The sequence below is a fragment of the Glycine max genome, chromosome 1 (genome assembly GCF_000004515.6).
Source record: "Glycine max cultivar Williams 82 chromosome 1, Glycine_max_v4.0, whole genome shotgun sequence".
Taxonomy (NCBI): domain Eukaryota; kingdom Viridiplantae; phylum Streptophyta; class Magnoliopsida; order Fabales; family Fabaceae; genus Glycine; species Glycine max.
In genome coordinates this window covers 44,852,853-44,904,240 of record NC_016088.4, presented here as the reverse complement: position 1 = coordinate 44,904,240, position 51,388 = coordinate 44,852,853, and the positions used below count along the sequence as shown (strand labels likewise).

The 51,388-nt window shown below is 39.2% G+C and overlaps 1 pseudogene; it reads right to left on the bottom strand.

Annotated features, from left to right (window-relative positions):
• Positions 1 to 25,027: 25,027 nt before the first annotated feature.
• On the bottom strand, positions 25,028 to 25,435 carry LOC112997776 (dirigent protein 22-like; annotated as a pseudogene).
• Positions 25,436 to 51,388: the final 25,953 nt, after the last annotated feature.

Sequence of the window (51,388 nt, the reverse complement as noted above, 5' to 3'; positions counted from 1 at the left end):
GCTCACCTGGGTGAGCTTATTCCTTCAGGGCTAAGCATCAGCTCGCCTAGGTGAGCTCCAGCTCGATTGGGCGAGCTTCCCCTGCCCGAAAATGGATTTTCCCTATAAATAGCCATGATGGGGGGGGGTTTAAGGGGTTCCAAGGTTTAGAAGTTAGAAAAGAGAGAGAGAGAGAGAGAGAGAGAGAGAGAGATAGAGAGAGAGAGAGAAAGAAGAGGAAGAAGGAAGAAAAGCGAAGCCGAGGCGCTACCAAATTGTGATCGTGATCATTCCCTACATCGTTCTCTTGTTCTATGTCCCTCGTGCAACAGTCGGTTAGTTTTTTCCAAGAGTTGAATGTAATCTATGTACCCTTAGGGGTCCCCTCTATTATAATATTTATCATCTCCATCTATCATCAGTGATCTCATTTTTATTTTTAAAGTTTAATCCTAACCGATCACTAGTGCCGTAAAATTGTCTTTAAAAAGATTGAAAGTTAACAAACAAAACCAAAATAAAGAAACCAACTTACAACCAAACTTATTTTTATCAAATATCACTTGAGATCATTTCATGGTCCAACGCCTTAACGACTCTTTGTTCGCAAATAAAATAAATCTTTCAATAAAAAACAAAATCAATTTAACACACAAACATTTAGACTTAAAGAACTACATAGGTCTGAATTCCTCATCGCACCTGAGGATACGTATGAGCAAGGGCAACACCCTTGTCAACCCCCACAAAATAAATAAAAAATAAAAAGGAAAAATAAATGATTCTGAAGTCACATTGCACAGTCCCTTATGACGGACGTGTGGGGTGCTAATACCTTTCCCATGCGTAAACAACTCCCAAACCCTTATTTTCAAAATTCATAGACCTCTTTTTGGTTTTTCTAACGTTTTCCTCGAATAAACGTTGGTGGCAACTCCACTCGTTTTCTCCCTAGGAGATGAACGCTTTGGCTTATCTATTTTGCTTTTGCCATCCCGTCGTGATGTAGGTTGCGACAGATGGTGACTCCACTGGGGACTTGTTAGAGAGTTAAGTCATTCGATCAGTGTGCAAATTTTATTGTAACTTTTTCTTTATTTATGTCTTCTTTTCTCTTTATCCCTTGTTCTGTTCATATTTTTATAACCTTTGCCATGTTATTGCCTTTTGGTGTGTATCTATCTATCTATTACTTTCATAGTTAGAAATAATTTGTGCCATTGAATCCTGGGATAGACAACATGTGACATATTTATTGCATCTACCTAGGAATTGTCTGTTTGCTTGGCAAGTAAGGTGGGGTAATTCTTAGATTGCAACTTACAAGCCAAAGCAGAAGACCTTGGTTGGCTTTGTGTCTACCTTCGACGGGAACCTTATTAGGTCAGCTGATGTGCAAAATGCTACTGATTCTGCCAAGGTCTTTCTCCAAAGGAGTTTGGCAATTTTGGAGGAGAATGGATTGCGACACCAAGAGACTGTGTAGAAGGTGGCCTCCTTGGAGGCAGAGGTTGCTAAGTGGAGGGCTACTGCTCGTACTCTTTAGCGAGTGGAGCGTCCTAGGTGGCCAATGCCATTATTGCTTTTGCTGAGACAGTAAGGTCAAACCGCCAACTGTCTACCAAAGTTAGTGGTGTATTGGCCAATTTGCTATGCACCCGATTAGATGGTGATGAATTGTTTATATGCTACAAAGACTTGCAGGCTGAGAAGATGGACCTAGGTGGCAATGTGGAGAGCTTGGCGGCTGAGAAGGATAGGCTTGCTAAGGTAGTTGCCGATTTAGAGGCTCGACTTAAGGAGTCAATGTCCAGACTAGAGGAGTCCGAGTTGTGGGCTACCAAGGAGAGGGAGACTAGCAGGGAGCTTGAGGAATAGTTGATTCTGTACAAGAAAGAGGTCGTGGAGCAGCATGAAAAAGGGTTTCAGAAGGTCGTCAGGCAAACTGATTTCTTAGTGAAGGACCTCGACTTAGATATCTTCGATCCCTTCAAGGATGTGAAGGATGGTGTCCAGCTCGATGAGGAAGACATTGTTGTTGCGGAGGAGGAGGCTGCTGATGAAGGACAAGGTGCTGCGGAGCATGGCGATGATACCTGTGACTAGGCTACCTTTGTCTTTATCTTTTTCTCTTCTTTGCTGGAATTTGGCCGTTTAGGCCTTGTAATCATGACAATTTTTTTTCTGCAATACATATGCTTTCCTTCGATGATGAATTTTGAACTGTTTATGTATGTCCTGTGTGTATGTATGTATGTTGCCTTTATCTTTGCAATGCTCCGTACTTGTGGTCGTATGAATAGACCGTCATAATATAGGCATCATAGGAAGCAAGACCTTGTCGATGTATAGGTAGGACCGTGGTGGTCTTGCAAAGAGTAGAATGACACGAAGTCAGCTCAAGTTTTATTTAAACCTAATTAAAGGTCTTGTCACCCATCTGGTGGGGCTTCCTTCTGTTTTGTGGAGCTTCTCCCCTAATGGTTGTGAGGAATTATGTTTGAGTTACCCCTGGTTAAATGTCTTGCCTAATCAGTGTGGGGATAGGTTGCTTGACCTGTTGAGTTTCTCCTCTGATGGTTATGAGGAGTAAGCGTGAGCTGCACTTGATTGAAGGTATTGTCATGCAATTGGGTGGTGGATCATCTTGACCTACAGAAGTACTCCTCTGACGGTTGTGAGGAGTAAATACGAGCTTCGGCCTGATTAAAGATCTTACTAAATAGTGGGGTGGCAGTTCGTTTGGTTGAACTTGAACCCTTGACGGTGGTCATCATAGTTGCTGCATGTGAGTAGACCAAGGGGATACCTTGGGTTTTATAGAAGTATGTACCAAGGGTGAAACTTGCTTAGTAATGGAAAGGGCTTCACCAAAGGTGGACCTTGGGTTTGTCGAGCCTTGGACCAGGAACGTGTTTGCCCTGGGTTTTGTCAAACCTACGGAGCTGTGTCAAGGCTTACCAAGGACGGGCCATGGATTTTGTGGACCTGTAAGGATCAGCAAGTGCAAAGCTTGGGTTTGATGAGTCTTGTGTGCATTGTAAGTATTGTGCTCTTGCAGACATGTCACTCACTATGGGTGGAATGTATTGGAGACAAAATGGCTTTCTCTTACATATGCGCCTCTTACGAAGTAGCAGGTACTGTAGACATGGTGTGAATCAGTAGGACTCACCAAGGGCGGACCTTGGGTTTGTCGAGCCCTTTGGAGGATTGACAAGGGAATTGTCCAACCTAGGTTTGGACACTGTGTTCTTGCATACATGCCGCTCACCATGGGTGGCACGCACTAAAGACGTGGTGATATGCTTCTGCATATATGTCACTTGCCTTAGGTGGTACATACTGGAGTCATGGTAGTATGCTAGTGCACACATGTCGTAGGTGGTCGTACTGGAGGCTTGATAATGATACGCTCTTGCATTATGCCACTCGCCGCGGGTGCTATACACTAGAGACATAGTAGTACACTTTTGCATACATGTCTTTTACGAAGTGGCATGTACTGGAGACATAATGTTGTGCTTTTGCATGTTTTCCACTCGCCGTGGGTAGCACACACTAGATGATTATTAGGGTGCTCGTGTGCACATGTCACTCGCCGTGGGTGACATGTATTGTAGTCATAGGGATAATACGTTTTTACATGTGTGTCACTTGTCGTGGGTAGCACACACTGAAGACTTTGTAGGGTGCTCGTGCGTACATGTCACTTAATATGGGTGACATGTACTGGAGTCATAATGCTAGAAGAAGGGCTCACCAAGGGCAGACCTAGGGTTTTGAGAGCCTCGGAGGTATGACTATGGATGTTGTTGTCTTGATAAGAGAAATGTGAAAGGGAAGGGATGCAGAATTTTATTCAATGTATTTAATTGAGTACAAATTCCCTTCATTACCCTAGATGTGCCTTGTTAAAAACCCTTCAAGCCAAAACCTTGATTTTTTTATTTTTGGGACAAAAGACTTGAGTAGGGAAAAGAGTACAACATTGGGTTTGGAGTGTAGGTTAGCTAAAGTATAACTTCAGATGAGTGGCATTCCACGTTCGTGGGATTGCTTTTCCATCTAGCTTGGTAAGCTCCATTGTCAAGGTTGGTTGTGACCCTGAAGGGACCTTCCTAGTTGGGGCCAAGCTTTTCCATCTAGCTATATGTGAGTCGATAAGGAGTTTCATTGGTTGCTATCTGGAGTGTACAGTGGTACGCCCAGGGTATGTTGTAGAGTTCTTCTTTCCATAGGCCCTTAGACTTATCGAGTCTAGTACGCAGGGCCCTGAGGATGACTCTGTTAGCTGCCTCTGCTTAGCTGTTAGTATGAGGATGTTCGACAGAGGTGACTAGGTCCTTGATGCCTAGCCTTGTTAGGAAGTCTTCATAAGTGTGAGCTTTGAATTGAGGTTGTTGTCGGTGACAATGGTGTATGTGAGGTCGTACCTGCATATGAGGGGTTTCTAGGTGACTATTTCCACCTCGTTGGCTGTAATTTTACGAAGTGATCTTGCTTTTATCCACTTGGTAAAGTAGTCGATGGCTACTAGTAAGTATTTGACAGCTCTTGGGGATTATGGCAGTGGTCCCAGTATGTCCATTCCACACATGGCTAAAGGCCAAGGGAAGCTCAGACTATGAAGGTTGTTAGGAGGGGTGCGTGGCACGTTTGCAAACTCTTGGCATTGTCTACATCTCTTCGTAAAGTCGAGGGCATTTACCCTGAGTGTTGGCTAGTAGTAGCCAGCTCGCACCTCTTTGTAGCTAGGGAGCGTCCTCCGATATGGAGACCGTAGATTCCTTCATGAAGTTCTCTCATGACGTAATCTGTCTGTTCATCGTTTAGGCATTTAAGTAAGGGCGTACTAGCTAGCCTTCCATTTGAGGCATCGAGCTTCGTCCTCGTTGGGTGGCAGGACCCCCCAAATTAGGAATTTCTTGTAAGGGATGCAAGAGAAGGCCCTAGGGTTCTCAGGAGCCTTAGGGTAGATTTCGGGCCCGTGGGCTAAGTATGAGCCCACTTATCTTTGTACATATTAGGTTAAGGTTTCATTACTTTTGGGCCTTGTATATAGGGCTTCATAATGTAGGTAGGGTACCCTAGAAATACATTTTGAAACATTCAAAATTGTTGATGAGAGACTTCGCTATGTGATAGTACTTGAGCATCATTGTTTCCTTGGTCTGGTATGTGTTGGCAACTTGTCCTTCAACTAGCTGCGAGTCTATGTAGCATCGTAGCCTCTTGGCTTCGACTTCTCTTGCTAGTTTTAGACCTACAATGAGCGCCTCGTACTTTGCCTGGTTGTTTGAGGCTCTGAAGTTGAGCTTGAGGGCTTGCTCTTAAAGTGATATTGTCAGGGCCTTTGAGAATGATCCCTGCCTCACTTCCTTTCACGTTGGATGCACCATCAATGTAAAGGGTCCACCAGTCTGGGTTGGTTGTGCCGTTTCCAGCAAATTCTGCCAGAATGTTAGCCATGAACTGTGTCTTCATGGGGTCACGTGGTTCATACTGAATGTCAAACTCTGAAAGTTTAATGGACCTGGCCACCATCCTTCCTGTGGGTTCAAGCTTTCTCAAAACATGCATGATAGGGTAGTTCGTCTTGATTACCACTTGATGACTCTGGAAGTAGGGCCTAAGCAATCGAGCCGAGGTGATGAGTGCTAGCGCCACCTTTTCAATCATTTGGTAGCACTTCTTAGCATCATGGAGCATGTGGCTGGTAAAATAGATAGGGAGTTGGTGCTTCCCTTCCTCTTGTACGAGGGCTGAGCTGATAGCTTCGTCAGCTACCGAGAGATACAGGAGAAGGGGTGCTCCCGGCCTGGGTTGATTCAAAACTGCCGGTGTGGCTATGGTCTTCTTGAAAGCTAGGAAAGCTTGTTCACAAGTCTCATCCTATATGAAGGCTCAGTCTTTTTGAGTAGTTTGTAAAATGGATTTGCCTTTTCGACGAGCTTTAGGAAGAGCCTAAACATGGATGCTAGCCTACCGTTGAGCTCTAGACTTCTCGAATGTTGGTGAAGCTACGCATCTCCAGTATGGCAGTGCATTTGTCAGGGTTGACTTTAATTTCCTAGTGTGTGATCATGAAGTTGAGGAACTTGTCGCCGTCTATCCCAAAAGTACATTTTTCAGGGTTGAGGTGCATGTTGTAGTTGCGTAGTTTCCCAAATACTTCTTCTAGGTCCACCACATGTTGGGGTATGCTTTAAGACTTGACAACCATGTCGTCCATATATACCTCAACGTTTTGTCTGATTTATTGTTTGAAGACTCAGTCCATTAGTTGTTGGTATGTTGTGCCTGCATTTTTTAGGCCAAATGGCATGACCTTGTAGCAAAAATTGGCATCTTCAGTGATGAATGTCATTTTCTCTTCATCTAGAGGATGCATTATTATCTAGTTGTATCCGGAGTAGGCGTCCAGGAAGCTTAGCACATGGAATCCAGACGGTCCATCGACCAACTTGTCAATGCTGGGGAAGAAGGTACATGTCTTTGGGGTATGCCATGTTTAGATCAGTGTAGTCGGTGCACATTCGCCATTTGCAGTAGGCCTTTTTAACCATGACGATGTTGGTGAGCCAGGTAGAAAACTTAACTTCTTTGATGAAGTTTGCATGGAGGAGCTTGTCGACTTCTTCTTGGACGACACTACACCACTTTTCTCCCATCTTCCTTTTCTTCTGTGATATAGGTTTGGCCTGGGGACAGATAGCCAATTTGTGACAGATTATGCTAGGATGCATTCCTAGCATGTCAGATGGTTGTTAGACAAATAAATTTTTGTTTCTACATAGCATGTTGGCAATGCGCCGATGCTCATGACTGGTGAGGTCCCTACTAAACCGCGTGCACTACCCCGGTTTTGGTTCGAGTTGCAACTGGACAAGCTCTTCGATGGGTTTCAGACCTCTGTCAGAGGTTTTGTCTCGCGAATCTATGTCAAATTCATAGTCCAGGCTAAATTGGTGGATGGTTAGGGCTCGAATTTGAGGCCTTTTGTCCACTGTTATGACTTGAGTGCCTTTAGCCATTATGGAGAGAGGCATGATCGGCTCCCCGATGGGAGGATATGGTGTTACCTTCAGGCTTTCTACATAGCACTGTTGTGCTTGCTTTTGGTCATCCTTGACGGTTACAATCTCCTCTATCAATGTAGGGAATTTCATTGTCAGATGGGGCGTGGAGACTCTGCCTCCAATCTCCTTGAGTGTCTTTTTGTCGATAAAGGCAAAGTATGATGTGTCTACGTCAACTAGTAGATATCTGATGGTGAAGCTCTTGGAGAGCTTTCCCTGAATGAAGGTGGTCATCAAGTCCACGCAGCCTCTGGTCTCGACTCTCTCACCTGTAAATCCGAGGAGTGGACCAACATGAGGACGAATAGTGTTGGGTGAGATCTTGAGTCTTTGGAAGGTTTTCTAGTATAGGATATTAGCATAACTGCCCTTGTTGATGAGGACCTTGGACACCATGAAGTTCACTATGTAGATGCAATTGGTTTTGATGTTTTGATGATGATCATGATGATGTGTTGCAATTGATGCAAATGGGCTTTTCAAGATTAAAATTCAAGACAATACTTCAAGATTACAAGTCACAACATCAAGATGATCACTAGAATATTAGGAAGGGAATTCCTAATTGAATTAGCAAAGGTTTGGCCAAGTGATTTAAAATAAAAAGTGTTTTTCAAAGGTTTTACTCTCTGGTAATCGATTACCAGAGGATGTAATCGATTACCAGTGGCCAAATACATTTTATAACAGCTATAAAAATTTGAATTCGAAATTTTAGACTGTGTAATCGATTACACAATTTTGGTAATCGATTACCAGCAGTTAGTAAACGTTTTAATTCAAATTTTAAAAGCTGTAATCGATTACACAACTACTGTAATCGATTACCAGATAGGAATTTCAGAAAAATAATTTCAAGAGTCACAACTTTTCAAAGGCTTTACTCATGACCACCAATGGTCTATATATATATGACTTAAACACGAAATTGCTCAGAGATTTTCAGAACAACAAAGTGTTTATCCTCTCAAAAAGCAATTTCATTTTATCCTCTTAAGAATTCCTTGGCCAATTCAATTGCAATTCATTAAGGAATTAATTGAGTGCTCAATCTGTAAAATCCATCTCTTTCTAAAGAGATTTGTTCCTCTTCTTCTTCTCATTCTCTAAGGGATTAAGAGACTGTGAGTCTCTTGTTGTAAAGGATCTCTAAACACAAAGGAAGGATTGTCCTTGTGTGTTTAGAACTTGTAAAAGGAATTTACAAGATAGTGGAACTCTCAAGCGGGTTGCTTGGGGACTGGACGTAGGCACAAGGGTGTGGCCGAACCAGTATAAAACTGAGTTTGCATTTTCTCTTCCCTTAATCTCCTTTATTTATTATTGCTTTATATTCATATTCAAGTTGCTTCGTTTGAATTAATATTTAAGAAGATTGTCATTAAGGGAATTCATAACTTGAGTAAAAAGTGAAATAGATTTTTAATTAGGGGAAACAGTTTGGAATATCTTAATTCAACCCCCCCTTCTTAAGATATCTGAGGCCACTTGTCTAACAAGTGGTATCAGAGCTTCATTCTTGTACAAGGTTTAGAAGCTTCAAGAAAAAGATGGCCTCAGCAAATTCCTTATTTCCAGAAGGAAATTCTATCAACAGACCTCCAATCTTTAATGGAGAGGGTTACCACTACTGGAAAACCCGAATGCAAATTTTTATCGAGGCAATAGATCTAAATATCTGGGAAGCCATAGAAATAGGGCCTTATATACCCACCACAGTAGAAAGAGTTTCAATAGATGGTAGTTCATCAAGTGAAAGCATAACCATAGAAAAACCTAGAGATAGATGGTCTGAAGAGGATAGAAAACGAGTACAATACAACCTAAAAGCCAAGAACATAATAACATCTGCCCTAGGAATGGATGAATATTTCAGAGTTTCAAATTGCAAGAGTGCTAAGGAAATGTGGGACACTCTTCGATTAACACATGAAGGAACTACAGATGTTAAAAGATCTAGGATAAATGCACTAACTCATGAGTATGAATTATTTAGAATGAATACAAATGAAAATATTCAGAGTATGCAAAAGAGATTTACACATATAGTAAATCATCTAGCAGCCTTAGGCAAAGAATTTCAAAATGAAGATCTTATAAACAAGGTGCTAAGATGTTTAAGTAGAGAATGGCAACCCAAAGTAACGGCTATTTCTGAATCAAGAGATTTGTCTAACATGTCTCTTGCCACTTTATTTGGTAAGTTGCAGGAACACGAGATGGAACTATTGAGATTGCACCAAAATGAAGAAAATGACAAGAAAAAGAAAGGGATTGCTCTTAAAGCATCATCCTCAATTCAAGAAGAAAGTGATCAGGATAATGATGCAGATGATGATGATGATCTAAGTTTCTTTGTAAAAAGATTCAACAAATTTCTTAAAGTAAGAGGAAATCAGAGGCGACCAAATTTTAAATCAAAGAGAAGGACAGAAAATTCATCCTCTAATCTAAAATGCTTTGAATGCAATCAACCTGGACATCTGAGGGTTGATTGTCCCATCTTCAAGAAAAAGATGGAAAAATCTGAAAAGAAAAATCATAGTGAGAAGAAACTAAAGAAAGCATACATCACATGGGATGAAAATGATTTGGAATCCTCTGATGATTCTGAAAATGAAGAGATAAATCTTTGCCTTATGGCAAAAAGTTACGAAAGTGATGAAGAGGTAACATCTTCAAACAACTTATCTATTTCTTTTGATGAATTGCAAGATGCATTTGCTGATTTGCATAAAGAATCAATTAAACTTGCAAAATTAGTTTCATCATCAAAGAAAACAATTTCAAAATTAGAAAATGAAATTTCAAAATTAAACAAAGAATTAGATCTTCTTAGAAATGAAGTTTCAATCTCTAAAACAAATGAAAAAGTTAATATCTCCACTATTAATGACAAGAAAATAACAGATTCTTGTAGTTGTTGTGATAAATATGTAAAAGAAATTAAAGAGTTAAAAAATTCACTTGCAAAATTTTCATATAGTAGAAATAATTTAGATGTTATATTAAGTAAACAAAGATATGTGTCAAATAAAAATGGACTAGGGTATAAATCTGAAAAACTACAAAAGGTTCATAAAAACTTTTCCACTTCCACACAAAAATGCAATTCTAATTCTATCACTTGTTTTTACTGTGAAAGAAGAGGACATGGCATATCAACTTGCTACTTCAAGAAAAATTACAGTAATATTAAAATGATATGGGTCCCAAAAGGATCCTCAGTTTATACTAACATGCAAGGACCCAATAAAATTTGGGTACCTAAGTCAAAAACTTGATTATGCAGGTATCTTTGAGAAAGAAGTGGTACATAGATAGCGGATGCTCAAAACATATGACTGGAGATGCATCAAATTTTACACACATATCTCCAAAGAAAAGCGGGCATGTAACATATGGTGACAACAACAAAGGTAGAATTCTTGGAGTGGGTAAAATAGGTACAAATTCTTCAAACTCCATTGAAAATGTTCTACTTGTTGAAGGTCTTAAGCATAGCCTGCTTAGCGTTAGTCAACTATGTGACAAAGGCTATCTAGTATCATTTGATTCTCAGAAATGTCTTATAGAACATAAGCATGACATTAATATAAAGCATGTAGGACTTAGAGTCAATAATGTTTACATGATAGACTTAAGCATAAAACAAGAAAACAATCATTGCTTTCTTAGTAAAGATGATGATCCATGGTTATGGCATAAAAGAATTGCTCACATAAACATGGATCACTTAAATAAATTAATTTCAAAAGATTTAGTAGTTGGTTTGCCTAAATTGAAATTTGAAAAAGATAAATTATGCGATGCATGTCAAAAGGGCAAACAAACAAGAGTCTCATTCAAATCTAAAAATGTTGTTTCAACCACTCGACCATTACAGTTATTGCATATGGATCTATTTGGTCCATCTAGAACCATGAGTTTTGGAGGAAATTACTATGCTTTAGTTATAGTTGATGATTTTTCTAGATATACTTGGACATTATTTATTACACACAAAAGTGATTCATTCCAAGTATTTAGGAAACTTGCTAAAGTCATACAAAACAAGAAAAATCTCAAGATTGCATCCATTAGAAGTGATCATGGGGGTGAATTTGAAAATAAAGATTTTGAATTATTTTGTGATGAACATGGTATTGAACATAATTTTTCTGCACCAAGAACTCCTCAACAAAATGGAGTTGTTGAGAGGAAAAATAGGTCATTGGAAGAAATTGCAAGAACTTTATTAAATGATACTTCTCTTCCAAAGTATTTTTGGGCTGAAGCTGTCAATACTGCATGTTACATCATGAATAGAGCCTTGATAAGACCTATTTTAAAGAAAACCCCATATGAGTTATTTAACGGTAGAAAACCTAATATTTCTCATCTACATGTTTTTGGTTGCAAGTGCTTTGTACTTAATAATGGTAAAGATAATCTAGGAAAATTCGATGCAAAATCTGATGAAGGCATTTTTCTTGGATATTCTTTACAAAGCAAAGCATATAGAATATATAATAAGAGAACTATGAATATAGAGGAATCCATTCATGTTACCTTTGATGAATCTAATGCTATATTGTCAACAAAGAATATGCTAGATGACATTGCAGATTCTTTAGAACATATGAACATTCATGAACAAGATTCCAAAGGAAATGACAAAGGAAACAATGAAGATCCTCCAGAAGAAGGCAAATCCAATGATGCACTCCCAAAAGAATGGAAAACTTCAAGAGATCATCCCCTCGACAACATTATTGGTGATATTTCAAAAGGGGTAACAACTAGACATTCTCTTAAAGATTTATGCAATAATATGGCTTTTGTATCTATGATTGAACCTAAAAATATAAAAGAAGCCATAGTAGATGATAATTGGATCATTGCCATGCAAGAAGAACTAAACCAATTTGAAAGAAACAATGTATGGAAATTAGTAGAAAAACCTGAAAATTATCCTGTCATTGGAACAAAATGGGTTTTTAGAAATAAATTAGATGAACATGGTATAATTATTAGAAATAAAGCCAGGTTAGTAGCAAAAGGGTATAATCAAGAAGAGGGGATAGACTATGAAGAAACATATGCTCCTGTTGCAAGATTAGAAGCCATTAGAATGCTTTTGGCATATGCATCCATAATGAACTTTAAACTTTATCAAATGGATGTTAAGAGTGCCTTTCTAAATGGATTAATTCAAGAAGAGGTATATGTTGAACAACCCCCTGGTTTTGAAATTGCTGATAAACCAAACCATGTTTATAAATTACAAAAGGCTCTTTATGGTTTGAAACAAGCCCCTAGGGCATGGTATGAACGATTAAGTAATTTTCTTCTTGAAAAAGAATTCTCCAGAGGTAAAGTGGATACCACATTATTCATAAAGAGAAAGCATAATGATATTTTGTTGGTTCAAATATATGTTGATGATATAATTTTTGGATCCACTAATGATTCATTGTGCAAGGAGTTTTCCCTTGATATGCAAAGTGAATTTGAAATGTCAATGATGGGAGAACTAAAGTACTTTCTGGGATTACAAATCAAGCAAACTCAAGAAGGTATATTCATCAATCAATCCAAATACTGCAAGGAATTGATCAAAAGATTTGGGATGGATAGTGCAAAACACATGTCTACACCGATGAGCACTAATTGTTACTTAGATAAAGATGAATCTGGTCAGTCTATAGACATAAAACAATATCGAGGTATGATCGGATCTCTTCTTTATTTATCTGCTAGTAGACCTGATATTATGTTTAGTGTATGCATGTGTGCTAGGTTTCAATCCAACCCCAAACAATCACATCTAAGTGCAGTAAAGAGAATCATGAGATATCTATTAGGAACAATCAATTTAGGATTATGGTATCCTAAGAATTCAACATGTAACTTAATAGGATATTCTGATTCTGATTTTGCCGGATCTAAAACTGATAGAAAAAGTACAAGTGGAACTTGTCAATTTATTGGATCGGCTCTTGTCTCATGGCATAGTAAGAAACAAAACAGTGTTGCTTTATCTACTGCTGAAGCGGAGTATATCTCTGCCGGTAGTTGTTGTGCACAAATTTTATGGATGAAGCAACAATTATCTGACTATGGCATCATTCTTGATCGCATACCTATTAAATGTGATAATACTAGTGCCATAAATCTATCCAAAAACCCAGTTCAACATTCAAGAACTAAACATATAGAGATTAGACACCACTTTCTTAGAGATCATGTCTTAAAGGGAGATTGTGTATTAGAATTTGTTGATACTAAGAATCAACTTGCTGATATTTTCACTAAACCTCTCCCCAAGGAAGTGTTTTTCTCTATTAGAAGAGAATTAGGTCTCTTAGATGTAAGAGATTTAGAAAAATAGGAATTGATTGGTTGATTGATTGGTTGATTTACTTTTTACCTTTTGATTGTAGATTATTTTGTTTGATCTTGTTTGAATTCTTGTTTTTATGATAGAATTTATGGTAGAATTTATGATTTCTTGTGTATATAGTAATTGAATGATTGAATTTAGTGTATTAGTAGTGAAAATTAGTCATATAAATATAGATATTCTCTTAGAAACTAGCCTAGGATAGGCTCTGGTAATCGATTACCATCCAGTGTAATCGATTACACATGAACAGGCAGCCTGTAATCGATTACAACATCCTGTAATCGATTACCAGAAGGCTTATTGGGCATGTAATCGATTACCAATACCTGTAATCGATTACAATGCGTCATCTTCTATAAATACTCACGAAATCAGAGCTGCTGCGCAGCCAAAGCCTCCTCCACGTTTTCCTCCATACCTAGAACTTCAAATCTTCGATTCTCACTCAATTCTTCACCAAATCACGTCCCGTAAAGCCCAATCTTCCTCTTTTTCACTCCTCTTTCACTTCCACCGATCAAAATCCAGAAAAACTTCATCAAATGGCAGAGCCATCAAAGAAGAGAAAGGGATCATCTTCCACCGCCACCGCTGCTGCCCATCGCCGTCACGGCCCATCCGGAGCACCCACAGCACCTATTCCTCCTTCTTTGTCATCTCCAAGATCATCAACACTGTTTTCATCCGATGATCAACGTCTACGGTACCTTTCTCAGTTTTCTTCTAGAATAATCTTAGACCCTAAGTACCTAGACGTAGAGTTCTTTAATGATGAAACGTTTGATTGCTATCAAGTGTTTCAAAATTCTGGTCTTGTTGATTTCATGTCATTTAAATTGTCATATTATCCTGAACTTGTAAAGGTCTTCTACTGCAATTTAAAAATTCAGGATGGTATTATTATGTCTGAGGTGCATGGTACTTCTATGATCATTGATCAGTCACTTTTCTTTTCTTTGACTCATTTACCCAGTCAAGGTGCACCTTTTGAGGGCACCATTGTTGATGACTGGAAATTCGATTATTCGAGTCATGATGCTCGTCGCATGGTCTGCAATGATCAAGCTGACATGACCGGTAGATTGTTGGCCGGGTCATTAACTTTTGATAATCGCATCATGCATTATATCATTGTTAGAATTTTGCTTCCTCGGTCTTCAAATTTAGCACAAGCCTCTGAGGAGGATTTGATTCTTATGTGGGCTTTTCTAACCGGTCGTCAGATCGACTGGGCCCATTTGGTTCGGTACCGAATGCATAAGGCATTACGGGCCAATGCACCTCTTCCTTATCCACATTTGATTACTCTGTTTTTGCGTCATTTTCAAATTCCGCTTGATGATGAACCCTTTGTTCAAGTCAAGCGTTCCTTTGCAATTGGTGCTGGAGCAGTGACCTCCTTTGGGTATCGTAAAGATCGGAATGGACAATGGCTGAAGAAGGATGCACTCCCTCCTCAAGATGAACGTACTCCTTCACCTCCTCCTCAACGTGAAGATTCCGCACTCATGAATGAAGTCCTCTCCGAATTACGGGGTCTTCGTTCGTATGTTGGTGACTGCTTTGACTCGTTAGATTCACGCTTTGCCGGTATGGACATTCGTCTTACACAGCTTGAAGAGGATGTCGGATACATTCGTCAGAGTTTCGATCTTCCACCACCTCCTCCGTCTTCTTAGCTTTTAGATTCTGATTATTTATCTTTTATAAGCCGTGTATTTTGGCTTTTAGTTTCTTAGAATTTACATTATTATGCTAAGTACTTTGCTTATTTATCTTGTGTTCTTAAATTTCAGTCTTGGATATTTTGTGGTTGTTGACATTTTATGATCTTTGAATTTTGGTTTGATTATTTCTTGATTATGAGTTTGGCTTATTGTATTTAATACTCTGATACTTATATCTTGCTACTCCATTGTTATAACTGTGTTGATTTCCGAGTTCTTTGGCTTTTTGATGTTGCCAAAGGGGGAGAAAAAGGTTGTAGCAAAAGCTTAAGAAAAAGCTTAACAAACTTAGAAATCAAGTGATCATGTATTCCGAAATATAGGGGGAGAAAACGGATGCACACTTTATCTATATACAATTGTTTGTTGCTTGCTTGAATCTTGATTTCAGGTATTGTATTGTCATCATCAAAAAGGGGGAGATTGTAGATGCAATTGGTTTTGATGTTTTGATGATGATCATGATGATGTGTTGCAATTGATGCAAATGGGCTTTTCAAGATTAAAATTCAAGACAATACTTCAAGATTACAAGTCACAACATCAAGATGATCACTAGAATATTAGGAAGGGAATTCCTAATTGAATTAGCAAAGGTTTGGCCAAGTGATTTAAAATAAAAAGTGTTTTTCAAAGGTTTTACTCTCTGGTAATCGATTACCAGAGGATGTAATCGATTACCAGTGGCCAAATACATTTTATAACAGCTATAAAAATTTGAATTCGAAATTTTAGACTGTGTAATCGATTACACAATTTTGGTAATCGATTACCAGCAGTTAGTAAACGTTTTAATTCAAATTTTAAAAGCTGTAATCGATTACACAACTACTGTAATCGATTACCAGATAGGAATTTCAGAAAAATAATTTCAAGAGTCACAACTTTTCAAAGGCTTTACTCATGACCACCAATGGTCTATATATATGTGACTTAAACACGAAATTGCTCAGAGATTTTCAGAACAACAAAGTGTTTATCCTCTCAAAAAGCAATTTCATTTTATCCTCTTAAGAATTCCTTGGCCAATTCAATTGCAATTCATTAAGGAATTAATTGAGTGCTCAATCTGTAAAATCCATCTCTTTCTAGAGAGATTTGTTCCTCTTCTTCTTCTCATTCTCTAAGGGATTAAGAGACTGTGAGTCTCTTGTTGTAAAGGATCTCTAAACACAAAGGAAGGATTGTCCTTGTGTGTTTAGAACTTGTAAAAGGAATTTACAAGATAGTGGAACTCTCAAGCGGGTTGCTTGGGGACTGGACGTAGGCACAAGGGTGTGGCCAAACCAGTATAAAACTGAGTTTGCATTTTCTCTTCCCTTAATCTCCTTTATTTATTATTGCTTTATATTCATATTCAAGTTGCTTCGTTTGAATTAATATTTAAGAAGATTGTCATTAAGGGAATTCATAACTTAAGTAAAAAGTGAAATAGATTTTTAATTAGGGGAAACAGTTTGGAATATCTTAATTCAACCCCCCCTTCTTAAGATATCTGAGGCCACTTGTCTAACACACTATGATGATGGAGACAACCATGTATTATCCACTCAAAAAGAGAGAAATCTTTCTGTTCTTCTCAGAAAGTCAATTGTAATAAAGAGATTGGTTGTTTCTTGTGTCGACAAAATTAATGTTAATGTCTCAGATGGCATGTAGGTGCCATTTTCAGGACTGGCTGGACTGTCCTCCATAGGAAAAACCAACAGCAATGGTGTTGATTACACCTCTGATGTGTTAGGAGGGTTCCTGTTTGGGTGGAGGTTGTCGCTCACGCCGTCATGGCTGCTGTCTTTGTCTGCCTCGATCTTCTGCTCTTCTTCTATTTGCTTCCTGGTTCTTGTGCTGCTTCTCTAGATGTCCTCTAGGTCTTGCTCCTGCTTGGTGGTTGTCTGGTCTTTTAACAAACTAAGCTAAGTGCCTAGCTTGTATAAGTTCTTCTATCTTGTCCTTCAGGGCCCAATAGTTTTCGGTGTTGTGACCAATATCCAGTGATATTGCAGTATTTGGGTACCTCCTGGTTGAATGCTTCCTTGAGAATCATTGTACAATTGGTCGTTAGAGGTGTGTAGCACTCGTACTTAGGCCTTTTGGAGAGAGGTTGGCGCTTGTCTAGCCTGTGACTCTTGTCTGACTTATGCTAGTCGACTTTGGGGTGTGTTTCATGCTTGTCATGCTTCTGTCCAGCTTGGCGAACTTCATTCTAGAACTGAGACATTTCTTCCATCTTGATGTAGTCATTGGCTCGTTCACGTAGCTCATCCATGTTACTGGGTGATTTTTTGCATAGACTGTCTACGAACTTGCTGGGGCGTAAGGCGAAGAGCATGGAATGCATCATTACCTCGATTAAGATTTCAGATCTGGACAGCTGTGAGCCTAAATCTGTCCATGAACTTTCTGAGGGACTCATCGTCTTCTTGTCACAGATTGCCAAGGTGGCCAAGGTCATGCGATGAGACCTGCTGGTGGAGTATTGCATACTGAATCGTTCAATGAAGGTGTCGAAGATGTCTATGGACCTAGGTGGAAGTCCACCATACTAGGTCAATGTTGCACCCTTGAGGGATGTAGGCAAGACACGACATAGGATCGCGTCATCGTTGGTGTAGAGGTTCGCCTATGTTAGGAAGACATCCAAATGCTTGTCTGGATCTGTTGTCCTATCGTACCAGTCGAGGTTGAGTGGTTTCCACCCAAGGGTGTGTCTGCCTCCATAATGCGGTCAATAAAAGGATGTCGACGAACAGTCTGTGTTGCTGGACGGTGCATGTGGGCGAGACTTAAGTTGTCAAAAGTATTGCCTGTGCGTCGGGGGTGTGATTCCCCTTGGGTGCATTTAGGCAAGGTGTGGGTGGATTGCTCATCACCGTGGTGATGTCTGACATGAACCTCTAGCTGATCATGGTTAGCCTTTAGCTTTGTCAACTCTTCCTTGTGGCATCACTCTATCTCCGGGATGTGGTTTTGGAATTGTTGTAGAGTGTTTGTGTCTGTCATAGCTGCCAGACGAGGATGAGAGTCTGTGAGGGTAGTCTCACGTCTGAGGCAAGACGTGAGAAGATTGACGAGAGGCCACGTGGTATGTTTTACCGTGGCCCCACGGTGGGTGCCAAATGTTCTTACCAAAATCCAAAACCCTAACACGTCAGGGTTGACGTGGTTGAGTGAGGTCCCGAACTTCACATGTCGGCTAGGAGAGGTGTCTTTGACAGGAGGGGGAACATGCAAAACAAATGACTCTGACGCTCAAGTAAGAATATGAGTAGTTGAGCGTGGTTGTTGGTCCTTGTTTATAGGGGCTATTGTAGTATTGTAGATAACTCCCAGCTTGTAGATAACAGTCGGGAGTTTGTTGTTAAAGATAAACATTTGCTTATAGATAAAAAGGTAAAAGATAATTGTACTTTGTAAATAATGTGTGACGTTATAGATAATTAAATATCTGCCAATTGATAAGATATTTAAATACTTTTAAATATTAGTTAGGTTAGAGATAACCTGTTTGTTAGGAAGTCCGACTGCTTATGGTTAGACGTCCACGCTCCACTAGTAAGACTGATGTGGAGGGTTGACACGTGTCTCTAAGTGTCAAGTAGGATGCTACGTAGATTTTGTGAGTTCTGTACAGTACAAAAAAGAAATATTTATTTCTAGGTCTTCTTTGCCCCTGCTTGATTGGAAGAAATTAATCTTACGTAGCATCTAAAGAGAAATTTCAAAGTAGATAGTGATTTGGCTGACTAAAGGCAACGTACCCATCAATGTTTGGTACCAAAATTGATTAGCAAATTATAAAGCTGGTTGTAATTTCTGGTCCTTAAAGCACTACTTTGTGAACATTATTAATTTTGGAAGATTATTTTTTTAATTAATATACATTAACTTATTAATAATCAAGGGAACTATAATCTAAAAAGCAGTTAGAATTACACTTTCATAAAAGCCGTTTTGTTTTCTCTCTCCCTGGCTACAAATTAAGATTTTCAAATTAGAGGTTATTGGTTAATGTTTCACACTAAAATAACTTGTTTTTGTTTTTTAAAAATATATCAAATGAACCAGTCTTTGCAGATGAAAAAATAATGCTATTACGTCCAAAGTAACCCAATTATAATTTAAATTAACTTATTGATTTATTCATGAAGTCCGACTATTACGTATACCTACCAACTTAATATTCTTTTCCTCGTATTTCTTTGAAACCAAAGATGTTTATTTGTCCATTGCTGAGCACCTCCAAATGGATATTCTAATTTTGAGTCAAGTGCACATTATTCTATCACTAAATGTGTAGATTAACTAACATAAATTATTCATTCTTAATCAAAGATCTTGTATTTAAATTTTAAATATATAATTATATTAAATATTTGAAGACAAAATTTTTTATTGTTGATAAATCTTTCTAAGTTCCGAGTTCCAACAGGATTACATCCTATAAAAAAATACTCATTATTCTAGAAGCACTGCTTTCTAGCTAGACCGTCCAGAGCCAGAGCAATATTTCCACGAAATGAACATATTACAAGTGAAAATGACCTTCAAGACCGAGAATGTCACATTTCTAATGCATTGACTTGGAAATTAAAGATGTATTGCGAACGAAGAGACGTGCAGGCGGTGCAGCATGGGCAAGTACCGGAGTAATATTTTTATCTGTAGAGATAAATTAATTAATTATCAATTATTAAAGCAAAAGAAATAGATGTGTGATCGATGGGCTAATTATCAAAGTGGACTATAATTTTCAGTTGGGCTTCAGGATGTTGGATAGTCGGGCTTTGCTACGCGCACCCAGCATATTTTCTGGTACACCCACCAAACCAATGCAATTCCCATTTTGTCCTTCTATAAAACTGATACGGATTAGACTTATAGATTGACCAATCCGTAAGTGACCAAAACAATTTTTAAATTTTTTTTTTCAAAAATATATTTTATGAATTAATTTAAAATTAATGACCCAAGCAAAATTTAGAATTAATGACCTAAGTAAAAATCAAACCCATGACTTTTGCATTATTAACACAATGCTCTAACCAACTAAGTTAATAAATCAATTATATTATAAAATAATTAATGTCGCTATATGTAACACTAAAATTTTTAATGTATATTTAATGCACATGTAAATTTAGATAATAAATTTTGTGATAATTAATTTTGATATAATAATTAATTTGTTTGCATATATAAATTTTAAATAAAAATAACAGGTTTCATAAAAATTCATATATGTAAACATATTAATTATTATATAAAATTAATTATCACAAAATTTATTATCTAAATTTACATGCGCATTAAATATACATTAGAAATTTTAGTGTTATATATAGCGACACTAATTATTTTGTAACATAATTGGTTGATTAGCTTAGTTGGTTAGAACATCGTGCTAATAACTTGAAAGTCACAAGTTCAATTCCATAAGTTTCATACGGATTAGTCAATTCGTATGAGTTTTACGGAAGGGCAAAAAGGGCATTGCACTTATTTGTTGGGTGTATCAGCAATTTTGCTGGATGCATGTAGCAAAGCCTTGGATAGTTAGGGCTTTGCTATTAGCAGTCCTCCAACTGCTCTTGGTACTCTCCTTGAATGTTGTTATTTAATGTAATGACGAAAATGCCCAGCACAACGGAAATTAGTTTCTATTGGATATATTAATCACTTACACCATGGTAACTTATTTTTATTTGTATGAACTCAACGGATTAAGACAACCGGATTTTCATTGTGTTACTTTTTTTACACCTCCTATTACACAACAAAAACTAATTTGTGCAAATTTTTCAACTACACAATGCAAATAAGTTTTTGGTGAGTAAGTGGTTGACATACACAGAGAAAACTTATTTCTGTTGTGATAAACATTTTTGTCATTACATTGATAACAACATTAGAGGGTGCCAAGACAAATTGGGGAGTGTCAATATAAAACCCTCTAATTCATCATTTATCATATTATTAAAGGGAGTTGCTATTGGTACCATGATAATTGCTCTTGACCTCTACCTAGGGGCTGAGACTTTTATTATTCCTAAAACACTCTGCCCATGGAATCATGATTCTGTTGTACAAAATACACAATGGAATCATGATTTTGTTACAAATCAGTTTTCACCCCCCCTCCTTATACACAACAAAATTATGATTTCATTGTATTCAATACAACAAATCATGATTCCATTGTATTTCTTTTTTTTTTTTGTCCTTAACATAACAATGAAATTGTGATTCCGTTGTTATATTTTGCAGAACCACCCTAACAAAATGAAATCATGATTTCGTTATGTTGAAAAAATTATTCACAACGAAATCATGATTCTGTTTGGATAAAAAAATATCAACAATGGTATCTTGATTCAATTATAATGTTTTTTTTAAATAAAAAAAGAAGAAAAAACATATTTGTGTGAAACTTAAATGTGTTTTTTTATTAAACATTGCAATGCTGCATTTATTGATCATTTATTGATTGAGACTACCTTTTTCTAAAATGTATTGTCTGAACACTACTTTTCCAAGACATATTTATTGAACAATCATTTTTCCTAATATGCATACCAACCATATTAAATATAGATATAATCTAAATTGTTTATGTTTTTTGTGTCATCTGAACCATTGATATGATATGGGTCACGGGAGTATAGTAAACCATCTAATATAAATAACAGTAGGGGTTTGATGCAATTCAACACCTTTGCTTGATATTCAACATATTGCTTAAAACATGAAAAGTGTATCTACTCTTGTGTATTTTAATGGTGACATGATTCCATTATCTGAAGGAATATTGTTTGAATGTCCTAGTGGTCCTCAATTTGTTACAATAAGTGACCACATGTTGCTTGATGCCTTAAGGAAAACAATTATTGACACCATCAGAGGTTCAGAATATTACTTGATCTTTTTTATTGTCAACCAATTTTTCATTAGTGATGATTGTGTTGAATACAATTGTATGAAGGTTAAACGTAGCGATGATGTGGGGAAAATGTTTTTCATATTTTTGGAATTTAGTAGCAAATGTCCAATTGAGTTGAATGCAAATTTTAGTCGATCTTCAGATGAAATCCTTGCCCTGCTATGCAAACCAATGAAACAAAGATCGATCTGTTGATGATCATTGCTCTGATGAATGTTAAATATGTGTAATCATATTTTTACTTTATCAAAATCATACATTATTTATTTATTTTATTTTGAAAAAAAGTTTGTATTATCAATGTTTATTTAGTTGTTGTTTATCCAAATATTTGTTTTATGAATCAATCGAACAGTTGTTATTTATTACTATTAGACACATGTTGTTTAAATAGTCGACGAATACAAAAAATAAGTAAATGAAACACTCCATCAACTAAAAAAAAATATATATGTCAAAGCAATAAAAATTTGTATAAATAATAATAATTAAATAATCATCTATCTCTGTCACCCTTCTTCTTGCTGCCCTTGGCAGCCATCTTCCTTTGTCTCTCTAAGTTGCACCCAGTTTCGAAACCCTCCTATAGCAACAGAGCTTGTTATATGATTTGATAATGATTGGTGCCCTTTGACACAACTTTGAGATCCAACAAGCTTTGCATGACGCCTAACACCATTCGGAATCAATCTTACAAGAATAATTTCAATTAATAACTATTTTTAAAATGATAATTTAGAAAAAAAATTTAACAAAATCCATTTTGATTTATCTCCCAATCTCCACCTAATACATACTTCAGGCGGTAGCTGCGTTGGGATGGACTGTAAATATATAGTAGGTGCCTGCGTAAATTAGGATTGCCCGTGGCCTTCCTTTTAGCTTACGGTTGAAACAGTTTTTTTGGTGTTAAACTTTTCTATTATACCAATACCAAAATGCATAGTACATTTTAAGAACAAGCCGAATTTACAATAATTAGTGAAAATTAACGAAATGTTCATCATCCATAAAAAAAAAAAAAAACATTCATCATGCTAGAGAAAGCTCCTATTATTAGAGGTATCAGCGGTTTGATTTGATTTGCTTTTTAGAGAATTTTTTTTTTCAAATTAAACATAAAAATAATATAAATAATTAATATGTAATTTGGATTGGTTTGGTTGAATATAACACTATATTTATTGCAGTAAAAAATAACCCTATACTCGAATCAAATTAAACTATATTTTTTTTGTTTGCTTTAAATCGGTTTGGTAGTTTATTACATTTAAAAAAAAATAGTTTTACACCACTTTTAAAATTATTTTTAGCTTGTCAACTAATAAAATAAATTGAAAATATAAAATCTAAAAAGTAATAACTAATTGAATCATAATTAAGCCTTCAAAAGGACATTTACATAACTATAAGAAATGGAAAAAAAATACATATAATAATAACTGAATTAAAAATAAGAATTTATAGTAAATTAATCATGCAATATAACAATGTTATAAATTTATAGTCTATTATAACTTAAAATTGTTCAATACATACCATCATTATCGAAATTATGTTGTAGCTTTAGTTAGTATAAAGAGATTTTATATAAGATTATATATAAAATGTTAACATAAATATAATGTATGATTTGTTTGGATTTTCTTAAATAGGAATTGAAATCCAAATCGAATCACAATAATAAAAAATAGATGGAAATTCAATGAATATTCTTCTATTGAGAGCTAAAAACTTATTCCTTAAAATATATATTAAGATTCATTTAAGAAATTAATATCTTTCGATAGTAAAATAGCCCGATTGAGACTTGTATCGCTTATAGAACCAATTCCTAAAAGTAAGATGTCTTTACATACGCAACAACATCTAAGTTATAAAAGTTTAGTGATAAGTGTCCCTTATTCTTTTTTTCTTTTTTAAAAATTGTATGTGATTTTATTTATATGCATAATATAAAAAAATCCATAAAATAATAAGTAGTCTCGTAAGATATTTTTTTTTGTTAAAATGAATATAAGAAATAACAAAAGAATATAAATTGATACTAATTTTACTATTTTATCTTTTTAATTTTTAATGTTTTAGCTCTTCTAATAGACATTCACAATGACCTTAAGTATTGAATTTTTTTTTTTGTGTATTTTATAAAAAATATTGTGATATTTTTTTTGAAAATATTATAAACTATTTATTGTCTCACTAAAAAATTTTCTGAATTTCTCATTGTATACGGACCTAAGAGTGAACCCCAAATTACATGGTTATTTGTCAATTATGTCATCTCATGTTATTTGTTTTTCCTTCAATTATTGATCATTTTCATTATCCTTTAATCAGTTGTGATATTTTAAACGGTTTGTTTTGATTTTAAACAGCCTTACTGTAATGATAAGAGTGGAGTGAATGAATAGAAAAACATTATATTTCTTTTTACACTAACCATAAGGAATAAATTGTTGCTAGCTAATTCAAGTACGTACCTACTCCTCTAGAGATATTTTGGTGTTTATCATGCATCGTTAACTAAGTTGATTAAGCCTGATATGCGAGTTATTGCTTGCTAATTCAATTACCTAGTTCACTAAAAAAATTACGTAGTTCACTAATTCCAGCACCTAATAAAATATCTGTGGTAAATGTTTGAAAGTAGTTAAACCCATATACTCGTATGCTAAATGTTTGAAAAACCTGGTATTTCATATCCTTCGCCATGCATCATCGGCAATCATTATCAACCTTGTATACAGTTCTTGCAAATTGCAATCTTCATAACATGATTAAAAGCAAATAATGCAAAACCTGGTAAACTACTAATTAAACCTCCTCTCATAATCGCAGTAGAACATAGAAACCTGAAACATAGTGTGCCACACATAAACTTAAAGCAAAAATGCATTCAGCTAACTCCTCATCAGTAATGTGAAACATAAATATTGTAATCGTAGACCTAGTTTGTGGATCAAGAAAGACAGTATTAACTTCAGCATACCCCGTAGCAAATCTAAACACCCCACTGCCCCCAATAACAGGAATTTCTCTAAGCTTCTGAGAGATGCGGTTCCTCCCTAAGACTGTGATGGTGCTGCCATTGTACTTCCCTTCGGTTAACATGAAGTTGAAAACCACCAACAGGTTGAACCCCATCTGCGATGAAGGTCTCGTGGAAGTAGAACCGGAAATGGCTAACCTTGTGTTTTTTCTCTAGACCGAGTGTTTCGCGGTCTTGTGAACCGACGAAACGGGTGTCTTCAGCGACTTTGGTTGAAGTGAGGGCTTGGCATGAGATGAGAAGGGACAAGATGAGAAATTGAGTAGCCATGGTCTTGTGCTAGTATGACATGTTGGAATAATGAAAGTGTTTGGAGGGAAGAAATTAATAATCAGAGAGATGTCAGCAAAGTCTGGAGTTTTGCCAAGTGGGAATTATTTTTGAATGGCTGTTTTAGATTAGTATACGCACATCAATACAGGAGGTCTTTTTAACTTTTGTATCTTTCTCTCACGTTGACCAGAATTTAAGCCATACCCTCATCAGTCTTTAATGCAAATCCAATTACTCACATTTAAGGATTGTACTAGTCATTATTCAAGATTCATTAGTGGGCTAACAACATTAGCCACGATCAAGACAGGTAGCACTCAGGGCCGGCCAAACATATTTTTAGGCCTAAAATTAATTTTAAAGTGATATTTTTTTAAAATTAAAAATATTTTTTAACAAAAAGAATAAAACATTTTGTTAAAAGATATCTTTTTTAGTGAGATGAGTGATAAGTGGTAAGCAATTCAAGAATAGAAGAATACAGCGAGAAAATAATAAAGAAGTGATTTTTGGATTAATTTTGGTGAGACTTAGAATATTGAGGTGTTTTTGATATAATCAATTAAGAGATATCTTCATTAATTGTAATTAATCAATAATTAATGTTTCTTATTTTGATATTTAGAGTAATTACTCCCTGTCATATTATAATTTTTGTGTAAAAAAATTGTCTAAAAATAGTTAAGGTTAATTTTTCACTGATATATATATTCCTATGGTGGACAACAAAATCTACAAATGAATTAATGATGATATAAGGTTAGTTTTGTAAAATTATTACTCTCTTTCATCTATTTATTGTTTTTTCTTTATATGTGTAAAACAACCTACGATGACTACTATTTTGGGACAAAGTGAGTATTTTTAAGTGGTAATAAATAAATAAAATTTACCGGCCTTACAAAAATTATATAAAATACTACTCCCTCCATCCCAAAATAATTACAAATTTAACCTTTGAAAAAATTACAAATTAATTGATGTTCTCACTTTTCAAAGTTTTTTAAACCTCCATTTCAAATTTTCCCTATAATAAATAATGTTGTCTTAAAATACTTAATAATACATTTATTGAAAGTAAAAGAGAGAACAAGGGTATTTTAGTAAAATTGTTCCCTAATTAATGCTAATTCTCTTAAAATACTTGCTTTCTTGGTCTATGTGAAAAAACTTCAAACATCAGTCATTTTGGGACAGAGAGGGTAATGTTTGTTGAATCAAATATTGAAGACTTGAAAATTAGTCTTAGGTTTTTGTTTTTAATCATTTAACAATGCCAAACAAGTTTTAAAAGATGTGACCTTTGTATTGGATGCTTTTAGACTAGGCATGATGGGTGATTTAGTATTAGATTTCTTATATCCATGCTTAGTAGAAATCAAACATGGTAGATTAATGAATTGATTTCAAAGTTTCTTAGAAGTAATGAGTTCAACATAGTGTAATCGAGTACAGAGTTTAGTAATCAATTACAAAGGATAAGAATAAGTAACATAAATCACTTCTACTTGAAATTTGGCAAGAATCATCGAATTAATTGATTACCAATTTAAGTAATTGATTACATAAGCTAGTTTTAGTAGAAGGAAGAGTCTATATATGGCTCGAGATAATCGATTACCACATTTAGTAATCGATTAGATTGTGTCTAGAAACATTAGGAGCCCTCTTTGTGTCAAAATAATCGATTACCACATTTGATAATTGATTATTCCAAAACCATAAAAGCTTGAGAAACTCTTTGTGAAACAAGATAATTGATTACTACATTATGTAATCGAGTAGCACATTTTTGGAAATGAAGAAGGAAAAGGAATTTGAATGAATTAATCGATTACCATATTTGATAATCGATTAAATAATCTTTAGTTGTTAAAATTATAAATACCTTCACTTGTTCTTTCTAATTAGTGACCCTTGATACAATCTTATCCTTTAGAAAACACATTCTAAGAGTCATCTAAATGAATTATTCATTTATTCTGCATTTTTTCAAGAGATTCAAGTTGATCAAGATTTATTCATTCTTCATCATGAGTTGATAGTCAAAGGAAGAGCTTGAAGATGTTGTGATATGCACATCAAGGTGTATTCAATCTAATTTTGATTTCTTTGTATATTCTAATGGTTAGGGTTACCAAGGGTTTGTGTGAGTTGATAGGGTTTCAACTCTTGATCCTTCTCTTCTGGGTTCAAGGGAAGAGTAGAATTTTAGGGAATTGCATGTACATAGTGTTTGTACTTGATTCTCTTTTATTGAAAGTTCTAAGGGGTCTTTGAGCATTTGAATGTATGTCCTTTTGAGGACTGAACTAGTATAAATTTTGTGTATGATTCTCTCTTTCTCTAAACGTTAGTTTTGTGAATTAGTCTTGGTAATGGGATTGATGTGAAAGGGCCATAAAACTTTGTTCTTCATAAGTTCTTGTATTCATTGTTTTCATTGTTTGATAATCTTTCTTAAGAAAGTTTTTGAGAAAAACTTGATTACATGAAGGGGTATGTCTTAATTGAATCTAAATGATGATTATGTAAATTTTTTGAAAGAATCTATTTAACCCCCTTCTAGATTTTCAGTTATTCCAACAATGTTAAATGACTTTTTTTAGGAGGTCTAAAGTAAGAGCTTTGCTTGCTTTATATGCCAATTCTGACATTGGACTAGCCCTAAGCAGGAGAGTGTTGGAAAGTTTCTTTAACACCTTGGTTGTAGCAAGTAGTCTTAGACATAAGCTTTACGGGGTTTTATTACATTGTTTGTTTTTAATGTTGTAAAGATAACAATAATTGTATATAAGGTTAATAAGGTTTGCCCATGTTGTTCGGATACAAAAATGAAAAACATATTTTAATTTAAAATTTCAAACAAGGGATAGGACAACACAAGAATATTTGTTTAGCGTTTGATTTCAAAAAGGTTTGCATGATCGAACAAAAAAAGAAGAAGGGACAAAACAAAAACTTATTTTCTTGTTACTTGGTAAAACGTGGAACAACTTTTTGTCCATGAGTACATGATCTCAAAAGACAAAATTACCAACTTTCTCTCTTTTTTTCTCCCCCATTCTTCTTGCTACATCCCACTATTTTATTTGATAATTGATAAACAAAATAAAACACCTCAGTATGCGATTCTTGCTTTCCCACAATCGCCTCCTAGAACCAATTTCCCGCAACCCTCCTATCCCTCATAGTTAACTTCCTTGATGATACATGATTGTATTGCATGCGTAAGTGTTTGGTCATTTTGGGGGATTTGGCCTTTAACTTTTCCAGCACATGCAAGTGACCCATAAACCTTACCCATGCAACAAATATTCGAATTGAATATGCAAAGCACAATACATCAAATCTAGAATCAGAAGATGATCATTCAAAACTAACTCGCATATGATTATCTATTTATCTTTCTTCCTTTCACTTTATGCAACGGAATACGAGGATTTGGGATTATAATTTTGGGGATTTTTATTTTCTTGTTTTTTTATTGGGTTAAACAAAGGAATGTTTAGGATATGATGAAACAATGGCATTTGAGAAATGAGGTGAAATTAATTAGCAGACTTTGATTTGTGAGTTTGATGTTGTTGTTGGATGCGAAAGTGTTAGTTGATCCCGGTAAAGAGATGTTTGAGGGTGGGGGTTTGTTTCAATGTTGTTTATGATGGAAATTGCCTCAAACGAATGGTGGTCAACATAGGGATTTTGGGGAGAGAGATAATTTGGTAAAATGGATGTAGGATATGATCTATGAAATTAGATTAATCGGAGGGTTTAAAATTTTGGTTCATGACCCTAGCCTTCTTGAATAATATAAGTATTTTAAGATAATTAATATTAAAAAAGGTATTATGGTAAATTTTACTTGTGTTGTCCATTGCTCATCAAACAATCTACATGATAAAAATTTGTCCTGTAACTTGAATACATGTCCTGTGTTGTTGTACTTGTGTTGTACCTTGGTGTATATCAAATGCACCCTTAGAACACAAGATATGTTAATATAGATTTATAAGAGAGAATAGTTTTACAATTATGTATGTTTCAGAAGGGTAACAATACAATAACTTAAATCTAATAGATTTAAGAGATTAAAGTCAATTTTTAAAAAGATATTAAAGACTCAAATGAATTTTAGTATAACAATAAGGGATAAAAATGTGTTTTATTCTATAATAACCATACTACTCGGATTCAGCAAGCATACGTACTCAATGGCCAGTCGGGTGGTCTACTCAAAATATAGAGAATCTGGCGGATCTAATTAAGGCAAGAGAGAAACTCTATCTTTTACCAAAAAGATAGATATATCCCCAAATACTGATAATTACCTTTTGTTAGAGGAAAGATAAGACACAATCATATTTTTCCCTATTTACATTATCTTATGAGGGAAACTGAGATTTATCATCGAATTTCACCTCTCTAAAAGTGGTTCTCATGGTTCGGTTAAACCAACTCTAATCCAACCTACTTTAAGATACCTGCCATACCTCTCAGCCACTAACTTGAGTGTCGAAGTGTCTTCATAGCTACTCCCCACCATTGTTCATGGAGGAGCTCACGAATAAGAATCACCATGAGGAGGTTTTGCTAAATTCGGTAAGAACATTTGGCACCCATTGTGGGGCCAAACAAAAAATTTCCCTTCGACCACTACATAAACAATGACAATGAATGATGATGACACTAACAACGCTGACCAAGGAAAGTGACCATGTGAGTAGGAATCCACCATGCTGGGGATGCCTGGCATGGATGGCCCTGAAAAGGGGAACCCAACAAACGTGGCGAGTTCTCGCGTTAGGAGCTTGATGATCACTTGTTGATCATCTCCATGAAAAGAGAGATGAATACCTTGAAGCAAAGAAACTCGCATTAGATGGAGAATCTTCAAAAGAAGGACATCACTCTTAAAGAGAAGTACCCAAAGCTTTAAGAGGACCATAATGCAAATTTGATTGCAACAACTACAATCTAGCAGACCCATCTGGTCAGGATCGACGAGGCTGATACTATGTGGTGATAAGTGTCATATTTAAGTTATTTTTGGGATTAAAATGTTAGCACTTATCTTTTTATTGTAATAGTTTTCTTATTAACATCCCTTAAATGTAGTTGTTTTATATATATAGTGCATTTACTAATATTTTTGTTTAAATATGGAAGATTCATCCATGATTTTGTAGGTTTTGATGGTTGTTTGTTGGATCTAGAAACCAATTTAAAAGGAAGGGAAAAATGACCATTTTTCTAAGATTTCAGACAACCATTCACCCAGGCTAGCAACCAGATCGCCTAGGCTAATCAAGTTTCTTCAGGCCTAAGCAAACAACTCGCCTGGGCTAGCTATAGCTTGCTTAAGCGAGTGAGTACCTTGAGCATTAGGCAAGCAAATCACCTGGGCGAGTTTTGTCTGCACCTCATGGCTCAAATTCTATATAAACCGTGCAAACCAGAGGCAGAACACAGAACCAAAAGAAAAAACCAGGGGAAGCTCGCTGTAAGGAAGAAAGTGCGAGAAAGTGGAGTCAGGCGCTATAGAGTTATGACTGTGGATCGCATCCTTCGTCATTTCTCCTATTGATATTGTAGTATGTGCAATGATCGGCTACTTTCTTCAAAGGACCAGATGCAATCTTCGTACCCTTATGTATCTCTTTTGATATTTTATATATGTATGAATCTTTTCTACTCATTACTAGTGATTTCATTTTGTTCATAATGTTTGATTCTATTTGATCACTAGTTTTATGAAAATGGATTTTAAGTTTAACTGGAAAGTACTCTTAGAATTTGAAATAAATGAATTTACTCTTTACGTTACGTTACTAGGAATAGAGCATAACGTTTTGATTGCAAATAACACAAGATTATAATTGTAATGCTTGGATATTTATTTCATATGCGAGGGATCAATATTTGATAAATATCCTTAGGATTCTCGAGTGCGAGAGATCGATTCAGGGTAATTTAATGTGTGCATCAGTAATGTAAGAAAATGATTTATATATTTTAATTTTATTAAGCATGTTAAGGGTATGAACGATGAAATCCAATCCTATGGTTTTCTTATATTAATTAAATTTGTTATTATTGTTTTCATAATTTTATGTATTTTCGACGCACTAAATTCCATTATTTCCGTTATTCCATTACTTTAGTTATCTTTTGTTAGTTAGAAAAACTCACGATATTTCAATTGAATTAGTACATAAATATTAAATTGATAACCTTTTTCTGAAGGAATTGAGTAACTCGAGTCCCTATGGAGACGACCTCTTTTATAAATTTGTAACCTGCGATGACATTGGTACGCTTGCCAATAGTCTAACACGTGGCGAGAAGGGACTCCCTATATCATGCAACCAATTTAAAGAGCAGCAAACCTTGACTCTCGGCTACATCCCTTTGTTGATGGGATCATGGAGGCACATCTTCCGCTTAGATGGAAAATACTGACCATCATGGTTCATGGTTATCAAACTCTTGAGTCAACTCACTAACTCTTACAAGTTTATGAGTCCACTTGCATTTTTGCAAGTTGGCACATGTGTAAACTCTCTTTTTAGCAGAGTCAGTAGATTCTATGCAAGCTCGCTAGACTCTCGAGTTTACCACCGAGTCAGTAAGTTAAAAAAATTAGATCAAAACACATGTCATTTTGGGTTATTTTTTGCTCATTTAGGGTTCAAAATACCTCTATTTGGTATGTCATTCTTGAATTAAAGAATCCTCGCCTCTAACAACATCAAACCCTCAACGAGAATGTTCTACCACTTTTATCATCTCTGCAAGTTATTATTTAATAGTGATGCATTATTAGACTTAGTTATTTAAGTATTGTAGAATTTACAGTTTACTATTTTACTTTATTATGTTGTTGAAATATTAATTAGTATGTTATTTATAGTTATTTTGTTATTATTTTTATATGAAGTAGACTTCTACGAGTCAATTCTATAGATCACCCACGAGTCTACATAGACTTTCGAGTTTAGTAACCTCGTTGACCATCTTTCGATATGATGGGCTCTTAGACCCAAATAAGCACGTGGACACATATCACATAAATGAGTTTGTTTGTGAATGATGACACGATCATGTGTTGAGTGTTCCTAACCACACTGAAAGGAGCAACACGTCACTGGTATACTCGATTGTAAAGAAACTCCATTGACCCACTTGCAACTCTTAGGATGTGTTTCAAAGCATAGTACACAATGAGTAGACCACATCACTTAACAGTAGCGACACTCGTTAACATTCGCCAAGGCGAGGATGAATCCCTAAAAGAATTATGGAGAGGTTCTCACCAATTTTAGTTTGAATTTGAGACCTAAGTCCAAAAATAGCACTTACCTTGATGATCATGGCATTGATGTCTGGCCCCTTCTTGGACATCTTATGCAAAAAACCATTGGCAACATTGGACGAGTTGAGAGCAAGGTTTGCTAGATTCATCAAAATGGAGGAGATGACCAAATTCTGAGAAAAAGTGTGTGGAGAATCATCAAAGAAATTGGTGAAGCTAAAGGCTGGGATCGAGGGTAGTCGCAATTGAGGAAAGTCAGGATCAAGGACACTCCACTGACGGATAGTCGAGGTCGAGTATTAGAGGAAGCATGCAATGTAGAGCTGATCTAGTTGCTGGCTAAGAATCAACCTCCACTAAGGGAAAATAAGTCAAAATATTGTTGCTATCACTAGATTGCTGGTCACAACACCAAAGGATGCACTACCCTCAAGGAAAAGATAGAAAAATTGATCAAGAAAAGGGAGTTGCAAAGATTCATTAAGGACAAGGAACCTTCACGAGAGCAAGAAAGGGAGTGCAATAAGAGTTGAGAGCACAACAGGACACAAGAGACAAAAGAATTGTAATGCTAGGATGAGACTTCCCCAACCAAAACTTAGATTCTAGGAGTGATCAACACGATAACAGGAGGATTTGTAGGTGGTGGAAGCTCAAACTAGGAGCGCAAACACTATGTTTACAACCTTAAGACTATACTCTTAATCTTAGCTGAAAAGAAGGTCATGAAAAGCCTACCCCCCCCCCCCCCCCCCCCCTTTCATGAATAAGGATTTTGAGGGGATAAAGAGAATGCACAATGATCCCATGGTAGTAAAAGTAGAGATTCCTAATTTCTTAGTGTGCAAAGTCTTGATTGACTAGGGAAGCTCAGTTGATATCCTCTAATAGTCTGCCTTCAAAATATTAGATATTCTAGAAAGTAAAATCAAACCATTCTCGGAACAACTCATAGGCTTCTTAGGAGGGATAAATGACACAATGGGGCATGTCAACTTGCTAACCACTTTCAAAGATGAGAAAGGTTCCAAGACCATCATGATCAGGTATATCCTAATTCATGCTCTCACTTCTTACAATATATTAATTGGGTGGCTTTCACTTAATGAATTGGGGCTATTATTTCAACTCCCTATTTGGCGATGAAATTCCTGAGTACGAGTGGGAAGATTATCACCGTTAAAGCCGACCAAGAGAAAACATGAGAATGTTATGCTACAAGTCTCAAGATTATCAAGGGGAAGAAGGTGGCAAAGCCTAAAGTACAACTAATAGCATACACCTCTCTCACCAACATTCCAAAAGCATAACTTGACCCTAGAGAAGTAGAGCTGAGGGAAGAACCCACTTAAGAAGTGAAACCCTTCTAGCCTGGAAAAGAACCATCTCGGTGCATGAAACTTGGATGCTAGATGAGTAAAGAAATAGAGGAATCCATAGCCTAAGTGCTAACAAAAAATGTCAACCTTTTTGCATGGTCATCATCAAACATGCCAAGAATCGACCCTAAGTTCCACTGTCATCGGCTAGCCATCTATCCTGAGGCTAGACTAGTTGCATAGAGGAAGAGAAAACTCGGCCCTAAAAGAGGAAAATTTGTGGATGAAAACACAAAAAAGCTCCTAAATGCAGGATTTATCAAAGAAGTGCAATATGCCACATGGTCAACGAATGTGGTAATGGTAAAAAATTATAACAGAAAATGGAGGATGTGCACTGGCTACACAGTTAAACAAAACCTACCCTAAAGACTCATATTTGCTTTTGAGTATAGATCACCTAGTTGATAGAACATCCAGATTTCCCATCCTTAGCTTTTTAGATGCATATTCTGGGTATAACCAAATACATATGTTCAAGTAGGATAAGGAGAAGACTACATTCATGACTAATATGACTAGTTATTGCTATTTTATGTCATTCGGTCTTAAGAATGAAAAAACCACATATCAAAGATTGATGGAAAAAATATTCGTCCACCAACTTGGGAGAAATCTAGAAGTCCATGTCTACATGGTGGTCAAAAGCATGAACACCACCTTTCATATAGAATACTTGCCAGAGATAAGAAAGCAATGCATGAGGTTAAATCTTGGGATGCACATTCAATGTACAAGGAGGAAAATTCTTTGGATTCATGCTTACCTATACAAGAATTAAGGCCAACCTAGAGAAGTGTGTGACCATCATTGAGATGAGAAGTCCAAACACTCTGAAAGAAGTACAAAGATTCACCAGCTGATTACCAGCACTATCCAAATTTATATCAAGAGCACTTGACATGGACAAGACTTTCTTCAAACTATTGAAGAAGCATGAGGGAACAAAGTGGAACGAGAAATGTGAAGCCAACTTTCAGAAGCTCAAAGAGTTCCTCACTTTACCACCTATCCTCATTAGCCTTTAACCAGGGAAAAACCTGATTTTGTACTTAACAATATCTGAACATGCCATAAGTTTAGTAGTCGAGGTAGAGGAAGGAAATAATTAGACTCATGTTTACAACATTTGTTGATTCCTCAAGGATACAAAGACTCGATATCAGATGATTAAGAAGTTAGGCTTAGCTCTAGTCACTTCTGCTAGAAGACTAAGGCCATGTTTCTAGAGTCACCATATAGTGGTTCAAACAGATTGATGCAATCCTACCTCGCAAGGGCATTGGATAGAAGACTCCAAGTAGATTGGGCCAGAGATGGAAGAGAAGGTCCTAGGGTTCTCATGAGCCTTAGGGTAGATTTCGGGCCCATGGGCTAAGTATGAGCCCACTTATCTTTGTACATATTAGATTAAAGTTTCATTATTTCTTGGGCATTGTATTTAGGGCTCCATAATGTAGGTAGGGTACCCTTGAAATGTAGGAATTTTCAGCCCTTGTATTTTAGGGCACCTAGACTAGTTTTTGTATTAGGGGCAGTTTTGTAATTTCACATGAATTAAGTGAATATTTGATGTGTGTGGTTGGAAATAATTTTAATTGAATTGGGATAAGCCCAATCCAATTAAATTTTAGAGGGGGAGGTGAGCATTTGCTTGCTACACCCCATTGCCACATCATATAGTCACACTTTGTGCATGTCCTTCATGCTTTACATGCCTCATGACACCTAAGTACACTTAGTGGAGAATCTTGGACTTGATCTTGGATTAGTGGGCTGAACCATAGCTAAAATTCACTAATCATAATTAGTGAAATTTTGGCTCCAAAATTTGGTTCCACAAATTCAATTTCAAATTCAAGTGAAATTTGAAAAGAAATTCAAATTTCCCTCCAATTTTGTGTGACACTTAAGCTATAAATAGAGGCCATGTGTGTACATTTTTTTCAACTTTGATCATTTGAGAATTAAACTTCAAAGTTCAGACTTCTTTAGAGGCACTAAATTTCGTGCTATTCTCTTCCTCTCCATTCATTCATCTTCTTCTACCTTCAAGCTCTTATCCATGGTTTCCTATGGTGGTGAGCTTCTTCTAGACTCATCTTTTCCTTGAAGTGGCATCTCCAATCATCATTCTCCTTCTCCATTCCGCTGCTATCAAACTTTAAGAAGCAAAGGACTCCATTGATGAATAAGATCCAAGGCCTACAAGCTCCAATGGAGCTACATCACAGATCACCCTATCTGAACAGTGTTGAAGAAACCAGAACTCGCAGGCTGAATGATAGCTTGGTTGGTTGAACTTTCGGAATTTAGAATCAAGTATAAACCAAAGGGGCCTATGAAGGCTTAGTGCCTAGCTGACTTCGCAGCCAAGTTGACAACCACTACAGAAGTAGAGTCATCATGGTGTAAGCTATATGTAGATGAATCGTCAAACCCCAAAGATAATGAAGCAAGAGTTATTTTAGAAAGCCTCGATGAGGTAATCTTAGAGCAATCCTTTCAGTTTGAGTTCGAAACAACAAACAACCAAGTCTAGTATGAAGCCTTCTGTCATACCCTAATTTCGTCTAGGGATTATTACTTGATGATATGCAACCTTTGATCGGCCACTTTGGGATACTTGGCATCCTTTGTTTCACAATATGTGAAGTCTCGAGACATGCCGGAAATCAAGAGGAAGCAGGCTTACGCGATCCGTGAAATTCTGTAATGTGGCGGAAACCAAAATGAGGTATTTTTGCGCAATCCGTGAGTTTCCGTAACTTCTTCGAAAGCTAAAAAAGAGTAAATAAGTGATCCGTGAGGATTCGTAACCTTACGGAAAGAAAATAGGTGTCGTTACGAAATTCGTAAAGTTTCGTAACGTTACAGAAAAAGAATTACCAAAAAAAGTAGAAGGGGGTGCATTTAGTAAAAAGGGGGCTACAAATAGCAATCAGGCCCACTTGGGCCTTCCAGTTTCTTCCTCCAGAAGGCGGTTGCTTCTGGAGGAAGCAACCTTGCTCGCCTAGGCGAGCTGGGTGGCAAGCTCCTCCCCTATTTTGCTATAGATAGGGGAAGGAGTGAAGAGGAAAGGGGTTCAACCTTTTTGGCACTTCTTATTCTCTCAAAATTGCTGAGGAAAATTGTTTCCGTGAAGAAAATCCAAGCCGAGGCGTTTCCGTAACGTTTCCGTGAGTAATTACGCGAAGATTTTCAACCGTTCTTCGATATTCATCGTTCGTTCTTCGTTTTCTTCAGTCTTCAACTGGTAAGTACCTCAAACCGAGCTTTTCAATTCATTCTATGTACCCGTGGTGGTCCACATTTTTTTTCATGTATTTTTATTCTCGTTTTCATTTACTTTTCGTACCCCCTTTTGACGTGCTTCAGTCATTTATCGCATAATCAAAAAATAAAATAAATTTCCATCGATCATTTGATTTGTAATATCCGTTAATTTCTGTTAAAATGAATTCCGACCGTTCGGTCGTGCCGTAACCACGTTGGAAATCAAAAAAGAGGTAAAATAATAATATAATAATAAAAAAATACCTTTTAGTAAAACAAAGCGAAAAATCAATCGGACATTTTCTCTTTGGGATTTCTCATTCTTAATCGAATTGACTAATAACTAAAGTGAAACTAAGGCTAAAATCAACTCGCCTAGTCAAGCTCGTCCACAAAAAAGGTCACTAAATGGGGTTTGAAAGTTTATCATTTCAGTTTTCCTTATCAAGTAAATGGATCATTTTTAAGGTCCAACGCCTTAAAATGATCACTTTTCAAGTAAAAAGAATCACTTGATTCACTCTTAAGAAAGAACTGCGTAGGTCTGATTTCCTCTTCGATGGAGGGTACGTAGGAGCAAAAGTCCCGCTTTTGTCGACCTCAAAAAATAAAAAGAAATAAAAGTTAAGGTAATGCAATTTCCACAATTCTAAAAAATAGGTTGTTGTTCTTTGAGACAAACGTGAGAGGTGCTAATACCTTCCTCAAACGTAAATACAACTCCCGAACTTAGAATTTTCATTTTGACCGGTTTCCTTCGGTTTTTCTGACGTTTCCCACAAATAAACGTTGGTGGCGACTCCGCGCATCTTTCCTCCTTTGGAAAGCGCACCCATGAGCCTCGCCTCGCTCGCCCGCAAAAGGGCATGTTGCGACAGTTGGCGACTCTACTGGGGATCATTTTGTGAGTTAGGCCTATTTTAAAGAATTGTGGAATTGTGAAACCTTGTGTGTGCGTTTATTAAACTGTGTAAAATGTAATAATTGCTGTCTTTTCCACATTTTTACACTAAGCACCCACGGGTTTGAGTAAAAAAAAAGGGGGGCCCTACACCCGGGTTCATGGGAATTTAAGGAGTGGAGGTGAATCTATCATCATGCTAGGTCTCCGACTTGCTTGATAATAGTGAAACCTCGTCTAGAGCTTTTTCTCTTTATAATGTGTTGTCGCTGGTATTCCATACCGCCACAATATTATTATCTTGAGTGATGATACCTCTAGAAAACAGTCGTGTGAGTCATGAATTGTTGGGGAGTAGTTATTAGAGACCCCTAGATATTGTCCTATAGGTTCCCAAATAGGGGCAAAGAGCAAACACGCTCCGTGCCATTCGTTCTCATGAATTTTTTGGTAAATAGCACTAGTTTATAGTTTTGCTAGTGATGTTTGGTTTCTTTAGAGTAATACGTAACTTTTTTAATACTACGTTGAGGTGCCATCATGCCCAAAACGTAGCATTAAAATTGGATCTCTGCGGTCTCGTATGTGTGAATTACCCCTTTGTTTTGTTTTCTTTCCGTTTCATGCATACGCATTGCATCATTCATGTCAGAGTCTTGATCCACCCTTTTTTAGGTAAATGATGGGGACAAATCAAAACGGCAAAAGGTTTTATCAAGTCAAGGTTAAGAGTCTAGATGCCACCAGCCTCAAGGAATTGGGACGATTGATGGGACCTCTCCAAAGGCAAGCCTTCCGCAAAGTGTATGGAAAGATTCTAGATTTGACCGCAGCGGAGGTGTTTACGGAAGCTGTCGTATCCCTCGCCCAATACTATGACCAGCCGTTGAGGTGCTTCACGTTTGGGGACTTCCAAATGGTACCGACTATTGAAGAGTTTGAGGAAATACTAGGATGCCCTCTTGAGGGAAGAAAACCGTATCTTTTCTCCGGGTTTCTTCCCTCCTTGAGCAAGATTGCAGCTGTGGTTGGGGATTCGGCAAAAGAGTTGGATCGCATGAAGCAAACTCGCAACGGCGTCGTAGGCCTGCCACGGAAATACTTGGAAGGCAAGGCAAGGGATATGGCGAGCCAAGAGAAGTGGGGCCCGTTTGCGGATATACTAGTTTTGTTGATTTTTGGGGTTGTCATCTTTCCGAACGTGGACGGTTTGGTGGACTTAGCCGCGATTGATGCTTTCCTCGCATATCACCATAGCAAGGAGAGTCCAGTGGTGGCTATCTTGGTGGATTTGTTTGACACCTTTGACCGGAGGTGTGAGAAAAATAGTGCACGGATTGTCTGTTGTTTACCCGCTCTCTGTGTGTGGTTGGTTTCACACCTATTTCAACAAGACACAAGACACCCGTGTCCGCTTCAAAGTTATCACTTATACGCCAAAAAAGGAAGAGTCGATTGGGACCAACATTTGGTAGGGATAGGGGGTAGCGCAATCAATTGGTTTCCTCGATGGAAGGAAGGCAAGGAGGGAGTCCTTTTCTCATGTGGGGACTACCCTAATGTTCCGTTGGTAGGGACAAGGGGTTGCATTAACTATAATCCCGCACTTGCCATAAGACAGTTAGGGTACCCCATAAGGGGAGCGCCAACAGAGGAGAGTCTCTCGCCTCTCCGTGTGAGGGATCTAGGCGCGCAAAGTCTCAAGGTTATACAAAGAGTCCACAAGGCGTGGAGAAGTCCGTTGAGGAAAGACAAGGAGCTTAGGGGCATCCGTAATGGCGTCATCGGTGGTTATCATGGATGGCTAAGAGTTCACACGCGAGGGTTAGATTGGCTCTCCAAGTTGAAAGTTATCGATGAGGAGAACTTCGAAGCTCCGGAGGAAGATGAAGAAGTCCAAGCTCTAAAATTAGAGCTAGGAAGGCAAGACTCGCCAAGGAGAAGTTCAAATCAGCTGCTACACACATCAGGAAAGAGTGCACCGAGTTACAAGAGGAAAACGCGGCCACTGCAAGAGCCCTTGAACAAGAAACCAAAAGGGCCCGCAAGGAGGAGCATGGCCGAGAGAAATTCCGAGGAGCATTGTGGGGTAGCAACAATGAGCTCAGGCTCCGAAGAGAGGAAAGAGACCAGTCACGGGTGCATGGCATGATCTTAAAAGAAGAGTTAACTGCTTGCGCAAGGTCCAAGAGGAGTTTGGCTCAACACTTGGAAGCCATGGAGCAAAGCATGCTAGCTATCATAGGGCAGTACAAGGAAGAGTTGAACCAGTCTGTGACCCATGAACAAAAGCTAGTGGAGGATTTTGCACAAGTGTACGCCGAAATAGAAGCAAGAGGGAGGGTGATTGATGCATTGCATCAAGAAGCGACTATGTGGATGGATAGGTTCGCCTTGACCTTGAATGGAAGTCAAGACCTCCCGCGTCTATTAGCCAAAGCAAAAGCCATGGCCGAAGTGTGTACGGCCCCCGAGGAGATTCATGGGCTAATCAATTATTGTCAACACATGATAGATTTGATGGCCCATATAATTAGAAATCGTTAGGTTCTCTTGTAACACCTTTGTATAATCTTGGCTAGATGAAAGCTTTGTTCTTTTTATAAAATGAGAAGTTCTGAACTCATCACGTTATCTAAAAAAACTTGGGGTGGATCCAAGTGCTCCGATCATTCATTTGCATATTCATGTTTTGGTGGCATACTCACCGTTGTTTATTTCTTTAGGGATTTCATCATAACTAAGAAAGCACAAAGGCACCCCTATAACACTCGATCCATAAAAATGGATAATGAAGAGGGCGTGCAGGAACAGATGAAGGCCGATCTATCGGCCTTAAAAGATCAAATGGCTTCCATCTCAGAGGTCATGCTAAAACTCCAGAAAACCATAGAGGATAAAGCCACAACAACCGCCTCCAGTACATCTAGGGAAGCGGAGCCGGTGCTATAGCCCGCCTTAAATCTGGGCCAAGACAGAAACACGGCAGTGTTTGGTCGGAGGTATAGTCCGCAAGCTTACCCCTATGGCTTGCCTCTGGACTTCACTCCCCGTGCCGCTCCGGAAGATGTAAGCCAAGCCCCTACCTTCGAGGGGCAACTTCCTCCTTATGCCGATTATCCTGTGCAAGACGATGAGGAAGGAGATACCCATCTCGGCCCCCTGCTCCACCTCAAAGATCCATCCCCCCATGAACTACCCCAACCAAACATAGTCCGCCACGTCCCATCTTCACCCGCACCCGTAATCGAATCCGTTCCCTTCGCAGAGGATAAGGGAAAGATTGATGCGCTTGAGGAGAGGCTGAGAGCGGTAGAGGGCCTCGGCAATTACCCATTCTCGGATCTAGCGGACCTATGTCTCGTGCCCAACATCGTCATCCCTCCCAAGTTCAAAGTACCGGACTTTGATAAGTACAAAGGGACGACATGTCCGAAAGGGCATCTTCGGATGTATTGCCGAAAGATGAGGGCGTATTCTGCGGACGAAAAGCTGTTGGTCCATTTCTTTCAAGACAGCTTGGCCAGAGCGGCTGTAGCATGGTATACCAATCTGGAAGCTTCCCAGATCCGATCATGGAAAGACTTGGCAACTGCCTTCATTAGGCAGTACCAGTACAATACGGATATGGCTCCCGATCGAAACCAGCTTCAGAGTATGACTAAGCGAGAGCATCAATCCATTAAGGAATATGCCCAAAGATGGAGAGATCTCGTAGCCCAAGTCGTACCACCCATGACGGAGAAGGAGATGATCACAATTATGGTGGATACGTTGCCTACGTTCTACTATGAAAAGCTCATAGGTTACATGCCAGCTAACTTTGCGGACCTCGTCTTCGCCGGAGAAAGAATTGAATCAGGACTGAGAAAAGGCAAGTTCGAATATGCCTCCAACACGGCCCCCAATAACAATAGAAGAGCCCCAGTGGTGGGCACAAGGAGAAAAGAAGGAGATACCCACGCGGTCACCACCGCCCCAACATGGATGAAAGCACCCCAAAATATCCAAAGCTCATACCAGCCTAACCCCCCGAACTTTTCAATCCGAGCCAGGAATTCCCTCCCGACTCAAGTAAAAGGACCACCCGCAGCAGAAAGAGCGCCGGCCCAACGCACAGCTCCAGCCGCTCCCCGGCTAGTCAATAATACAGCCCCCGGCGCGAGCTATAAATATGCACAACACCCGCCCCCGAAAGATAACTTCTCTCCTATTCCCATGGCATACTCCGAATTATGGCCTTCATTATTGGAGAATCATTTGGTGGTGGCCATACTCGGAAGGGTCTTCCAGCCACCCTACCCCAAGTGGTACGACCCGGGTGCCAAGTGTGCGTACCATAGTGGAGCTCCCGGACACAACATTGACTCCTGCATCCCATTCAAGTATAAGGTGCAGCACCTGATTAGTGCCAGCTGGCTATTGTTTCAAGAGGAAGGCCCAAATGTTAAAACTAATCCGCTAGTTAGTCATGGAGGGGCTAGCGTGAACGCCATCGAAGAGGATGGGCCATCGCGGGCAAAGAGTTTAGGAGAGGTAGCTACTTCCAGACGCTTCATCTACCAATCGCTGCAAGCAGCGTGTATGGTCTCCCGTGGCGGAGGCGAAAGGGACGAGTGTTTGTTTCACCTCAGGGAGTCACACGACATGGAAACCTGTCCCGCGGTAGAAGAATTACTTCAACGGCTCATGGACTGGGGGCAGCTTGAAGTGTCCAAAGGAGGGAAGGAGGAACCACATATTTGCATGCAGTCGGAAGAAAGGAAGGTTCCCCTAACCCCCAAGGCCCTAGTAATATGTTTTACTAGGAAAGAGACCGGCTCCACACCCATATACCCCCGGACAGCACCCAAGCCAACGCCTTTTGCATATCAAAGCAATAAGGCCGTTCCGTGGAAGTATACCCCTCCCACGTTCGGCGAAAGAGTTGCAACCGAAATTGACTCCCTGTCAGCCAAGGTGACCAACATCACCGGCCTCAGTGGCGTAACCCGCAGTGGTCGGGTGTTCGCTTCCCCTCACTCGACGGAGTTGCCCTCCAAGGGGAAAGCGCCCATTGTCCAAGAGCCCACAGACGTAGCCACCCCCTCGAAAGAAGTGGATTCTCCGGTGGTAAAAGGGGCTGAAAAGAAAGAGGGTCTTCAAGGAAAGAACGTGACTTTGGAAGAGGCCCATGAGTTCCTCCGCCTCATCCAACAAAGCGAGTTTAAGGTAGTCGAGCAATTGAATAAAACTCCAGCAAGAATCTCGTTGCTTGAACTACTCATAAACTCCGAGCCTCATCGTGCGCTGTTGATAAAAGTCCTTAACGATGCCCATATAGCACATGATATCTCAGTGGAGGGTTTCGAAGGCATCGTTAATCATATAACCACCAACAATTATATCGTGTTTGCGGAAGAAGAGATTCCCGTAGAGGGGAAAGGACACAACAAGGCTCTTCATGTGTTGGTGAGATGTATGGACCATGTTGTCGCAAAGGTACTTATCGACAATGGATCAAGTTTGAATGTGATGCCGAAGACCACTTTGGAAAAGCTTCCTTTTAGTGCGTCACGTTTAAAACCAAGCTCGATGGTGGTACGAGCCTTTGATGGTACTCGGCGGGAAGTGATGGGGGAAATCGACATTCCCATTCAGATAGGCCCCCACACTTGCAATGTGGTGTTTCAAGTGATGGACATAAATCCCACCTATAGCTGTCTCTTGGGGAGACCTTGGATTCATGCGCTAGGAGTGGTCCCTTCGACACTTCACCAAAAATTGAAGTTCGCAGTGGGCGGACTTTTAGTGATAGTATCGGGTGAAGAGGATATGTTGGTGAGTTGCCCCTCCTCCGCACCATACGTAGAAGCGGCGGAAGAATCATTGGAAACGGCTTTCCAATCCTTCGAGGTGGTGAGCTGCGCCTCTGTGGAACCAAGTCCATTGCTACCTTCTCTCTCCAACGCGGCAATAATGGTGGCACGAGTTATGCTCAGGAACGGATTTGAGCCCAGAATAGGTCTAGGCAAGGACGGCCTCGGGAATGCCGACGTAGTCGATATTAAGGGAAATCCGTACAAGTATGGATTGGGGTATGAACCCGGGATGCCGGGGAGGAGGAATGTGCCGTCAAGATTTCGGGCGGATAGAGTATGGCCCGGCCGTATTAGCCAGTGTTTTACTAGTGCCGAAATGGTGCCCGAGGAAGAAGTGGCCATAGTAGGAGAGGAGTTCCCTCAAGACCCACCAAATTTCGTGCAACCATGCCATCCTGATTCCCAAGTGGGGAACTGGCGCGTGATAAGCCAGTCAGAGGTCTATACCGCTGATTCAATGTAATTAGAGCCTATAGACTTCCATTCTCTTTTGTTTTGTGAAACCTACCTTAATTAAATAAACAAAGAGATCTTGTTTCATCTGTTCTTGCAGTTCCACCTTTTCTCATATCATTTTGCATGTTTTTGTTTATTTTGTCTTGTTTGGTATAGATATGAGGGTCGATTCTTTGAGGATCCTAACAACGAGGGTTTGACGATCGATTTCGACCGAGATGTAAGCCAAATGATGAACGAAGAAGAGGAAGAGGACGTCCTTTCACCAGAGTTGGAGAGGTAGATCGCTTAGGAAGAACGTGAAATGAAGCCTCACCAAGAAGAAACCGAACTGGTGAACTTAGGGATCGGAGAGGAAAGGAAAGAGGTAAAAGTAGGAACTAGTATGACCACACCTATCCGCCAAGGCTTGATAACCCTTCTTGAAGAATATCAAGACGTCTTTGCATGGTCATACCAAGACATGCCCGGTCTGGACTCCGACATTGTGCAGCATAAGTTGCCGTTGAATTCTGGGTCCTCCCCAGTTAAACAAAAGCTACGAAGGATGAGACCTGATATGTCTTTGAAGATCAAAGAAGAAGTAAGAAAGCAATTCGATGCGGGTTTCTTAGATGTGGCGCGGTACCCGGAGTGGGTGGCCAACATTGTCCCGGTCCCGAAAAAGGATAGCAAGGTTCGAATGTGTGTAGACTATCGGGACTTAAACCGAGCCAGTCCTAAAGACAATTTTCCTCTGCCACATATTGATGTATTGGTAGATAATACAGCTAAGTTCGCCTTTTTCTCATTTATGGATGGTTTCTCGGGGTATAATCAAATAAAAATGGCACCCGAAGATGTAGAGAAGACCACTTCCGTCACCCTATGGGGGACGTTCTGCTATAAAGTGATGGCCTTCGGGCTCAAAAATGCTGGGGCAACCTATCAGCGTGCCATGGTGGCATTGTTCCATGACATGATGCATAAGGAAATAGAGGTCTACGTAGATGACATGATTGCCAAATCTCGGACTGAGGACGAACACCTCGTCAATCTACGTAAGCTATTCGGAAGGTTGCGGAAATACCAACTGAAGCTAAACCCAACCAAGTGTACCTTTGGGGTAAAGTCGGGAAAGTTGTTGGGATTTATCGTAAGTCAGAAAGGGATAGAGATAGATCCCGAGAAAGTGAAGGCCATCCTTGAAATTCCGAAACCACGCACGGAGAAGCAGGTTCGGGGGTTCTTGGGCAGGTTGAATTATATCGCGAGATTTATCTCGCAACTCACCCCTACCTGTGAGCCCATTTTCAAGCTATTACGTAAGAACCAGGCGGTCCTGTGGAACAGGGACTGCCAAGAGGCCTTCGAGAAGATCAAACAGAGTCTCGCAAACCCCCCGGTGCTCATGCCACCTGTAATAGGAAGACCTCTTTTCCTGTACATGACCGTGTTGGACGAGTCTATGGGGTGCGTGTTGGGTCAGCACGATGATTCTGGGAAAAAGGAGCAAGCCATCTACTATCTAAGCAAAAATTTTACCGCATGTGAGATGAATTACTCAATGCTGGAAATGACGTGTTGTGCTTTGGTATGGGTATCACATCGGCTTAGGCAGTACATGCTCAGCCATACCACGTGGCTTATTTCCAAAATGGATCCCGTGAAATACATCTTTGAGAAATCGGCCCTCACGGGGTGAATCACTAGGTGGTAGGTATTATTATCTGAATTCGATATCGTTTACGTCACCCAAAAGGCGGTAAAGGGAAGCGCCTTGGCAGATTATTTGGCCCAGCAACCCCTCCAGGATTATCGGCCGATGCACCCTGAGTTCCCAGATGAAGATATCATGGCCCTATTCGAAGAGAAGCAGACGCACGAGGACATAGACAAATGGATTGTTTGCTTCGATGGGGCATCTAATGCTTTGGGCCATGGGGTAGGGACAGTCCTTGTATCCCCGGATGATCAGTGTATTCCTTTCACGGCTAGGCTAGGTTTTGATTCTACCAACAATATGGCCGAGTACGAAGCATGTGCCCTCGGGGTTCAGGTGGCCATTGATTTTGATGTAAAACTACTCAAAGTGTATGGAGACTCAGCTTTGGTGATACGCCAGTTGAAAGGAGAATGGGAAACTAGGGATCCGAAGTTGATACCCTATCAAACTCACATCTTGAGGTTAGCCAAGTACTTTGACGACATTTCTTTCCACCACATACCTCGGGAAGAGAATCAAATGGCTGATGCATTAGCCACCCTGGCATCCATGTTTCAACTTGCCTCACACGGGGATCTGTCGTACATCGAATTCAGATCTCAGGGCAGGCCGGCATATTGTTATGCAATAGAGGATGAGCGGGATGGGAAACCGTGGTATTTCGACATCAAACAATATGTCAGAACAAAGAATACCCACCGGTGATTTCTGACAATGACAAAAGGACATTGAGGAGATTGGCTACTGGTTTCTTTGTCAGTGGTACCATCCTGTACAAACGGAACTACGACATGACCCTCCTACGATGCATAGATGCCAAAGAGGCGAACTTCATGATTGAGGAGACCCACGAGGGTTCATTTGGGACACATGCCAATGGGCATGCCATGGCCAGGAAGATCCTTAGGGCCGGTTATTATTGGCTCACCATGGAGAGCGATTGTTGCGCCCATGTAAAGAAGTGTCATAAATGTCAGGCATACGCGGACAATGTCAATGTTCCGCCACATCCTCTGAATGTTATGTCCTCCCCCTGGCCTTTTTCAATGTGGGGGATAGACGTTATTGGGGCCATCGAACCCAAGGCTTCTAATGGTCACCGCTTCATCCTTGTGGCGATAGACTACTTCACCAAATGGGTCGAAGCAGCTTCTTATACCAATGTCACGAGGAGTGTGGAAGTCAGATTCATCAAGAGGGAGCTAATTTGTCGATACGGACTCCCTAGGAAGATCATCACTGGCAATGGCACCAATCTGAACAACAAGATGATGCAGGAAATGTGCGAGGATTTCAAGATCTAGCATCATGACTCCACCCCTTATCGGCCAAAGATGAATGAGGCTGTAGAGGCTGCAAATAAAAATATTAAGAAGATTGTCCAGAAGATGACCGTGTCATACAAAGATTGGCATGAGATGTTGCCTTTCACCCTACATGGATATAGAACTTCAGTATGAACTTCTACTGGGACAACGCCGTATTCCTTGGTTTATGGGATGGAAGCAGTACTCCCATTTGAGGTAGAGGTTCCTTCTCAGAGGATAATAGCAGAGTCAGGCCTAGGAGAGTCAGAATGGGCTCAATCACGCTACGACCAACTTAACCTTATTGAAGGTAAGCGTTTGACGGCCATGAGCCATGGGCGTCTGTATCAACGAAGGATAAAAAACGCGTTTGACAAGAAGGTACGTCCGTGCAAGTTTAATGAGGGGGACCTTGTGCTGAAGAAGATGTCCCACGCTGTTAAGGACAATCGGGGCAAGTGGGCCCCGAATTATGAAGGGCCTTTCATGGTGAAAAGAGCTTTTTCTGGGGGCGCTTTGATACTCACCAACATGGATGGCGAGGAGCTACCCTCGCCCGTGAACTCCGATATTATTAAGCGATATTACGCTTGAAGTTTGGGGCAATCGAGAGGATCGTTGCATGTTCTTTTACTTCTGAGTTTTTGTTCTTCTTGGTTTCCTCCAGGGATTCCCTTTCACTGTAATTGTCTCGTTTCTTTAAAAGAAGAGGAGATGGGTTAGGCTTCAATCCTCCCTTTGGTTTTAAACCTTGTGTTAGTTTATAATCACCTGAGCCCTCTTCGCTTTGGTTCATGGGGTGCCCCAAACGCTTAAAATTAAAAATGGACCTAACCAGCTTTCACTAAGAAAATCGCCGCATTAGGAACATTCATACATGCACATACACATGCATATCTTGTGGTAAAAGGGGCAGGATCATCTTAGGCCATGGTCAGAAGTCGAGACGAGTTGACGGCAGAAATCAACCAAGGTAAGATAATGACCCGGTCACGATTGGCCGCACATTGTTTGCTCCCTACTTGCAGGTACTTAGGCACGGATGCAAATGGAGGATAGGGTCACGACCGACCAATCGTCGTCCTTTCCTGGCGCTGGGCCAGCGGAGAACGTCGTTGCAAGGCAGCCCAGTATCCTTTGAATTCACAATATTTTATTACTATTGTTTGTTTTAAATAAGTAATCAACGCCTAATTCTAACTTAAGTAGGTTCAAGTAGGCAAAACGCTAACCCATAAGAGGGGGGGAAGGCGTGGTTAATGTATCCCAAAAAAAAATGGCAGGTTAGCTCGCCTGGGCGAGCAACCCCTGCACCCAAAATATAAAAACGAGGGAGGGAAACGTTTTTGTACCCAAAAACTTTCGCCCCCTCATTCAAAAGAGAGAACTCTCGAAGGCTTGCGGTTTTTGCTCCCCTAAGCCGCTTTTGGTTGCGTTTTGCTTTCGTTTTTGTTGTTTCTACTCACTCCAACAAGTAAGTATTCAATCCTTGGGTTTTTTTGCTTTCCGTTGGTGCATTTTGTTCATTTTGGTGCTCTAAATTGTGAGAACATGCTCATGCTTGTGGGGCAGTTTTGGGTTGCTTTTTATGCTTAATTTGTTGAGTTAAAGATTTGTGTGAGAAGGCCTTAGGCCTATGATGCATTCTGAAGCAATGGGGCATGCCATATTGCCCCCATTCTCTTGCAATTTATGTCTAAACATGGGCCCACCAAGTGCTCGGTGAAATGCCCCAATGACGTATGAATCTGATTTTGTAAAATTAGGATGGTGGGACTGTTTTATATATGTAGGGACACCATAGGAGATTCAAAATAGGTGCCCAAATGCAATTCCAAGCTTAGGAACCCAAACTTGTAGCTTCAATGCAAGGAAACATACTCATGGCTAAGAACCCAAATTTTGGTTTTAGAATTAGAAAAGCATGAAAATTAGGACTTGCTTGTGGGAGTTTTTGCTCGAATTTGGGCTGCCCCATGTTTGATACTTTGCATAGAGGTAGCGTGGAAAACACCTTGCAATAGTGTGTATATATAGGTAAATATAAGGGGCATGAAATTCTTTGCAAAGGGTGAATGAATATTGAGGTCGCTTCCTAAATGAATGTATGATAGCACGGAATTCCCCTTTGAATGCAAGTGTGTGCATAATGTAAATAGCTTGCCAATATGCATAAGTGTGAGTGAAACAATAAAAGTTTGTATGATATATATTTCAAATATGTGTAGGTAGTTTGTAATAGCAAATGTTTAGGATGTAATTAAGTGTAAATTTTGACGCAATGCCTTGAGCGTAAAAGTGTATGTTCTTTTCAAAATGCATATGTATGTGTGACAATTAGAATGTGTCGGATGTCCTTGTATGTTGGTATAAATAGTAGGATATTCTACACATACGCGTGTGCATAAATAGATTACATGAGTTCGTTCTAAAATCAGAGGGATTAACATGCCATTTTTGTGTTAAGATAAGCATTATCTTGTAAGACTAACTTCCAAATGTTTGTTCTCGCAGGAAATGGCCCCAAGGAAGCTTGCTTCAAAGAGATCCAGGAAGGATAAAGCGGCAGAAGGAACCAGTTCCGCTCCCGAATATGATAGTCATTGTTTTAGGAGCGCTGAGCACCAGCAGCGCTTCGAGGCCATCAAGGGATGGTCATTTCACCGGGAGCGACGCGTCTAGCTCAGGGACGACGAGTATATCAACTTCCAGGAGGAGATAGTTCGCCGGCGGTGGGCATCGCTGGTTACCCCCATAGCCAAGTTCGACCCAGACATAGTCCTCGAGTTTTATGCCAATGCTTGGCCTACAGAGGAGGGTGTACGAGATATGCGATCCTGGGTGAGGGGTCAGTGGATCCCATTCGATGCGGATGCTCTCAACCAGTTCCTGGGATATCCTTTAGTGCTGGAGGAGGGCCAGGAGTGCGAGTATGGCCAGAGGAGGAACCGGGCCGATGGGTTTGATGAGGAGGCCATCGCCCAATTGCTGTGTATACTGGGGCAGGATTTTGCCCGGACTGTTGCTGGAAGACGGGCGAGGATCATGCGCACCAACATGACCACCCTGACCCAGATCTGGATGACTTTGCTGCTCAGCAACATCCAGCCCAGCGATCATAATTCCGACCTCCCCCTGCCGAAGTGTCAGCTGGTGTATGCCATCCTGACACGGATGAGCATTCACGTGGCTTAGTTAATCGCTGATGCCATCTATCTATTTGCAGGTATAGCGCCTACCAGGCACTCTCTGGACCCGGATAAGTCCAACAGGGCCCTGGGATTTCCCGCTTTGATCACAGGACTCTGCCAGTCGTTCGGGGTCCCCGTCGTACCTAGCAAGGTGATTCGGCCGCCCATCAGCCGAGCTTTTGTTGAGAAGTATTGCACGCAGAGACAGGCCTAGGGGGATGCTCCGTAGGCCGCAGACGCGCCGCCACCTCATCAGGCTGGCCCAGCTGGATCATTTGATACGGAGCAGTATTTACGGCATTTGGTTCGCCAGCAGGCGGCCAACCACCGGGCGCATGTACAGACCCATGATTGTCTTTACCAGTTGAGCCTTAGCCTGCAGAGCCAGGGTTTTACTTCTTTTCCATGCCCTACTCCGGATCAGTTCAGGGCAGAGGTCGCATGGCCCGGAGATTGGCCTGAGGCCCGGGCAGGAGAGGCACCAGCAGAGGCTCCCGACGAGGCAGATGAGGCCCGCGAGGACGAGGAGATGACCGATTTGCTTGATTTCTTGGGAGGG